The sequence below is a fragment of the Oncorhynchus masou genome, chromosome 6 (genome assembly GCF_036934945.1).
Source record: "Oncorhynchus masou masou isolate Uvic2021 chromosome 6, UVic_Omas_1.1, whole genome shotgun sequence".
Lineage (NCBI taxonomy): Eukaryota > Metazoa > Chordata > Actinopteri > Salmoniformes > Salmonidae > Oncorhynchus > Oncorhynchus masou.
The window spans coordinates 59,250,323-59,304,472 of NC_088217.1; the positions used below are offsets into that span (position 1 = coordinate 59,250,323).

At 41.4% G+C, this 54,150-nt stretch overlaps 1 protein-coding gene across 2 annotated transcripts; it reads left to right on the plus strand.

Annotated features, from left to right (window-relative positions):
* Window positions 1-19,117: 19,117 nt before the first annotated feature.
* Window positions 19,118-36,395, plus strand: psmf1 (proteasome inhibitor subunit 1). 2 transcript variants are annotated; one of them, XM_064969276.1, is made up of 7 exons: window positions 19,122-19,354; window positions 20,361-20,513; window positions 20,628-20,710; window positions 29,544-29,717; window positions 34,197-34,250; window positions 34,632-34,790; window positions 36,215-36,395. In XM_064969276.1, the coding sequence occupies exons 1-7, from the start codon at window positions 19,226-19,228 to the stop codon at window positions 36,264-36,266; spliced, it is 804 nt and encodes a 267-aa protein (XP_064825348.1). In that variant the 5' UTR covers window positions 19,122-19,225; the 3' UTR covers window positions 36,267-36,395. The 2 variants fall into 2 exon arrangements, with proteins under 2 accessions (XP_064825349.1, XP_064825348.1); XM_064969277.1 differs by lacking the exons at window positions 34,197-34,250; window positions 34,632-34,790; window positions 36,215-36,395 and adding an exon at window positions 31,105-34,190 and having other exon boundaries at window positions 19,118-19,354.
* The last annotated feature ends 17,755 nt before the right edge of the window (window positions 36,396-54,150 follow it).

Here is a 54,150-nt window from a genome sequence, read left to right on the forward strand (position 1 = left end):
GTCTAGTTCTTCTGTCTGAAAAGAAACTGGAGGAGTATCTGTTGAACCTGCTGCAATGATTGGATTAGAACAAGCCACTCTCCGTCTGCTCTCATTTCCCCAGACAGACACGCGCTGCCTTTTCACTCACTCACTCTGTCACTCGTCTCAGGGCACAAGTCTCACCCTTCTCCAAACATCATGTATGAATCAGAATCTATAGCTTGTCATTGAACAACAATCTAGTTATTTTTAGTAGACCTTGCAGAGGCCATACAGTATGGTTGTTTTGGCCTACTTTTTTTTGTTTTGTAGGTCTACTTTGTCTTTAAATTATTAAGGGATAACCATAACTATTCCACGAGAAGGCGTGAAACTAACATTGTTCCTTTTAGATTTAAAAGTGATATGGGGAAATAAACGTTTTCATACTCAGCTGCCATTCTTTTCAATAGTGTTCTAAAATAATTAGGTAGTTTCAAGTTCTCACTGAAAAAATGACTAAATAGTAGTATGTCTCAAAAGCGAGTCATGAGATTATAGTATGTGGCTGAGAAGGAAATGCCTGGGATAGCCTTTTGCTACCTGTTGTTTGTTATATTGTGATTTTCTTGTATATATTAGGATTGATTGTTTTATATACAGTGGGGCAAAAAAGTATTTAGTCAGCCACCAATTGTGCAAGTTCTCCCACTTAAAAAGATGAGAGAGGCCTGTAATTTTCATCATAGGTACACTGCAACTATTTTCAACTACACTACAACAACAAAAAATCCAGAAAATCACATTGTAGGATTTTTAATGAATTTATTTGCAAATGATGGTGGAAAATAAGTATTTGGTCAATACAAAAGTTTATCTCAATAATTTGTCATTGCCAACAAAGGGTATATAACAGAGGTCAAATGTTTTCTGTAAGTCTTCACAAGGTTTTCACACACTGTTGCTGGTATTTTGGCCCATTCCTCCATACAGATCTCCTCTAGAGCAGTGAGGTTTTGGGGCTGTTGCTTGGCAACACGGACCTTCAACTCCCTCCAAAGATTTTCTATGGGTGAGATCTGGAGACTGGCTAGGGCCACTCCAGGACCATGAAATGCTTCTTACGAAGCCACTCCTTCGTTGCCCGGGCGGTGTGTTTGGGAGCATTGTCATGCTGAAAGACCCAGCCACGTTTCATCTTCAATGCCCTTGATGATGGTAGGCTTTGTTACTTTGGTCCCAGCTATTTGCAGGTAATTCACTAGGTCCCCCCATGTGGTTCTGAGATTTTGCCCACCGTTCTTGTGATAATTTTGACCCCACGGGGTGAGATCTTGCGTGGAGCCTCAGATTGAGGGAGATTATCAGTGGTCTTGTCTTGTATGTCTTCCATTTCCTAATAATTGCTCCCACAGTTGATTTTTTCAAACCATGCTGCTTACCTATTGCAGATTCAGTCTTTCCAGCCTGGTGCAGGTCTACAATTTTGTTTCTGGTGTCCTTTAACAGCTCTTTGGTCTTGGCCATAGTGGAGTTTGGAGTGTGACTGTTTGAGGTTGTGGACAGGTGTCTTTTATATTGATAACAAGTTCAAACAGGTGCCATTAATACAGGTAATGAGTGGAGGACAGAGGAGCCTCTTAAAGAAGAAGTTACAGGTCTGTGAGAGCCAGAAATGTTGCTTGTTTGTAGGTGACCAAATACTTATTTTCCACCATAATTTGCAAATTAATTAATTAAAAATCCTACAATGTGATTTTCTGGATTCTTTTTATCATTTTGTCTGTCATAGTTGAAGTGTACCTGTGATGAAAATTACAGGCCTCTCTCATCTTTGTAAGTGGGAGAACTTGCACAATTGGTGGCAGACTAAATACTTTTTTGCCTCACTGTATTAAGGGTATGTGAGACAAGGGAGATGTACCTGTCCATAGTTGGTTATTAGGAAAGGAAATTGTACTAATTATCTCATGTTATGAAACAAACAACAATTTAGTCTGTCATTGTCTGTTGCCATTACAATTGCCGACTAACCTTGTTGCATTAACACTTCCCCCTGCCCTCTTTGACAGGACCATAATGGAAATAAGCTGTTAAGCTTTATTGTGTTGTCCTTGATGATTTTCTTAAATTGTATGTGGAGGTGTCACCGGCTGGAGCCCACTTATGTATGTAAACTCAGCAAAAAAAGAAACGTCCTCTCACTGTCAACTGTGTTTATTTTCAGCAAACTTAACATGAGTAAATATTTGCATGAATATTACAAGATTCAACAACTGGGACATAAACTGAACAAGTTTCACAGACATTTGACTAACAGAAATTGAATAATGTGTCCCTGAACTGGAGGCGGTCAAAATCAAAAGTAACTGTCAGTATCTGGTGTGGCCACCAGCTGCATTAAGCACTGCAGTGCATCTCCTCCTCATGGACAGCACCAGATTTGCCAGTTCTTGGTGTGAGATGTTACCCCACTCTTCCACCAAGGCACCTGCAATTTCCCGGACATTTCTGGGGGAAATGGCCCTAGCCTTCACCCTCCAATCCAACAGGTCCCAGACGTGCTCAATGGGATTGAGATCCTGGCTCTTCGCTGGCCATGGCAGAACACTGACATTCCTGTCTTGCAGGAAATCACGCACAGAACGAGCAGTATGTCTGGTGGCATTGTCATGCTGGAGGGTCATGTCAGGATGAGCCTGCAGGAAGGGTACCACATGAGGGAGGAGGATGTCTTCCCTGTAACGCACAGCGTTGAGATTGCCTGCAATGACAACAAGCTCAGTCCGATGGTGCTGTGACACACCGCCCCAGACCATGACGGACCCTCCACCTCCAAGTTGATCCCGCTTCAGAGTACAGGCCTCGGTGTAACGCTCATTCTTTTGACGATAAATGCAAATCCAACCATTACCACTGGTGAGACAAAACCGCAACTCATCAGTGAAGAGCACTTTTTGCCAGTCCTGTCTGGTCCAGCGACGGTGGGTTTGTGTCCATAGGCGACGTTGTTGCCGCTGATGTCTGGTGAGGAACCTGTCTTACAACAGGCCTCCAAGCCCTCAGTCCAGCGTCTCTCAGCCTATTGCGGACAGTCTGAGCACTGGGATTGTGCGTTCCTGGTGTAACTTGGGCAGTTGTTGTTGCCATCCTGTACCTGTCCCGCAGGTGTGATGTTCAGATGTACCGATCCTGTGCAGGTGTTGTTACACATGGTCTGCCACTGCGAGGATGATCAGCTGTTTGCCCTGTGTCCCTGTAGCGCTGCCTTAGGAGTCCCACAGTACGGACATTGCAATTTATTGCCCTGGCCACATCTGCAGTCCTCATGCCTCCTTGCAGCATGCCTAAGGCACGTTCACGCAGATGAGCAGGGACCCTGGGCATCTTTCTTTTGGTGTGTTTCAGAGTCAGTAGAAAGGCCTCTTTCGTGTCCTAAGTTTTCATAACTGTGACCTTAATTGCCTACCGTCTGTAAGCTGTTAGTGTCTTCACGACCGTTCCACAGGCGCATGTTCATTCATTGTTTATGGTTCATTGAACAAGCATGGGTAACAGTGTTTAATCCCTTTACAATGAAGATCTGTGAAGTTATTTGGATTTTTACGTATTATCTTTGAAAGACAGGGTCCTGAAAAAGGGATGTTTCCTTTTTACTGAGTTTATTTTACAAATTGTCAAATAAATTCAATCAATCAATCAGTCTGTCAGTTTAATTTTTCCATTGCTGAAAATTATGTCGTGATTCAAGACCATTCTTCTTGCTATTATTATTTATTCTCATCCAGGCATGTTTATTTAACAAATGTTGTGGCATAAGTGTCGAGAGAGAAAAAAATGTATCCTCTCTAAAGTGAAACAATATATGGGGCAAGCAAATTAGCCTACCTTAATCTAAATCTGTCTGGTATAAACACAGGCAGTAGTCGCCAGTCATTCATCAGGGTATTTATTAGCCTAATTTGTTGATAATTGAATAGGACTGAATAAGTTAATAGCCCTTAGGTGCATTTTCATCTGTCAGGGTCATTTAGCTTTGAACAATGTGTGTGAATGAGTGAAGGAACATAAGGATACAATCTGAGTGATAGCGCAGTAATGCACACTTAAAGTATAGGCTTTACCAGGCATTTAAAGCGCACTTTCAGGTTTTCCAATCACGAGTAAATCTGATTATGATTATTAAGTTTTATAAAACAAATATGATTAAGAATACAAGTACAACGAGATCGGCACACCCCTAGAATTGAGCCCCACGGTGGGCATGTCATAATACCCATAAAACCTAGCGGTCAAAACAGGAATGGTTCCAATTATTTTTCCACCTTTCGTTTTATCCATTGTGGATTTGTTTTTAAATACATCAAATATGGGTTGTGTTTTTATTGTTGGCTGTTGCGTGACCTTTTGATAACCATGCAAATCTCTCGGGAAAAAGGTGACTTATCAATATTCAGCTTGATTTACTGATAGATTCGTAAATGTTAATTAGCATCAAAGTAGACATCATGCAAGACGACAAATCCCTGCAAGCTGCTGCAGGTCATCTCTAACTGAAACCTTTGCTGTCCGCTAACTAGTCATTAGTTACCTTGATCCAAATCGAAAGATATATTGAACATTTTAATTTACTGTTACATATTTTATTTAACTAATATTGGTTGTTTTATTTATGCATTTGGTCTTGTCTTGTACACAATACTATTCTAGTAGCAGTCAGATATTTATAATGTTCCACAAATACTAGGATAGGTTTTGCAAAGAACCTATATATGCACTATACATACACATTGATTTAGTACTGTAGATATGTGGTAGTGGTGCCTGAGGGCACACAGTGTGTTGTGAAATCTGTGAATGTATTGTATTGTTTTAAAAATTACATAAACTGTCTTAATTTTGCTGGACCCTAGGAAGAGTAGCTGCTGTTTTGGCAGCAGCTAATGGGGATCCATAATTAATACAAATACAAATACAGCTAGCTAGCTACCTACAATGATATTAGCAACATTTTTTATTTTTATTTAACCAGATCTTCTTCTCCTTCAGCCAGTGGAGAGCTTTATTTAATACCTTATAATTTCTGCCAACTATTTGAACAAGATTCAATTCATTGTGTCAGAATGCACTGCTGTATTAAATAAATTCAGACCTAACTTGTTGACATGTTCTGTTGCAGATTCAAAGCCAGATTAACTCATTGCAGAATGTATCAAACATCATGAATGAATAAGCATATTTATATGACAAGAATGCACCTAGTCACTCATCCTTCACCTGAACTCAAACAATTACATTGTTGTAAAGAAATCAATAACATATAAACATCTGAATTTAAGTAAACATTTATTCATAAATGCCCCAAAACTGGGGCATCAAAGAGCACCATATGAACTATTATTACTATCCAAGAGAGATTCTGCTTTTCCTTTTAATGAATTAGACCCGCACAAATAACAATGTAAACCGCATATTGTGATTTTGGTGGAAAATGGAAAAACTGGATGCGTAAGGTAGGTTTTATATAAAATACTAGTTCAACTCCAGCACAATGAGAAACACACTTAACAGACTCAGAACAAGGAAGCTATGCCTAAACGCAGCTATATCGACACCCTTCTTTTCAATTTAACAGGTCTATGTTTCTGCTGTCAATTGTGAGCAGCACATTTACCAGGAGGACAGCATTGCAGTTTTTTTTTCTTCAAAACAACACTTTTAAATGTGTTACTGAGTGTAGATGTTATCAAAATCAGGAGAAGATCAAGTGGAGGAAGCAGCATAGGGAAAATGGGTTAAGGTAGAATGGGTTTATAGAGATAAGATGGAGAGTTCCAAAGTTGAGGGACTATGAGACATTAAAGGCATAGTTTGGAACAAGAAGTAGCTCGAGTGATGGTTGGCTATGGAATAAACATAAAATGGGGAGCTGGTGTGCTTCTGCACCCCTTTTCGGTGGTTGTCACAAATATCCGGCCCAAGTCCAATCATACTCGAGGTCTCAGCGTGTGTTCCGTCTCAGTTGCAGCATTCAAATCGTGGTTATCGTGTGTCAGTGAATCACAACATTAAAGGCGATGAGTGATTTCCACAAATTGAGCCATAGACAATTGGCATGAATGTATCCAAATGGGGGGGTTGATACCTCACACCCTGTTAAAAGTTAAAGGAGAGATCCAGGGTCTCCCTCTCCAAATTCACCAAGGATTGTGCTTTGTCTCAAGAGGGTTGTTCTGCCGCAACTCTAACAATATTTCTAACAGAGAACGTGGGGAATGGTCAGAGGCAAGCTATAGAAAACTCATTTTATATTATTTTGTGATGTCATTAAAAAAGTTGTAGAGGAACTACTGTAACTTGAAAAGTATATACACTACATGTATGAAGTCTCCATCCTTTATATTGTGCATTAAATATGATGAATGTATTTTTGTTAAGATATGGCTGTGATTTTAGGAGCCATCAGAGATGATTTGTTTTCTATAAACTTTGCACAGTGAGTAGCCACACACGAGTGAGGTCAGAGAGTGTCAGCCTGATGGAACCGCCCCTTTCGACCCGAGTGTATAAAAGGATGAGCAAATAAATTAACATTTAGACCAGAGAGGCATGCAGCTGCAGCTCACGTCCAAAGTGGTTCGAACTCTTAAGTGTCAACACGAGGTAGAGACAATAACGTCACCTCCCGGACAAACACTGGCACCGCTACTTAAAGATCAGGTTAATTTTTCAACTTTTTGTTAAAAATCGCGCAAAATTTCAACATCCTGCTACTCATGCCAGGAATATAGTATATGCATATGATTAGTATGTGTGGATAGAAAACACTCTGAACACTCTGAAAACTGGTTAAACCATGTCTGTGACTATAACAGAATGTGTGTAGCAGGCAAAACCCCAAGGAAAACTTCACAAAAAAAATAACAAATATCCCTCCGCCAGTTGTCTGTATTGTTTATGGCAAGGGAAAATAGATAGCTCCCAGTTTACAATTCCTACAGCTTCCACACAATGTCGCCAGTCTTGGCAATTGGGTTGAAGTTATTCCTAGGTGAAATAAAGAATAGGAACTTCCTGTCATCAGGGTACACCAAAGGAAGTTATGATAGAGAGAATATCGACCATCATTTCAAGACCTGCAGCTATTGAATACAGATCGCCCCGTGATCAATTTGATCGATTATTAACGTATACTAATACCTAAAGTTGGATTACAAAAGTAGTTTGAAGTGTTTTGTCAAAGTTTATAGGCAACTTTTTTAATGCGTTTTGAAAAGGATCAGACGGGCTTCATAAATGGACATTTTGGGTATACATGGACGGATTTAATCGAAAAAAAAGACCCAATTGTGATGTTTATGGGACATATAGGAGTGCCAACAAAGAAGCTCATCAAAGGTAATGAATGTTTTTTATATTTTATTTCTGCGTTTTGTGTAGCGCCGGCTACGCTAATTCTTTTGTTTACGTCCCCTTGCATGCTATCAGATAATAGCTTCTCATGCTTTTGCCGAAAAGCATTTGAAAAATCGAACTTGTTGGCTATATTCACAATGAGTGTAGCTTTAATTGAGTACCCTGCATGTGTGTTTTAATGAAAGTTTGAGTTTTATCGAGTACTATTAGCATTTGGCGTTGCGCATTTGCATTTCCTGTTGGCTAAGTTGATTAACTGTCCTCTGGAAAGTATCTAGAAAATCGAATTGGGACCATTCTACTACTCTTCAAACCAACGTATTTAACTACTCTCATCACCACCGAGAACCATCTACATGGCTGGCTAGCCTATCTTCAAATAAGCATCTTCCAGAGTGAGTGGAAGCAGACTGAGCTCTGTCGTTCTGTTCAGGACTACATGATGGATCCCTGGATGCCAGGTGTCAGCAGAGGAGAACAACAGTAGAAGAGACGGGGGGACAATCAGTTCGTGGACAATCAGAGCATTACAAGCGTGCCGTGGAAAAGGACACACGGCGAACTAAGACATTGACATGTAAATACATTCATGATTTTTTACTCCAAACGGGCGGCGTTTTGTGTGCAAAGTATGTGATTAGTGTGGAAGTAGTTTGTAAAATGTTTCAATGATAAGTGTCTTTCTCTCTCCCTCCCTCTCCATCTCCTTTGTAACAAACCGCCATTTGTTGTCAGTCCACTAGGGACCTTTTTGTAATGTATTAAGTGTGTATGTTTATCCTGTGTTATCATTTAGTTTGCTAGTAAATAAATAATTCAACCAAATTGTGAAGTGCTGAATAATAAGTAAGGCTGGGTTTTTGCAGTTGCAAGGAGGTTACGACTGTTCAGAATGATGATATGATAAGAGGTTATGATTAATACGTTGACTGTTTTATGGATGTGATAGGTAAAGACCTTCAGAGTTTAATTTGGGAGATGGTAACTCTTTAAACAACTGCTCTCCTGTTGCGCCAAATTCCTCATGAGCTAATTGTTACATTATTCATTTAAATCGGGTAACAATTAAACGTAGTTAATTGATTCGATAAATAAGTAATCAGATTAATGAAAGTAAAGTCACAACATAATACAACATAAGCATTGAGGCAGCATTTTGTTCTCAACTTGGTGGTTTATATTGTGTCTACTGTGTGTGAATGACGGAAGAATCTTACCCCAACTGTAGGTCCATTTGAATGTGTGTGGTCACGTGCTTCTACGCCTGCATTACTTTCTGTTTGGGGTTTTAGGCTGGGTTTATGTATAGCACTTTGTGACATCAGCTGATGTAAGAAGGGCTTTATAAATAGATTTGATTTGATTGACTTAGGACTGTACATCTACCAGTACTGGGACCATTGGAGACTTGGGATGCTTGCTCTCAAAGTGCTGCTTGAATGTCTTCGGGTCTGCATCTATAGAGGTCAAGTACAAAATGGGCGAAGTTAACAATTTATGGTTAGATTTTTATGACTCATACTGTAATAGACAATAGTGCGGCACAGTGGACGCTTCATAATAACCTTAACACCTTGCGGTCAAACACGGATATGGTTCCAATCTTTTTTCCACAATTATTTTTTTTTAAACAAAGTATGTGTCTGGTGTAGGCTATCCTTGGAGTCATGTTTTGTTAGCCATGTAATTCTCTCTCAGACAAGGTGAGTTTAATCAATATATACACCTCAATTTACAACAAAAATGAAACTCTAATTAGCAACAGAGAAGACTTCAGCAAAACTACAAATTCCTGCCGGAAGCTCCTGCACATCAACTCTGACTCTGTCAGCAACCGTTCACCAGCACGATCAGAGACCTGTGCCCAATCCATGATGAATCCATGTGCTGTATCGAAATTATTTGAATAAAGTGTTGAACTTATTCCGTCCCCTTTCTGTCTTAGCTAGCCACTGACTAATCTTTAGCTAGCTAGTTAGCAGAGCAGTATACAGTGGGGCAAAAAAGTATTTAGTCAGCCACCAATTGTGCAAGTTCTCCCACTTAAAGATGAGAGAGGCCTGTAATTGTCATCATATGACAGACAAAATGGGGGGAAAAAATCCAGAAAATCACATTGTAGGATTTCTAATGAATTTATTTGCAAATTATGGTGGAAAATAAGTATTTGGTCACCTATAAACAAGCAAGATTTCTGGCTCTCACAGACCTGTAACTTCTTCTTTAAGACACTCCTCTGTCCTCCACCCGTTACCTGTATTAATGGCACCTGTTTGAACTTGTTAGCAGTATAAAAGACACCTGTCCACAACCTCAAACAGTCACACTCCAAACTCCACTATGGCCAAGACCAAAGAGCTGTCAAAGGACACCAGAAACAAAATTGTAGACCTGCACCAGGCTGGTAAGACTGAATCTGCAATAGGTCAGCAGCTTGGTTTGAAGAAATGGAAGACATACAAGACCATTGATAATCTTCCTCGATCTGGGGATCCACGCAAGATCTCACCCCGTGGGGTCAAAATGCTCACAAGAACGATGAGCAAAAATCACAGCACCACACGGGGGGACCTAGTGAATGACCTGCAGAGAGCTGGGACCAAAGTAACAAAGCCTACCATCAGTAACACACTACGCCGCCAGGGACTCAAATCCTGCAGTGCCAGACGTGTCCCCCTGCTTAAGCCAGTACATGTCCAGGCCCATCTGAAGTTTGCTAGAGAGCATTTGGATGATCCAGAAGAAGATGTCATATGAATGAATGTCATATGGTCAGATGAAACCAAAATATAACTTTTTGGTAAAAACTCAACTTGTGGTGTTTGGAGGACAAAGAATGCTGAGTTGCATCCAAAGAACACCATACCTACTGTCAAGCTTTGGGGTGTAAACCTCATGCTTTGGGGCTGTTTTTCTGCAAAGGGACCAGGACGACTGATCCATGTAAAGGAAAGAATGAATGGGGCCATGTATCGTGAGATTTTGAGTGAAAACCTCCTTCCATCAGCAAGGGCATTGAAGATGAAACGTGGCTGGGTCTTTCAGCATGACAATGATCCCAAACACACCGCCCGGGCAATGAGGGAGTGGCTTCGTAAGAAGCATTTCAAGGTCCTGGAGTGATCTCAACCACATAGAAAATCTTTGGAGAGAGTTGAAAGTCTGTGTTGCCCAGCAACAGCCCCAAAACATCACTGCTCTAGAGGAGATCTGCATGGAGGAATGTGCCAAAATACCAGCAACAGTGTGTGAATACCTTGTGAAGACTTACAGAAAACGTTTGACCTCTGTCATTGCCAACAAAGGGTATATAACAAAGTATTGATAAACTTTTGTTATTGACCAAATACTTATTTTCCACTGTAATTTGCAAATAAATTCATAAATAAATTCTGGATATTTTTTTCTCATTTTGTCTCTCATAGTTGAAGTGTACCTGTGATGAAAATTACAGACCTCTCATCTTTTTAAGTGGGAGAACTTGCACAATTGGTGGCTGACTAAATACTTTTTTGCCCCACTGTATAAAAAAGATGTTGTATTACTTAACCTAGATAATTGTTTGTACAGTATGTTGACTTTGTCTATGTCAGCCCTTATGGCGTTTTTCTAAGGATGAGCATAAGAGCATTAAAAGGGGAGAAGACCACTATACTGTAAATCTGGCAACGTGGAGAGGTGCAGCTATAGTGAGATGCAACTTACTGGTTTGGTCAGGGCCAGCATGAGGGATAAAGTTTATCCTGTGTTGGTGAGTGTATCTATTAATTTAAGTTTGAGCATCTTAGTAATACAATGTGTTCTATACAGCTGTCAACATTCTACTAGGAAAGAATTCTAGACTTAGATAAGTGATAACTCAGTTCTAGAATGTTGTCATTAATGAGAAAATCTATTAATATTCTGAATGAACTTTGTTAGACATCCAGACTGTACCAGAGAAAAATATTCAAAGGCACAATATATATTTATTCAGGGTGGTACATGCATTCACAGTCTTTATTTATAGGATATTTCCTACTATATGATTGGTAGGTCTCTATAGGTGACCAGAGGATTCTCTCTACCACATGAGCTCCACAGATGCATTTGCATAAGTGTAGCCATGCAGCCTATTTTGACGGTTCACAGTATCGGCTGTACGGAAGCAGCAGGAGGCAACAGTTGGCCAGCGCACCAACTGCAACTGGCACACCATGAGGAGAGGGGGGTTAACGGTCAGCAATTCTGGAGCAGTGGTTAGGGCCAAGCGTGTTACTCCATTGCAGCTAAAAAGGGTCCTCAGATCAGTTGTTGGATAGGGTGTCGTTTGTAAAGTGGGGCACAGATATCGAAGAGGAAAGCATCAAGGAATCCAAAATGGCTACAGGTATTGATGTGCAGGAGTCAGGGCTTTGGGTCACAGCATCTGGGATCCTGGGTGCCTCAATAGATGGTCTGGTGGGCACCACAACAGTGGTGGAGGTCAAGTGTCCCTATGACGCAAGGGACCTTTACCACTGCACTCTATACTCCTCTTTAAACTGGTCATCTCTGTATACATGTTGCAAGACCCACTGGTTGCTGCTTATTTATAAAATCCTCTTAGGCCTCACTCCCCTCTATCTGAGATATCTACTGCAGCCCTCATCCTCCACATAGAACACCCGTTCTGCCAGTCACATTCTGTTAAAGCTCCACAAAGCGCACACACCCCTGGGTCTCTCCTCTTTTCAGTTCGCTGCAGCTAGCGACTGGAACGAGCTGCAACAAGCACTCAAACTGGACACTTATCTCAATCTCTTAATTCAAAGACTCAATCATGGACACTCTTATGGACAGTTGTGGCTGGTTTGTGTGATGTATTGTTGTGTCTACCTTCTTGACCTTTGTGCTGTTGACTGTGCCCGATAATGTTTGTACCATGTTTTGTGCTGCTGCCATGTTGTGTTGCTACTATGTTGTTGTTGTTGTTATGTTGCTACCATGCTGTATTGTCATGTGCTGCTGCGATGCTATGTTGTTGTCTTATGTCTCTCTTCATGTAGTGTTGTGTCTCTTGTTGTGATGTGTGTTTTGTCCTATATTTATATTGTATTCATTTACTTTAATCCCAGGCCCCTGTCCCCGCAGGAGGCCTTTTGGTAGGCCGTCATTGTAAATAAGAATTTGTTCTTAACTGACTAGTTAAATAAAAATACAAAAAAATAAATAAATTGAGGCAGTGAAGTCAAAGAATTTATATATCAAGGCAGGAGGGTCTTACCGCCTCTGTCAAGACCATCCTTACTGGCACTAGGTCCAAGGTTAGCTCCACATCACTGGAAGGGACACCTGCTTCTTCGTTGTGTGGACTGCCTGTCAGTACCTGATTTCAGGGAAGCCTAAGGTCTAAAAATATTCCACATAGTTCATACACACACACTAGGCTCCCAGAATAGGTTATATTACATACATGTTTTGGTCAAAGCAGCCAACTAATGTAATTTAGTTAACTTTGGAATGGGCACAGAGGGAATTGATATCTGTGATGTTCAAATTATTTCTTACCCCCTGTCTTACTTGCTGTATGTCCCAGTCATCCCTGTCTGTACCTGACATTGTTGAAAAACAAGTGAACAATGAATCATACACAAACATAAGGCTCCTAAAGTAGGCTATATTAAATTCAAGTTTTGTTCAAAGCAGCCAATCACAAAGTCTGGTCTGAGTGCATATCCTCAGTTTCATTCAGTAGTACAACACAATTCACATTGCATTTTATCATGGGCACAGTGGGAATGTATATCCTTTATGTTTAAATAGTATCTTACCCCAGAGTGAGAGACCATGAGAGTACATCACTTCCAGCAGATCTCCTTGCTGAGGGTGGCATTGATTAGAGTTCGACCGATTAATCGGAATGGCCGATTAATTAGGGCCGATTTTCAAGTTTTCATAACAATCGTAAATCGGTATTTTTGGCCGTTTTTTAAATGTAATCTATATTTGACTAGGCAAGTCAGTTAAGAATACATTCTTATTTTCAATGACGGCCTAGGAACGGTGGGTTACCTGCCTTGTTCAGGGGCAGAACGACAGATGTTTACCTTGTCAGCTCGGGGATTCAATCTTGCAACCTTACAGTTAACTAGTCCAACGCTCTAACCACCTGCCTCTCATTGCACTACACAAGGAGAAAGAGTAATCTGGTTGATAGCCCATTCACTGCTCAATAGGGAAGCATTGGAACGCAGCGCTTTCAAAACATGAGGCACTTCCAGATTGGATTTTTCTCAGGCTTTCGCCTGCAACATCAGTTCTGTTATACTTACAGACAATATTTTTACAGTTTTGGAAACTTCCGAGTGTTTTCTATCCTAAGCTGTCAATTATATGCATATTCTAGCATGTTGTCCTGACAAAATATCCTGTTTACTACGGGAACGTTATTTTTCCAAAAATGAAAATACTGCCCCCTAGTCACAATTAACCAGGTGTAATTGTGTCACTTTTCTTGCGTTCATTGCACGCAGAGTCAGGGTGTATGCAACAGTTTGGGCCACCTAATTTGCCACAATTTTACGTAATTATGACATAACATTGAAGGTTGTGCAATGTAACAGGAATATTTAGACTTATGGATGCCACCCATTAGATAAAATACGGAACAGTTCCATAATTCACTGAAAGAATAAACGTCTTGTTTTCGAGATGATAGTTAAGGGATTCGACCATATTAATGACCAAAGGCTTGGATTTCTGTGTGTTATTATGTTATAATTAAGTCTATGTTTTGATAGAGTAGTCTGACTGAGTGATGGTAGGCACCAGCAGACTCATAAGCATTCATTCAAACAGCACTTTCGTGCGTTTTGCCAGCAGTTCTTTGCTGTGCTTCAAGCATTGCGCTGTTTATGACTTCAAGCCCATCAACTCCCGAGATTAGGCTGATGTAACCGATGTGAAATGGCTAGCTAGTTAGTGGGGTGTGCGCTAATAGCGTTTCAAACGTCACTCGCTCTGAGACTTGGAGTAGTTATTCCCCTTGCTCTGTATGGGTAACGCTGCTTCGAGGGTTGCTGTTGTTGTGTTCCTGGTTCGAGCCCAGGTAGGGGCGAGGACAGGGACGGAAGCTATACTGATACACTGGCAATACTAAAGTGTCTATAAGAACATCCAATAGTCAAAGGTATATGAAATACAAACTACAACCTAAAACTTCTTACCTGGGAATATTGAAGACTCATGTTAAAAGGAACCACCAGCTTTCATAGTCCTGTTGTAGTCCTCGCGCTCAGATCACACTGGCACAGGATATCCATGCACAGAATGGTCTGAGAGATGCACTCCTGTTGGACTGGAAAACAAAGAGACATTTGGTCAATGGTAGATCTTTTTCAATGCTGTATCATCATCTTTAAATCTTTATTAAAGACTCATCTCTTCAGCGAAGTTGAACAGAAAGGCACTGGAGCGACGAACCACCCTTGCAGTTTCTGCCTGGCAGGTTCCCCTCTTTCCACTGGGAATCTCTGCATCTGACCTTATCACGAGGGCTGAGTCACTGGCTTTACTAGTGCTCTTCCATGCCGTCCCTAGGAAGAGTGCGTCACTTAAGTGGGTTGAGTCACTGACGTGATCTTCCTGTCCGGGTTGGCGCCCCCTCAGGTTTGTGCCATGTGGGAGAACTTTGTGGGCTATACTCAGTCTTGTCTCAGGGTAGTAAGTTGGTGGTTTGCAGATATCCCTCTAGTGGTGTGGGGATTGTACTTTGGCAAAGTGGGTGGGGTCATATCCTGCCTGGTTGGCCCTGTCCGGGAGTATTGTTGGACGGGGCCACATTGTCTCCTGACCCCTCCTTTCTCAGCCTCCAGTATCTATGCTGCAATAGTTTATGTGTCGGGGGGCTAGTGTCAGTCTGTTATATCTGGTGTAATTCTCCTGTCTTATCCGGTGTCCTGTGTGAGTTTAAGTATGCTCCCGCTAATTCTCTCTCCCTCCCGGAGGACCGGGGACCATGCCTCAGGATGACCTGGCCCGATGACTCCTTGCTGTCCACAGTCAGGCTTATCATGCTGCTGCTCCAGTTTCAACTGTGGCTATGGAACCCTGACCTGTTCACCGGATGTGCCACCTTGTCCCGGACCTGCTGTTTTCGACTCTCTCTCTCTATACCACAACTGCTGTTTCGAACTCTGAATGCTCAGCTATGAAAAGCCAACTGACATTTACTACTGGTGCTGACCTGTTGCACCCTCTGTTACACCTCTACAACCCCTGTGATTACTTTTATTTGACCCTGCTGATCATCTATGAACGTTTGAATATCTTGACTATGTACAGTTATAATCTCCACCCGGCACAGCCAGAAGAGGATTGGCCACCCCTCAGAGCCTGGTTCCTCTCTAGGTTTCTTCCTAGGTTTTGGCCTTTCTAGGTGTTTTTTCCTAGCCATCGTGATTCTACATCTGCATTGTTTACTGTTTTGGAGTTTTAGGCTGTGTTTCTGTATAGCACTTTGTGACATTGGTTGATGTAAAAAGGGGTTTTAAAATACATTTCATTGATGATTAATTGATCTTTATCTGGAACGAAAACGCATTATTTATCATAACACAAACCCACATTTGACAAGGCGAGACCCGATCCTCATGCCTCATTGTTTGTTCTTGTTTCCCCAATCAACAGTCTGGATCTTCCTCTTCTGCCATAGTGGATGAGCTACCTTTTTCTGGGAAATACAGGGCCATTTCACTTTCCCACCGGAAAATGGCAGCTGCTGACCTGTGTGTTGTCACTGAGTCTAGGGTACTATTTGCCTGAAGAGGTGAAATATTGTGATTAACTGTACGCTGTACTTCTGATTCTAATTCTCAAGAGAAAAGTTAAAACCCTCAGCCGTGAGGTCACCGAGGAGGACCAATAGTGATAAACAAGGATCGTCTGAAAGGGACTGACATGCAGGGATGGAACATAACGATTTTGGGCACTGGCCAGCAGACCACGATTTCTACTAGCCCAGATAAGTCAGGTCCTAAATCTGTGGCATGCGATGTTTGTATAGGCAAAATTTGACTGCTGTGTCAGGCTAGTTTGGCACATTTTCTACTAACCATTTTACTGCTGTGTCTGGCAAGTTTGGCACATTGTCTACTAGTCCAGTCTGAAAATGATTTCCATCCCTGCTGACATGTATAAATGACTTCAAGGTAATTTGATTAGTCAGAAACAACAGATGCAATCGTGGAACAAAACGGTTTGTGTTTTGTATGTGGAAACATTGAGCTTACAAGTACTTTGTGAGCGAGCTAATGTTAGTTGATGTTAGTTCACCGTTTGTGTAGTCACACTTTTCCACGTGGTGACATGCCAGAGCAGGGATATTTAGCTAATGTTTAGCTAGCTAATTACGTTAGCTCATTGTTAGTGTAGTCAGACTTTTGCCCAGACCCCACATGTTAGCTATTCCACCACGGCAGGAATATTTAACGATAGCTAGTTAGTGCTAATCGCTAACATTAGGCACATTCGTTAGCATGTCACCACTTGGGAAAGTCAGATTACACCACGATGAGATACGGTGCAACGTTAGCGAATGTAGTGTTAAGGGTTGCGTCAATCGAATCTGGTATCAGGATAAATATGACACTGAGTCACCATATTGTATACTATGTACTTTTTATTAGCTAAGCAATAAGTGGTAAATGCAATTTTTGTATATACGGGTTCGCTGTAACACCACGCAGGGTAGAACAGAGAACTGACTTGTTCCTGACACAGTTATTATAATATACTCTGACAGAAGTAGTTCCTGCTTCCGAGCCGGCCTGTCAGAGTAGAGACTGGGCGTGGTTTAAACTCACTCAGCCTATCGTTAATTGTTGGTGCACGAGCTGGTCCCAGCCCCCTAGGCGCTTCAGCGGTCAGTCGTTGTAGTTGTGTAGAATATCTATGCGCTCATGCACTCGATACAGCTTTCACAAACCTGGCTCCTGTTATCTAACAAAAGACCGTTTGTTCCCTACCCTACGTATGTGCCCCCAACAATTCATGATAGCTGCCTACACCCAAGGCCAGCCACAGCCATTCCGCTAGTCACACAATATGTTGCAAAATGTTGCTTTTAACATACACCTGTGACACCCTCATGATAGGCCAAGCATATTTTCAATCCTCACAGTAGCCATCCAAGGTGACTAACTAACTAGCCCACCAGGCAATATTTAGATAGCTATATTCCTGCCCTGGTTGGCTAACATTCGCTAGCATGTCGCCACATGAAAAATCATGACTAAACAAACCGTGAGCTAACGTTAACTAGCTGGCTATCTCACAAAGGACTTGTCAATAATATAAGGTCAAAACAGTTATTATGCTAGCCTACGCTGCTTTTCATTTTACTTTTAAGGAAGGTAATGTGCATTGTACACGTAACTACAATTGGTGGTTATCTAGCAAATTTTCAAAAGCATCTAGCTAACCACAGATCTTTTACCTAACCAACATAGCTTGTCAGCACCTAGCAAACAGGGCTTATTCTTACACAGCTCCAGCAATTCCTCTTGTATACAGAGGTCAGAAAACTATACAATTCATGTATGCTTATTGGAGTAGTGGCAGTGGTGTAAACTACTTCAGTAAAAATACTTTAAACTACTACTTAATTAAGTTTTTTTTAAGTATCTGTACTTTACTGTACTATTTATATTTTTGACAACTTTTACATGTATTTCACTACAGTTCTAAAGAAAATAATGTACTTTTTATTCCATACATTTTCCCTGACACCCAAAAGTACTTGCTACATTTCAAATGCTTAGCAGGACAGGAAAATGGTCCAATTCACACGCTTATCAAGAGAACATCCCTGGTCACCCCAACTGTCTCTGGTCTGGCGAACTCACTAAACAAGAATGCTTTGTTTGTAAATTATGTCTGAGTTTTGGAGAGTACTTCTGGCTATAAGTAAAAAATATATTAATAATTGCGCCATCTGGTTTGCCTAGTATAAGGAATTTGACCTCATACTTTTATACTTCAGTATATTTCAGCAAGTACATTTACTTTTAATACTTAACTATATTTAAAACCAAATAGTTTTTGATTTGCACTCAAGTATTATTTTACTGGGTGACTTTTACTCAAGTCATTTTCTATGAAAGTATCTTTACTTTTACTCAAGTATGACAATTGGGTACTTTTTCCACCAGAGTAGTGGTTACAATCTGGTACATAGCATACAGGTGAATATATTGACAAAAGTGACCTTGTCCGAGAAAGATTTGCTCAGTATCAAAACTCACTTGCAGGATAAGCCTACACAGAACACAGACCTTATATGAAGCAGTTCTAAAATCCTCTATGGTAAAATGTAATGGTGGAAAAACGATTGGAATCATTTCCGGGTGTCACCGCTAGGCTTTATGGGTATTATGACTCGTATTGTGGTCCTCAATTCCCGCAGGGATCACGTTCCCATAGCCCTATTATAAATGTATGAAGTCAGTCTACTGTACAATGCTATGGAAAGCCTCTTCTGAGTGGCATATATTTCACGAGACACTGTTTTTTAGGCATAATTTTCTGAAAATCTGAGATGAGTTCACTTCCCCCAGGGATCACTTTCACATTCTAAAAATGGGAATATCTCAATTGTATCGTCCTCGCGTCTTTTCTCTTCGTCTCCTCACAACACATTGGAGGAGAAGGTCAGGGGGCGGTACCTCTGGTTTTCTCATCCAATGGCTTTTGAGAAGGAGACAAGGGGAAAGGAGAGATAGCGTTGTTGAGCCATTGAGATCGTCCCAATGAGTAACATAAACAGCCGTGCCTCTCGCAAGTCTCGTTTTCGGTCAAACATTGCTTTCGATTCATAACTTTCCGAAAGATGGCTGGTTTAGAGCTTTTGTATAGCTGCGTAGCAGGCAATATTACCTGTCCACAAGACGTCGTCGTGTGTTTTGTTCACTGGGAAATTGTAAAGAGTGGGTACAAATGCCTTGGGTTAGGAGATGAGGTGAGTGTGATGCCTGCAGGCTACAAATGGATTTAATTTATAATTCCATGTTTCTCTGACTCTAAGTGCTTTAGAGTTTACGGACAATGTCCCAATTTGTTAACAACGCCAGATTAGCCGTCTGACATGTATCCTCGCTAACCAACTACAGCTGGCTAGTTAATTTACAAGCATATATATATATGTTTGTACTCTTGTCAATTGGCTAAATTAGCTAGCTATTGCTAACGTTAGTTAGCAAGGCATGTCAGACTGCTAATCTGTCGCTGGTAGCCAGTTGTGATGGTGTCAGCAAACTGGATTGACAAATCAATACATTTCTTTAATTTGTATGAATGCCCATATGTAAATAATACTAATTATTTTGCTTATGTGGATGTGTTTTGTGAATTAGCTTGGCAATCAGGTCTCTATTTAGATTTTGTAACACGCTAATCAGACAATATACGATAGGTATGACCAAACGATAATACTATTTACTGGTCCAATTACGTTGGTAACCAGTTTATAATTGCAATAAGGCACCTCGTGGGTGTGTGGTATATGGCCAATATACCACGGCTAAGGGCTGTATTGCATAAATTAACCACCTGCAACTGGACACTTTTTTTTAGAAGATGCACGTTTGACCGAAACGAGAACGAAGATTTATCGCCTAGTTACAGTTTATTGAAATGCCGTGCTACGCCTAACCTTACCTAACATGTAACCCCCAATTACAATGGATGCCACATTTGTTTGTTTAACTCAACTTTGCTCTTACAATCTGTAGCTAGGACCGTCATTCTTTGTATCTGATCCATCTATGAATATGTGTGGTTACATTCTTTCAGCCTCATTCTTAGTTTACATTTTAAAAAGTTGTGGGGTTAACATTGGGCTGAAACACTAATGATTGTGACTTTAAATAGTTATCTTGAGAGGGTCTGGCGTTATGCAACATGACACGTTACGATGCATACCTGTAATTATGAATGAATACATCTGCTATTTACATTTAATTCAGCCTCGGAGTGGTGACAAGAAGTCGGAGTTGCTTCCTACAGGGTGGAATGACAGCAAGGAATTGTACACCCTGCGGTACAAGTCAAATGATGACAAGTCTAATTTCTTGGTCAAAGCCATCACTGTGGATTCCACCTTGATCTTCAACTTAATGGTAACTATACAGCTATTCAAAATGTTATTTCAAGTCTTAAGTGGTTATTTCTAAGAAATGTAGTTAGACAACATCTACAATAGGCCTAAGTGTGACTCTTTTCTATTGTGTCAGGACTCGGCCACTGAACAGGTGTCAGACCTGACAATGAATGTCAGTGATTATGTGGATGCAGATCATTTGCAGACATTTGAAAGGTTGGTCAGTATGTCATATTTTTGGGGATGTATTGAAGTCTTGCTCAATTTGAACCATACTTAATGGAGCAAAAGTGACGAACAACAGATTTAAGTATTTGGCTAAGGAAATCCACTGGACCACACGTACAACACTCTTTTAATATTTTTTTTTCACACCAAAAAATTGTGACTTACTGAAATACTACTCCATATTATAGGCCATGCTGTAAATCGTTCTATTACACCTTTCTTGCTTTGTTGCCTAGAGTCTTCGATGAGGCCTGGCTAAGTCCAAATATCCCAACTTCAAGTAAATATTTCTCATCAATCCCTTTTACTGAACAAAAATAGAAACCCAACATGTGAAGAATAAAAGATCCCAGAAATGTTCAATATGCACAAAGCATATCTCTAATTTTGTGTTTCTATCCCTTTTAGTGAGCATTTCTCCTTTGCCAAGATAATCCGTCCACCTGACAGGGGTGGCATATTGAGAATTTTTTATTTTAACTAGGCAAGTCGGTTAAGAACAAATTCTTATTTTCAATGACGGCCTAGGAACAGTGGCTTACCTGCCTTGTTCAGGGGCAGAATGACATTTGTACCTTGTCAGCTCAGGGATTTGATCTTACAACCTTTTGGTTACTAGTCCAATGCTCTAACAGCTAGGCTACCTGTCGCCCCTGATTAAAACGCATGATCATTACACAGGTGCACCTTGTGCATGGACAATAAAAGGCCACTCTAAAATGTGCAGTTTTGCTGACTGGGAATGTCCACCAGAGCTCTTGCCAGAAAATGCAATGTTCATTTCTCTACCATAAGCTGCCTCCAACGTCCTTCTAGAGAATTTGGCAGTACATCCAGCCGGCCCCACAACCGCAGACCACATGTAACCACATCAGCCCAGGACCTCCTTATCCTGCTTCTTTACCGACATGGATTGTCTGAGACCAGCCACCCGCAAAGCTGATAAAACAGTGAGTTTGCACAACTGAAGAATTTCTGTACAAACTGTCAGAAACCGTCTCCGGTAAGCTAATCTGCTTGCTTGTCATCCATACCAGGGTCTTGGCCTGACTGCAGTTTGGCGTCATAACTGACTTCAAATGCTTGCCTTTGATGGCCACTGACATGCTAGAGAAGAGAGCTCTTCATGGATGAATCCCTGTTTCAACTGTACTGGGCAGATGATGTCGTGTGAGTGAGAGGTTTGCTGATGTCAACATTGTGAACTGAGTGCCCCATGGTCGGGTTTTGGTATGGGCATGCGTAAGCTACGGACAACAAACATGCTTTCTTTTTATCGATGGCAATTTGAATGCACAGGGATGCCGTGATGAGATCCTGAGGCCCATTTTTGTGCCGGTCATTTGCCACATCACCTCTTGTTTCAGCATGACCACGTGTCTCAAGGATCTGTACACAATTCCTGAGAGCCAAAAATTTCCCAGTTCTTCCATGGCCTGCATACTCTCCAGACATGACACCCATTGAGCATGTTTGGGATGCTGTGGATCGATGTCTATGACAGCATGTTCCAGGAACCACCAATGTCCAGAAACTCCTCACAACATTCTACTGGTGCCTAATCAGCTCCATGTGAAGGAGATATCGCGCTGCATGAGACAAATGGTGGTCACGCCAGATATGAACTGTTTTTCTAATCCATGCCCCTCCTTTAACCTCTAGCGTCGAGCAATCCCGTATCCGGGAGCGTAATCATAGCCTCAACCTCATTAGCATACCGCAACGTTAACTATTCATGAAAATCGCAAATGAAATGAAATAAATATATTGGCTCACAAGCTTAGCCTTTTGTTAACAACACTGTCATCTCAGATTTTCAAAATATGCTTTTCAACCATAGCTACACAAGCATTTGTGTAAGAGTATTGATAGCTAGCATAGCATTAAGCCTAGCATTCAGCAGGCAACATTTTCAAAGTATTCAAATAAAATAATTTACCTTTGAAGAACTTCGGATGTTTTCAATGAGACTCTGTTAGATAGCAAATGTTCAGTTTTTCCAAAGATTATTTGTGTAGGAGAAATCGCTCCGTTTTGTTCATCACGTTTGGCTAAGAAAACCCCCCGAAAATTCAGTCATTACAACGCCAAACTTTTTTCCAAATTAACTCCATAATATCGACAAACATGACAAATGTTGTTTAGAATCAATCCTCAAGGTGTTTTTCACATATCTATTCGATGATAAATAATTTGTGGCAGTTGCCTTTCTCCTCTGAACCAAATGAAAAGTGGATGCGGCTGGAGATTGCACAATTTCGACGGATGACACCAAGCTGACACCTGGTAAATGTAGTCTCTTATGGTCAATCTTCCAATGATATGCCTACAAATACGTCAATGCAGCAGACACCTTGGGGAAACGACAGAAAGTGTGGGATCATTCCTGTCAATTATATGCATAGTCGCATCTTTTCGTGACAAAATATCTTGTTTAAAACGTGAATGTTTTTTTATCTAAAAATTAAGAGCGCCCCCTATATCGAAGTAGGTAAGGTATCTGTGACCAATGGACGCGTATCTCTATTCAGTCATGTGATTTGGCACTGACAAGATGGTCGCTTCGGGTTCTTAGGAAACTATGCATTATTTTTTTACGTATTATTTCTTACTGTTACCCCAAGAAATCTTAAGTCTTGTTACATACAGCTAGGAAGAACTATTGGATATACAGTGGGGCAAAAAGTGTTTAGTCAGCCACCAATTGTGCAAGTTGTCCCACTTAAAAATATGAGAGGCCTGTAATTTTCATCATAGGTACACTGCAACTATGATAGACAATGAGGGAAAAAAAATCCAGAATATCACATTGTAGGATTTTTAATGAATTTATTTGCAAATTATGGTGGAAAATAAGTATTTGGTCAAAAAACAAACAAGCAAGATTTGTCTCTCACAGACCTGTAACGTCTTCTTTAAGAGGCTCCTCTGTCCTCCACTCGTTACCTGTATTAATTGCACCTGTTTGAACTTGTTATCAGTATAAAAGACACCTGTCCACAACCTCAAACAGTCACACTCCAAACTCTACTATGACCAAAGAGCTGTCAAAGGACACCAGAAACAAAATTGTAGACCTGCACCAGGCTGGGAAGACTGAATCTGCAATAGGTAAGCAGCTTGGTTTGACGAAATCAACTGTGGGAGCAATTATTAGGAAATGGAAGACATACAAGACCACTAATAATCTCCCTCGATCTGGGGCTCCACGCAAGATCTCACCCCGTGGGGTCAAAATGATCACAGGAACGATGAGCAAAAATCCCAGAATCACACGGGGGGACCTAGTGAATGACCTGCAGAGAGCTGGGACCAAATTAACAAAGCCTACCATCAGTAACACACTACGCCGCCAGGGACTCAAATCCTGCAGTGCCAGACGTGTCACCCCTCCCTGCTTAAGCCAGTACATGTCCAGGCCCGTCTGAAGTTTGCTAGAGAGCATTTGGATGATCCAGAAGAAGATTGGGAGACTGTCATATGGTCAGATGAAACCAAAATATAACTTTTTGGTAAACTCAACTCGTCGTGTTTGGAAGACAAAGAATGCTGAGTTGCATCCAAAGAACACCATACCTACTGTGAAGCATGGAGGTGGAAACATCATGCTTTGGGGCTGTTTTTCAAAGGGACCAGGTTGACTGATCCGTGTAAAGGAAAGAATGAATGGGGCCATGTATTGTGAGATTTTGAGTGAAAACCTCCTTCCATCAGCAAGGGCATTGAAGATGAAACGTGGCTGGGTCTTTCAGCATGACAATGATCCCAAACACACCGCCCGGGCAACGAAGGAGTGGCTTTGTAAGAAGCATTTCAAGGTCCTGGAGCGGCCCAGCCAGTCTCCAGATCTCAACCCCATAGAAAATCTTTGGAGGAAGTTGAAAGTCCGTGTTGCCCAGCAACAGCCCCAAAACATCACTGCTCCAGAGGAGATCTCCATGGAGGAATGGGCCAAAATACCAGCAACAGTGTGTGAGAACCTTGTGAAGACTTACTAAAAACGTTTGACCTCTGTTATATACCCTTTGTTGGCAATGACAAAGTATTGAGAAACTTTTGTTATTGACCAAATACTTATTTTCCACCATTTGCAAATAAATTCATCAAATCCTACAATGTGATTTTTCTGGATATTTTTTTTCACATTTTGTCTGTCATAGTGCATGGTGTACCTATGATGAAAATTACAGGTCTTGTCTTTTTAAGTGGGATAACTTGCACAATTGGTGGCTGACTAAACACTTTTTGCCCCACTGTAAGAGCAATGTCAACTTACCAACATTACAACCAGGAATACGACGTTCCCAAGCGTATCCTTGGTTTGGACCACCACCCAGGACAATGGCTCAGAGCCCAGTAGGCGACCCAAAACAACGCCGGCCTTCTGGCCAGGCTCCTTAGACGGGATCACTTCTCCCGAGTATACTACTCGCCTGTGTCCAGTCTCTTGACAACAAGGTAGACGCAATTCGAGCAAGAGTTGCCTTCCAGAGAGACTAACATTCTCTGTTTCATGGAAACATGGCTCACTCATGATATGTTATTAAAGTCGGTACCGCCACCTGGATTCTTCACGCATCAAAACCAACATCTCTGGTAAGAAGTGCGGGAGTGTATGCCTTATGATTAACGAGTCGGTGTGATTATAACAACATACAGGAACTCAAGTCCTTTTGTTCACCGAAACTAGAATTCCTTATAATCAAATGCCGACCGCATTATCTACCAAGAGAATGCTCTTCCATTATAATCACAGCCCTGTGTATTCCACCCCCCCACCAAGCAGACACCTCAACTGCCCTGAAAGAACCTCATTGGACTCGATGTAAACTGGAAACAACATATCCTGAGGCTGCATTTATTGTAGCTGGGGATTTTAACAAAGCTACTCTGAAAATAAGGCTCCCAAAATTTAATCAGCATATCAAATGCGCGACCCAGGCAGGCAGCATTCTAGATCATTGCTACTCTAACTTCTGCGACGCATGCAAAGCCCTCCTTTCGGCAAATCTGACCGACTCCATTGTGTTGCTCCCAGCCTATAGACAGAAACTAAAACGGGAAACGCCTGTGCTCAGGTCTGGTCAACGCTGGTCCGACTAATCAGATTCCACTCTTAAAGATATGTTAAGGTTAGCCTCAGACAACATTGAGATATCAGCATATATATGCTGATTCGATGAGCGAGCTTAATAGCAAGTGCATCGGTGATGTTGTACCCACGGTGACTATTAAAACCTTCCCTCAATCAGAAACCGTGGGTTGATGGCAGCATTCGCTCAACTGAAAGCGCGTGCCACTGCTTTTTATCATGGCGAGGCGACCGTAAACATGAGCGAATACAAAGTGTAGCTATGCCCTCCACAATGCAATCAAACAAGCCAAGTGTCCGTATAGAGACAAAGTAGAGTCGCAATTCAATGGCTCAGACACGAGAGTTATGTTGTAGGGTCTACAGAAAATCACTGATTACAAAAAGACAGCCAGCCCCGCTGCGGACACAGTCTTGCTCCCAGACAAACCTAACAACCTCTTTGCTTGCTTTGAGGACAATACAGTTCCACTGACACGGCCCGCTACCAAAACCTGCGCGCGTTCCTTCACCGCAGCCAACGTGAGTAACATTTAAACGTGTTAACTCTCACAAGGCTGCCGGACCAGACTGCATCCCTAGCAGAGTCCTCAGTGCATGCCCAAACTAGCTGGCTGGTGTGTTTACGGACATAATCCATCCTGAGCCCATTCTGCTGTTCCCACATGTTGCAAGAGGGCCATCATGGTTCCTGTTCCCAACTGAGGTAAACGACTCACTTCCATCATCATGAATCGCTTTGAGACTAGTCAAGGATCATATCACCTCAACCTCAACCCCACCTCCACCCACTCCAACTTGCTTACCGCCCCAATAGGTCCACAGATGTCACAATTGCAAGCACACTGCCCTAACCCACGTGGACAGGAGGAATACTTATGTGAGAATGCTGTTCATCGATTACAGCTCAGCATTTAACATCATAGTACCCTCCCAACTTGTCATTAAGCTCGAGACCATCGGTCTCGACCCCGTCCTGTGCATCTGGGTCGTGGACTTTCTGACAGGCCGCCATCAGGTGGTGAGGGTAGGAAACATCACTACCCGCTGATCCTCAACACTGGGGCCCCACTAGGGTGCGTTCTCAGCCCTCTTCTGTACTCCATGTTCACCCATGACTGCGTGGCCATGCACGCCTCCAACTCAATCATCAAGTTTACAGATGACACTACAGTGGTAGGCTTGATTACCAACAACAACGAGACGGCCTATAGGGAGGAGTTGAGGGTCCTCAGTGTGGTGGCAGGAAAATAACCCCACTCAACATCAACAAAACACAGAAGATGATTGTGGACTTCAAGAAACAGCAGAGGGAGTACCCCCCCCCCTATCCACATTGACGGGACAGTAGTGGAGAAGGTGGAAGGTTTTCAGTTCCTGGGCGTACACATCACAGACAAACTGAAATGGTCCACCCACACACAGTGTTGTGAAGAAGGTGCAACAGTGTCTCTTCAACCTCAGGAGGCTGAAGAAATTGGGCTTTTCACCAAAAACACTCAAACCTTTACAGATGCACAATCGAGAGTATTCTGTCAGGCTGTATCACCGCTTAGGATGGCAACCGCTCAGCCCACGACCGTAAGGCTCTCCAGAGGGTCGTGCGGTCTTCACAACGCATCACCGGGGGTCAAGGTACCTTCCCTTCAGGACACCTGCACCACTCGATGTCACGGGAAAACCAAAAAGATAATCAAGGGCAACAACCACCCGAGCCACTGCCTGTTCACCCCGCTATCATCCAGAAGGCGAGGTCAGTACAGGTGCATCAAAGCTGGGACAGAAGCTGTTTTTCAGTCTCTCGATCTCAAGGCCATCAGACTGTTAAACAGCCACCACTAACATTGAGTGGCAGCTGCCAACATACTGACTCAAATCTCTAGCCACTTTAATAATAAAAAATGGGATATAATGTATCACTAGTCACTTTAATCAATGCCACTTACCCTACATTACTCATCTCATATGTACAGTGGGGAGAACAAGTATTTGATACACTTTTTTTTTCTTCCTACTTACAAAGCATGGAAAGGTCTGTAATTTGTCATAGGTACACTTCAACTGTGAGAGAAGGAATCTAAAACACAAATCACATTGTGTGATTTTTAAGTAATTCATTTGCATTTTACTGCATGACATAAGTATTTGATCACCTACCTACCAGTAAGAATTCTGGCTATCACAGACTTGTTAGTTTTTCTTTAAGAAGCCCTCCTGTTCTCCACTCATTACCTGTATTAACTGCACCTGTTTGAACTCGTTACCTGTATAAAAGACACCTGTCCACACACTCAATCAAACAGACTCCAACCTCTCCACAATGGCCAAGACCAGAGAGCTGTGTAAGGACATCAGGGATAAAATTGTAGACCTGCACAAGGCTGGGATGGGCTACAGGACAATAGGCAAGCAGCTTGGTGAGAAGGCAACAGCTGTTGGCGCAATTATTAGAAAATGGAAGAAGTTCAAGATGACGGTCAATCACCCTCGGTCTGGGGCTCCATGCAAGATCTCACCTCGTGGGGCATCAATGATCATGAGGAAGGTGAGGGATCAGCCCAGAACTACACGTCAGGACCTGGTCAATGACCTGAAGAGAGCTGGGCCGTCATGGATTAAATTCCTGCAGCGCACGTAAGGTCCCCCTGCTCAAGCCAATGCATGTCCAGGGCCGTCTGAAGTTTGCCAACGACCATCTGGATGATCCAGAGGAAGAATGGGAGAAGGTCATGTGGTCTGATGAGACAAAAATAGAGCTTTTTGGTCTATACTCTACTCGCTGTGTTTGGAGGAAGAAGCATGAGTACAACCCCAAGAACACCATCCCAACCATGGAAGTGGAAACATCATTCTTTGGGGATGCTTTTCTGCAAAGGGGACAGGACGACTGCACCGTATTGAGGGGAGGATGGATGGGGCCATGTATCGCGAGATCTTGGCCAACAACCTCCTTCCCTCAGTAAGAGCATTTGAAGATGGGTCGTGGCTGGGTCTTCCATCATGACAATGACCCGAAACACACAGCCAGGGCAACTAAGGAGTGGCTCCATAAGAAACATCTCAAGGTCCTGGAGTGGCGTAGCCAGTCTCCAGACCTGAACCCAATAGAACATCTTTAGAAGGAGGTGACTTTCTGGATTTTTGTTTTAGATTCCATCTCTCACAGTTGAAGTGTACCTATGATAAAAATTATAGACCTCTACATGCTTTGTAAGTAGGAAACCTGCAAAATCGGCAGTGTTATCAAATACTTGTTCTCCCCACTGTATATACTGTGCTTTATACCATCTACTGCATCTTACCTATGCCTCACGGCCATCGCTCATCCATATATTTATGTACATATTTTTATTCATTCCTTTACACTTTGTGGTAAAATTGTTACATTACTGCACGGTCGGAACAAGAAGCAGAAGCATTTCGCTGCACTCGCATTAACATCTGCTAACCATGTGTATGTGACCAATAAAATTTGATTTGAAATCCATAGATTAGGACCTAATCAATTGCCTGTTATCTTTATGAACTCAATAAACCCTTTTATTGTTGCTCGTGTTTCTATATTTTTGTTCAGTGTAGCTACAATGACAAGTATGAATCAAAGCTCCTTGTGACAAAATACATTTTCATGCATTACAATTTTTATTCCAGATTTGTACAGAATGAACCTTACTTATAGGAATTATATCTAAAACGTGTTGGTATTGACATGATCCTCCCCTCTGTCAGTGTATTCAAGAATGCAGAAGATTTGTCTCAGAAGGTGAAGAGCCAGCTCCTTCCCTCAGTGCCCGTGCCAAGAAAGGAAGAAAAGAGGAGTAGCAGAGAGAGAGACTCCCAGCCGGACAGTGACCCTCTCCGCATTCCCACAAGGCATCCACAGAGTAGTAGGCAGCCTAACTGGTTTGTACAACATACCTTACTATATTGTTCTTCAACTAGTGAATGTTGGGCCAGTTGATGTTCACCTTTAGTAAAGAAGAACATGACTTGAATATCCCTACTGTACTATATCAGCTGTAGTCACTGATTTATACTGACTGTTTAGCCTAGTAACATTACAAAATGGTATTTATGTTTATGTTACTCGTTTCAGGAAAGTAGGTGATGCACATCACTAATTTACAGGAGTGGCATTTGAATGTAAACACTTTGTGTCCAATTTAAAAAATTCTCCAGTAGAAGGCCTTGCTTTTATTTCTTAACTCGCAACCATAAGCTAATTTGTTATTGGCTTTCCATTAACTTGTAAATAATGACTACGTTTTATTTTCATGTAATAATGAATACAGATTAGCTTAAGTGAAGACGTCAGCTATATGATGTGGTCATTATTTGAACTGGCTAGCCAGCTTACTTAACGTTATCTAGCTAGCTAACAAGCTTGAAATGAACCAAAACATTGTTTAGAAGTTTCTTTTAGTTGCCTGGTTTGTATATTGACATACATTTTTAAAAGGATTGGTTTATTGGTGGTAAAATACACCAATTATGCTATTTTGGACCACCAGGACAAGTTTGATGTCGAAGATAAAATGTCACTGACAACTGTCAACAGATATATCAATAGACACGGTATAAACCAGCACTTTAGTCTTAATCTGTTTATTTAGTACACTACCGTACTCACTCTGTTTAGCACATGGCCTCATTTGAATCCTTAAAGACATGGGTGGGGCTAAAGCTTAAGAGCGTGTGAACGATGCTGACTGGTTGTAGACAGAGCTCTCCAGTAGGTGTACCAAAACATTCAAGAGCCATTTTCTCAGAAGTGGGGTTTATAAACTTTCAGAGCAGAATTACTGTCCCATTATTTCTCAACTCTAGTGTATGATATACAATTTATGATTTCTCAATCTTTTTTCCAATGTAAACAATTTCAATTTTTGCTACATAAGACCGACTAGAGCCGTTCGGTCACATATGATAGGGTAGGTTAAAGCTTCACACAGTAGTCTGTCAACTGTTTTGATTTACTATGATTACTATAACTTGATGGACAGAATTTAATTTAAATGTACACTAAATGTACACTGAGTATACATAACATGACTAGGTTTCACCTATGTTCTGTTATTGATTTCACATGTTAAATCCACTTCAATCAGTGGGGAGGAGAAGGTTCAAGAAAGATTTTTAATCCTTGAGACATGGATTGTGTATGTGTGCGCTATTCAGGGTGAATCGGCAAGAGAAAAGATTTAAGTGCCTTTGAACCGGGTATGGTAGCCGTGCTCACCAGTTTGTGTGTCAAGATCTGCAATACTGCTGTGTTTTTCATACTCAACAGTTTCCTGTGTGTATCAAGAATGGTCCACCACCCAAAGGACATCCAGCCAACTTGCCACAACTGTGGGAAGCATTGGCGTCAACATGGGCCAGCAATCCATGCTCTGAAGAATTGAGGCTGTTCTGATGGCCAAATGTTTTGCAACTCAATGTTAGGAAGGTGTTCTTATGTTTGGTATACTCAGTTTATTTAAACAGGGAATCCCATTGTGACCAATGCATCTTTTACAAGGGAGCCCTGTACATAATCATACATATTTACAATTCCAATGTAATAAACATTTACAAGTGAATTTAATTAATTTGCAAAACACGATCATGGAAAACTAAACGCATTACTAAGTTAAAAAAAAAAAAGTCTTCAAACCGCTGTCTGAACTGCACCAAAACATCCTACTTCAAAGTTCTGAGATCAGTCCACAAGTAAGGTGCAAAAAAAAAAAAGTAAATCTGTTTTTATCTCAGTGGAGATGGCGGGATCTCCAGAGTTAGTCATCCCTGTGATTGGATCTGGTGACTCTTTCTGTAATTTATCAATGAAGTAAGGTATGGGTTGTTACGGTCACTGTATTACCTGGTCATTAGTCTACAAAATTTGATAACTGCCTGGTACTCTGTCCCTCTAATCACTGACAATAATGCAAATCTAATCTCGAACTTCATGAGTGGTCATGTTGAGCAACATTTCTATAGGCTATGCAACTTTCCTAATATTAAGCACATTGCTTCTCTTTACAGCAGGAGTATAGCCTACCTGGCTGGCATGAAAATGAACCATGGGAAAATTGTCCTCCATTCGCTACATAAGTGCATAGATGACATTTATTTTTTTCCCCGCTGCCCGTTTTGAAATGGGTGCATGATAATGGTCTTTTCTAAATCGAAACAAATTTCACATGTATAGTTGACGTTTACATACACTTAGGTTGGAGTCATTGAAACTTGTTTTTCAACCACTCCACACATTTTATTGTTAACAAACTATAGTTTTGGCAAGTTGGTTAGGATATCTACTTTGTGCATGACACATCATTTTCCCAACAATTATTTCACTAATCTCCCATTCGCTGCTGCTAGAAAAACATCCCCACAGCATGATGCTGCTACCCATCCTTCACCGTAGGGATGGTGCCAGGTTGCCTCCAGACAAGACCAAAGAGTTCAACCATGGCTTCATCAGACCAGAGTATCTTGTTTCTCATGGTGCCTTTTGGCAAACTCCAAGTGTGCTGTTGTGCCTTTTTTACTGAGGAGTGTCTTTTTCCTGGCCACTACCATACAGACCTGATTGGAGTGCTGCAGAGATGGTTGTCCTTCTGGAAGGTTCTCCCATCTCCAAGGAGGAACTCTGTCAGAGTGACTATTGGGTTCTTGGTCACCTCCCTGACCAAGTCCCTTCTCTTGCGATTGAGCAGTTTGGCCGGGCGGCCAAATCTGGAACCATCAAGGCACACTTCCTAAACTTCTTCCATTTAAGAATTATGAAGGCCACTGTGTCTTGGGGACCTTCAATTCTGCAGAAATGTTTTGGTACCCTTCCCCAGATCTGTGCCTCGAAACAATCATGTCTCTGAGCTCTACGGACAATTCCTTCAACCTCATGGCTTGTTTTTTGCTCTGACATGCACTGTCAACTGTGGGGCTTTTAATTTTTATTATTTTTAATGTATAGATGTGTGCTTTTCCAAATCATGTCTTAAGTTGGATTTACCACCGGTGGAGTCCAAGATGAAGAAACATCTCAAGGATGATCAATGGAAACAGGGTGCACCTGATCTCATTAGCATTTTTTGTTGTCAATTAGCAAATATTTCTAAATCTGTTAGCTTTGTCGTTGTGTGCTTTTTTTTAACTTAAAAAATAAAAAGTGGTCCAGAATAAGGCTAAGACTGGAAAAGGTTAAGGGGTCTGAATACATTCTGAATTAACTGTAAGGTCCCAGAGTTGACAGTGTGTCAGAGCAGAAACTATTCCATGAAGTCCAAGGAACTATCCATAGCTATGAGAGAATTGTGATGAGACATAAATCTGTGGTGTTTCCAAGAGTACAGTGGTCTCCATTGGCTTCAGAACAAGAATGTCAAAGGTCTTTAGTGGCCCAGACTTGAATCCCATTTTAAATTCTGGGGAAATACTTGATTGCCATTCACTGCCACTCCCCATCTGCCTTAACAGAGCTTGAGAATCTCCCAGGAAGAATGGGAGAAAATCCAGATGTGTAAAGCTGATCCAAACCTACTCAGCTGTATTTGCCAACAAAGGTGCTTCTACAAAGTATTGACTAAGGGGTGTGAATACTTATGTAAATGAGATGTTCGTACTTCATTTGCTGAAATTGCATGTGTGAGGAATCGATTTAAACCATTTGGAAATCCAGGCTGTAGCACTTATATTTGGAATAATTCAAGGGGTATGAGTACTTTCTGAAGTTAATGTAAATTTATCTGGTGTTCTTCCCAAAAAATGTAAGGTGAATGCTGTACCACTTTATAAACTTATTTTATTTATTTAACTTAAGGCAACAAAATAAAGTTTCTTCTCTAAATGGCAGTTATAGGTGTTCAAAAACGCAGGCCAATGGGCGGCATTTCTCGAGTTCAGCTCATGTCGCCTGTAGAGTCTTCTAGGGTTGCAACATTCGCCTTCATTGAAAAGGATAGTCACTCTCCTGCTGTGGGCCTTGCCACAATACACCATGAATACAAGTTTCAGTTCCAGGGTTGAAAGCTATACCGTAATTTCCAGACTATAAGCCGCTACTTTATTCCCACGCTTTGAACCTCGCGGTTTATACAATGACGCGGCTACTTTATGGATTTTTCCCGCTTTCACAAGATTCATGCCGCCAAAAAACTGAGCACCGTCACATAATGACGTAAATCGAGCGCACTCAAACTTCCCATCATTCTGATTACGGTAGTCATTTTGTCACCCTCATCATGGGTGAAAAAAAAACTTCCTCATGTTGTCACCCAGATTCACATTTGTTTATTTTGCAAGCTATAACTCACTATTTTAACAAAGTAGGTTTTAAAAGGCCATAACGTGAAGTCTGCTTTGTGATACACTCTAGTGGTGTCATGTGTTTTTCAGGCCAGACCCCATGGCTCCTTTCGCTGCAGGTGGAGCCGATCTGGATCCCTTTGGGTGAGTTTCCCTCTTGCACTCGGCAATGCTAGAACAAGAGACAATGAAGCAGGCTTGGACCATTCCTCACTATGGCTGGGCTTTTTTACCAAAAATGTTTGCACTGTACATTTGACTGCAAAGCAATTGTTTTCTTTGAATTTAAAGCACTAGGCGCTAAAGACATTAATCCAACCACTCTGACTATGTAGATGGTATTCATTTAAAGGTCTATTCAAAATTGGTTGACATTTTTAATTTACATGACTTGAATTATGCGGACAATGAAGATCAGGCTCAAATATTAGGAAAGTGGATTATTATTGAGTCACTATCACAGCAAATAGCATTTTCTATCTAATGCAATAGACCAATGACGGGCTCTGTTTCTGTGATTCCCAGTGGTCGTGGAGGAGGCATGATCGTGGACCCTTTGAGGGCTGGTTACCCCCGCTCAGGGTTTGACCCCTCTGGTGGGCTCCCTGGCATCCTGCCGCCGGGAGCTGTGCCACCCGGGGCCCGCTTTGACCCCTTTGGGCCTGTCGGAAGACACAGACCTGGGTAGGAGTTATTTTCTTGAATTTTATTTTGGGTATTACTAATGTCCACCATTTTAGAATGCATTCATAAGTAGTAGTATTCTTACATTTGTAAATGTTAGTAAACTATAAATGTCGATATTTACAGACTTTGAACTATTGATCATATTCATTATGTACAGTATTAATGTATGAACTGTACACCTTATTAATCATTAATGCATAATTGTAAAGTTGTGTAAGTAATATCTACTTATTGCTTACTAGCTTACATTTGTAGGAGTGATGGTCAATAGACTACACTGAAGAAAAATATAATGCCACATGTAAAGTTTGAGCACATGAGCTGACATAAAAGTTCCCAGAAATGTTCCATACGCATAAAGCTTTTTTTTGGTTGCACCATTTTGTTTTCATCCATGATACTGAGCATTTCTCCTTTGCCAAGATAATCCATCCACCTGATAGGTGTGCAATATCAAGAAGCTGATTTAAACAGCATGATCATTACACAGGTGCACCTTGTGTTGGGAGTAATAAAGGCCACTAAAATGTGCAGTTTTGTCACACAACACAATGGCACAGATGTCTCAAATTTTGAGGAAGCATGCAATTGGCATGCCAACTGCAGGAATGTCCACCAGCGCTGTTACCAGAGAATTTAATGATAGTTTCTCAACCATAAACAAAGGCATCTTAAACGTTGTTTTAAAGAATTTGGCTGCATGTCCAACCGGCCTCATGAACACGTAACCACGCCAGCCCAGGCCCTCCACATCCTGCTTCTTTACCTGCGGGATCGCCTGATACCAGCCACCTGATGAAACTGAGGAGTATTTTTGTCTGTAAGAAAGCCATTTGTGTGGGGGAGGGGGAGAAGTGTTTCCGATTTGGCTTGGCCTGGTTCCCCAGTGGGTGAGCCTATGCCCACCCATGGCTGCGCCCCTGCTGAGTTATGTGAAATGCATAGATTAGGACCTAATGCATTTATTTCAATTTACTGTAACTCAGTGAAATTGTGTTTTATTTTTGTTCATAATATTTAAAAATGCCTTCAATATTATTTATTTATTTATTACTACTTATAGCATCTCACCTCACTTTTATATTATGGGATTTATTTGACATGAATAAGTGCACAATAAATAACATTCCGGTGTTCAAATCAATGCAAGTGTGCCTGAGTTAGGAAAAGAGATGACTTTTCATCTGTATGTTGGGTAAGAAAGTGAAGGCTATCGTAAACACACACAGGTATTTGAGACTGACATATTGCATCTATGTAACTGAAGTCAAGGTTCAATTCTTCTAGGCTATCATCTAAGAGTGAAAAAATGGCTGTTGTGGTGGGCCGTCACAGAAATTGCCCACCAGGTATGTCTTGAGTGGGGCACTTGTCGACGAGTATTTTTGGATGTATGACTGTATTATGCTCTGGTTTTCCAGGCCAGACCCAGATCACATGCCGCCGCCAGGCTACGATGACATGTTCATGTAGAAGAAAAGGCGCTCCTCACACTTCCTGGACCACTTCCTGTCTCTCTGTGAGGAATACACACTTAGACAGGCTCTGGAACTTTGGCAAAAATATATTTAAAAAAAACTCCCACTTTGACACTTCCTGGCAGCTCAATGTGTAGTTTGTTCATGCGCATGCATGATCTGTGTGCAGATTTTTTTTTGCTTGAATTAGCAACGAAATCCCTAGTTTGAAAGTAACTGTTTTTCTGGAAGCTGTGTTGTCATTTTCCTTCATGTGGGCCAGCCCCTTAGCAATTCGGTTTCAACCAATGAGCTTCAGCCCTCGTCATGCAAGTGACCGCTAGCAAGATGCAAACAGCAGAGTGAGAGAGGGCAATAACGTGGTGCACATAGGTGACACTACCTTCCGAACTACTAGGTTAAAAAGTATACAAAAGTACTGGAGAATCCCTTTTAATAAAACTCTTTGACTAACTTGTTCAGTGTGAGGAATAAAGCTACTTTGTACAAAAAAATGTTGTTTTTTGGGGGGGGGGCTTATTTGGTGGGGATCTAATTTAAACAACATTTTGGAGTTCATAGTCAAATGTCCAAGCAGCTAATATTTGTTTTGATTTTCAAATGCTGCTTGCAAAGACGGGCTTTTGCTGCTTGTGTCCCCAAAAGTAAAATGTGAGAACCTGTCCAAATTGTTTTACAATCTTAAGTCGTTAGGAAACACCTACAGCATTAGAACTTAATGATTGATCCAGGTTATGTCTGCGACCCAACTTAACATAATAGTTTGCTTTTACTGACATCTTATTAAAATGTTTTTCAGACTTCACTGGTTTATGTCCAGCAAAATGTTGTAGTAAAATATTTATTACATTCTGGGTTTTTATCACTATTTTAATTGTGTTTAAAAAACAACTCTGGAATGCAAAACACTGTAGAATGAGTAAGCTACATTAGAAGTTGTCAAATACTCAATTTGAATAACGGCCTTCAGTGAGCTCAGGAAATCCTGCCCTCTATTTTTAGTCACAGTATATCAATTTCTTTGCTCCATCTATTACAACTCACCTTCACAAGAGCATAAAATTAAGTATGTAGCAAATGCGTTCACTATTGAGAAAAGAGATGCCAAAGGGTCATTTTCTTCCCTTTTTCTAGAACTTTCATACCACGAAATCTGAGTGGATATAAGTTTATCCCAGCATAATGGGATATGTCTGGACAATCGATGATTCCCATAAATGTACATTTTCCAAAAATTGTAGATACAGATTTCTGCAAGATGAAATTAACATGAACACTAAAAAGTAGGTATCCTCAGATTGCCTTGCTGTCCATCATGAATACATCATAAATACACAGTTTTCACAGAGAAATTGTATTCACATAGCTAGCTGATGCTCTGCCTGTGTTCTCTAAGGTCTATGTCTGCGCCCCCTTGAATCGAATTAGCATAATAAAAATCCACAATCTGTTTCAATTCGTTTTTTGCTTTGGATTTGTCTCAATCGACCTTATCCTCCTTTGTCGCACGTCTGCGGTGAAAGGTAACAGAGCTAGAGCGGTTTTTGTCAAGACCATGAGACATCCTGAAAATCGGTCTTCTCACAAAATCGTCTCTAGCGTCCGAACGGTTTGGCCTGTAAACTATTGCTTGTGGGGGTAGAGCAAAAACAGAGTATCTTGGGACTCGTCTGAAGTCAATACAGCCATAGTGTAGGGCTACACACTAATATGACCCCTTGGTGCAAAGGTGAGACTCTCACGAACACGTACATGTCGGTTGTTTTGCTTTAGGCCTCGCAAGACTCATCTGAAGGTCCCCCGGTACCAGTTTAAAAAATTAATGGAAGTATGTATGGAGACTGTTTAGAGTTTAAAATGAAGAGAAATGATATATATTTTATATACAGTGCATTCGGAAAGTACTCCTACCCCTTGACTTTTTCCACATTTTGTTATTAAATTAGTCTTCTCAAATGGATTACATTTTTTTCCTCAATCTACACACAACGCCCCTTAATGACCAATTAAAAACAGTCTTTTAGAGATTTTTTGCCAAAGGATAAAACACAAATTAATTTATTAAAGTATTCAGACCCTTTTACTCAGTACTTTGTTAAAGCACCGTTGGCAGTGATTACTGCCTCGAGTCGTCTTGGGTATGACGCTACAAGAATGGCACACTAGTATTTAGGGAGTTTCTTCTTCTCTGCAGATCATCTCATGCCCCGTCAGGTTGAATGGGGAGTGTCGCTGCTCAGCTATTTTCAGGTCTCTCCAGAGATGTGATATCGGGTTCAAGTCCGAGCCATGCCTGGGCCACTCAAGGACATTGAGACTTGTCCTGAAGCCACTCCTGCATTGTCTTGGCTGTGTGCTTAGGGTCATTGTCTTGTTGAAAGGTGACCCTTCGCCCCAGTCTGAGGTCCTGAGCACTCTGGAGCAGGTTTTCATCAAGGAATTTTCTACTCTGCTCCATTCATATTTCCCTCGATCCCGACTAGTCTCCCAGTCCCTGCCGCTGAAAAACATCCCCACAGCATGATGCAGCCATCACCATGCTTCACCGTAGGAATGGTGCCAGGTTTCTTCCATACGTGATGCTCGGCATTCAGACAAAGAGTTCAATCCTGGTTTCATCAGGACTGAGAATCTCGTTTCTCATGGTCTGAGAGTCTTTTATATGCCTTTTGGCAAATTCCAAGCGGGCTATCATGTGCCTTTTATGGAGGAGTGGCTTCTGTCTGGCCACTCTACCATACAGGCCTAATTGGTGGAGCGCTGCAGAGACGGTTGTCCTTCTGGAAGGGTCTCCCATCTCCAGAGGAACCCTGACCAGGGCCCCTGATTGCTCAGTTTGGCCGGGCTCCTAGCTCTAGGAGGAGTCTTAGTGCTTCCTAACTTCTTCCATTTGTGTTTTTGTGTCGTTGAACTCAGATTGCAATTGGACAGACAGGCTAACTTGTGTAGATGATAGCTCATAGGAACAAGGATGTTCTACATACCATGACTCAAAATGACTGCATAGAAAATAAACATTGTTATTCACAAGAGATATATATATATATATGAGCAATTTTGCAGAACTGAGGCAGCCCCCCCACATACTCCAAGTGACACAAACAAACCAGGGGCATAGTCTGTGGCATCAACGGTGACTTTCAATGTAGTGCAGATTGTGTTGATAGTCGTCTCTCCCCCAATGTAGTGGTGAAACTAGGATAGACAGATGTTTGGGTCTGTGGTGTGAAATGGAGGACTGAGAAGCCATCAAGTACTCGTGTCTGCTTGCCAATGCCTTCAAAATGTTCTTAAAGTTCTGCGTGTTGTGTACAATACTTTTGAAGAAATATTTGCCCTCAAACCGCATAGTCTAGAGGTGCACCAAGGGTCGACATAGTGATGTTTATGGCGAATTCTATACTCAGGGAAGATCTCTTAAGAATTTGTCTATGGTCACTAATTTTACACTGCAAATACTCAATGGTCTCATATGTAAACACTGGACACAAGCCAATTCTACCACTTTTTTCAAGTCCATCAAAACTGCCCATGAACCATCACCCTGATGACCATTCCGCCTATTGTACCTGTAGAGGTGAAAGTCTTGGGAATGAGCTGTGGTCTATCAACTTTGTCTGTGTGCTGATATGGAAACAATGCTATCTTCCTGTTTAAATAATTGAAAGTGAAGTACTTAAGGTGCATCATCTCTTTTAGGGCAAAGAGACAGCTCAAGAGGCTTTAGTTGTCAGGCTAAATTCTCCTTATTGGACTGAATCTGTTTGTTGGTGGCCATACAGAATCTACAAACATACTCTGCTCTAAAAGACTACCCCCCCCACCCCACCCCCCAATCAATAAAAACACCAACCTATTCAAGAGAACGAATGTCATGTAATAATGGTACAAGTACAGCCGCGTAACCATACTTTGAGGTCTGTCACTTTACACATTGCAGCAAGCTGTTAAGTGTGTGAGGCTGATTTTATATTTACTGGATAGATTGGCAAGGATCCAGTATACTGCTGATAGTTTGAATTTGTCTGCATATGCCAAGTTGGTTAGGAATTTCAAAATCATCAATATACAGCTGGAGTGACAGTTTAAGTTCTCCTGTTGAGTGTCATTTTCATGGAAATATGAACCATCTTTGTGGGACTTGTAGTGACTTGGCTCAATATTTGCTGCTGAGATTCTTGCTTAGAATATCAGTGTTTTTAAACAGTTATTGAAGAATCTAAAGTATTGGAACATACACCATTGTGTGTGCAGGTTGCTCGAAGTCTAAATGGCGTTACCATGGGATAGTTTCTCTCAACAAATGTTTTTCTCCTCTTGGAAGATAACAACTGTGCACCTTCAGCACTACCACTGGCAAGAATATTACTGTCTGTCTATGACCGCACTCACAACTTCATTAAGGGTAGTATCACTAATAGTGTGGTCATGCATCTGCAATACATCGTTAATAGCCTCCTTGATTAATGGTTGGGACTTGGAGAAAATCTGATTTAAGTGTTCTACGATTTCTTGTAGCTGTATCTGACACATGAAGGATAGACTGCATTTTTCTAAAATAAAGTTCCATTTTGTTTCAGCTGATTCCTCAATTCACCAGTGTTATCATTGTCTGAAGCATCATCTATTTCTGTGCTCTGGCCGGGACATTCTTAATTTAAGTCATCTGTGCTAGTGGCAGGGGAGTTATCAGTTTGCTGACAGACAATGTCATCACAGAAACCTGACATAACACTCATTTGGTGTGTCCTACTCTTGTGTGAATTAAATGAGTATGCATTTGTGCTGTAATCGCAACTCTTAAATGGGCATGCCACCATCTCATGCTTCTTTACATTTCCCCTAAGGTGACTGAAGAGTACAGATTACAAGAAAGGTTGCTTGACTGTATACAGAGGGCAGTTAAAAGATGCATGCTCCTGACCAACAGTATTTCTGACCTGCCTTATTGCGATAGAGGAGTTTGAAGTGCATTGAGCGACAAATGTGCAAACACAATCTTCATAAAGACATGGCAGTGGACTCGAGGAATAACTGCTTTAGATGATAGTGTTTTAGTAAATATGTTCTGAAGTGAAATGGGGTTGCACACAACTTACATTATCGTCAGCAACCTGGAAGCAGAAGAAATGGTGTTCACTAATTGGTTACATAAACAGAATAATCTAAAATGTTGTTCCTGAAGTCATAAGTAAAACTCTGGCAGCCTATCATTTTTAAAGCTAAGAGCATTTTGTAAGTTGGTCTTAGAAAAATACCATTGTACTACCTGAATGGCGCCTGAGAAGATGGCTGCCGTTTTACGGGCTCTTAACCAATTGTGCTATTGTGTGTGGGTTTTTTTTTGTGATATTTGTAACATATTTTGTACATCATGTTTCTGTCACCGTCTCTTTTGACCGAAAAGAGCTTCTGGATATCAGGACCGCGATTACTCACTTCGTACTGGACAAAGAATTTTTCTTCAACGAGTCGGATGCGAAGGATTTACTTCAGACACCCGACAAGGCCAACATCCCCGTCATTCGCATGAGAAAGAGACAGAGATATCAGGGACAGAGGTTGGGCCTTGTAAGGATCCGACAGCGAGTGGATAATCTGCCTCTACCATCAGTCCTATTAACCAACGTACAATCATTGGATAACAAAGTAGATTAGCTACGATCATGAATATTCTACCAACGGGACATAAAAAAAGTAATCTTATGTTCACCGAGTAGTGGCAGAACGACGACATGGATAAAATACAGCGGGAGGGTTTACGCAGCATCGGTAAGATGGAACAGCTGCATCCGGTAAGACAAGGGGTGGAGGTCTGTGTATATTTGTAAACAACAGCTGGTGCACGAAATCTAGGGATCGGACCCTTTTAATATTTTCGCCTAAAATGACATACCCAAATCTAACCTAATCATTAAGTTCTCCTGAGTCAAACCAGTTGCAGTGATAAAAGTTTTGTTCTTGTGCACTCTCCTCAAACAATTGCATGGTATTTTTCACTGTAAAAACTACTGTTAATTGGAAACTGCAGTTAAATTAACAAGATTTTAAGCTTTCTGCCCATATAAGACATGTCTATGTTCTGGAACGTTGGCTGTTGTATACAACCTCATTCTAGTCACATTAGCGCATGTTAACAACAACCGTCCCGGTTTAGGGACACCAATCCCGAGGGGTTTAAAGGAAGTCTTAAGGTTTTGCTTGCCTGAGGTAGAGTATCTCATGATAAACTGTTGACCACACTATTTACCAAGAGAGTTCATCTATATTTATCATAGCTGTCTATTTACCAGCACAACCCGATGCTGGCACTAAGTCCGCACTCAATGAGCTGTATAAGGCCATAAGCAAACAGGAAAAAGCTCATCCAGAGGCAGCGCTCCTAGTGGCCGGGGACTTTAATGCAGGGAAACTTAAATCCATCTTACCTCATTTCTGCCAGCATGTTAACTGTGCAACCAGAGGAAAAATATCTCTAGACCACCTTTACTCCACAGACAGAGACACGTACAAAGCTCGCCCTCCATTTGGCAAATCTGGCAAATCCTCCTGATTCCTGTTTACAAGCAGAAACTAAAGCAGGAAGCACCAGTGACTCGGTCAATAAAGAAGTGGTCAGATGACGCAGATGCTAAGCTACAGGACTGTTTTGCTAGCACAGACTGGAATATGTTCCAGAATTCATCCTATGGTATTGAGGAGTACACCACATCGGTCACTGGCTTCATCAATAAATGCATCGATGACGTCATCCCCACAGTGACCTACCAACATACCCTAACCAGAAGCCATGGATTACAGGGTACATCCGCACTGAGCTAAAGGGTAGAGCTGCCGCTTTCAAGGAGCAGAACTGTAACCCGAACGCTTATAAGATATCCCTCTATTATCTTAGACAAACCATCAAACAGGTAAAGCGTCAATACAGGACTAAAATTTGAATCGTACTACACTGGCTCCGACGATTGTCGGATGTGGCAGGGCTTGCAAACTTTTACAAACTACAAAGGGAAGCACAGCTGCGAGCTGCCAAGTGACACGAGCCTACCAAATGAGCTAAATTACTTCTATGCTCGCTTCGAGGCAAGCAACACTAAAGCATCAGCTGTTCCGGACGACTGTGTGATCACGCTCTCCATAGCCAATGTAAGTAAGACCTTTTAAACAGGTCAACATTCACAAGGCCGCAGGGCCAGACAGATTACCAGGATGTGTACTCTGAGCATGTGCTGCCCAGCTGACATTTTCAACCAGTCCCTGACTGAGTCTGTAATAAAAACATGTTTAAAGCAGACCACCATAGTATTCTTGGGCACAGGGACTAAGGCAACCTGCGTAAATGACTACCGACCCATAGCACTCACATCTGTAGCCATGAAATGCTTTGAAAGGCTGGTCATGGCTTACGTCAACACCATTATCCCAGAAACCCTAGACCCACAAAACTTTGCATACCCCACCAACAGATCCACAGATGATGCCATCTCTATTGCACTCCACAATGCCCTTTCCTACCTGGACAAAAAGAGTTCCTGCTATTCATTGACTACAGCTCAGCGTTCAATACCATAGTGCCCTCAAAGCTCATCTCTAAGCTAAGGACCCTGGGACTAAACACCTCCCTCTGCAACTGGATGCTGGACTACCTGACGGGCCACCCCCAGGTGGTAATGGTAGGTAACAACACATCCGCCACGCTGATCCTCAACACGTGGTCCCCTCCTATACTCACTATTCACCCATGATTGCATGGCCAGGCACAACTCCAACACCATCATTAAGTTTGCCGACAACACACCAGTGGTAGGCCTGATCACAATAACGATGAGAGCCTATAGGGAGTAGGTCAGAGACCTGGCCATGTGGTGCCAGGATAAAAACCTCTCCCTGAATGTGATCAAGACAAAGGAGATGATTGTGGACTCCAGGAAAAGGAGTGCCGAATACGCACCCATTCTCATTGACGGGGCTGTAGTGGAGCAGGTTGAGAGCTTCAAGTTCCTTGGTGTCCACATCACCAACAAACTATTATGGTCCAACACACCAAGACCATTGTGAAGAGGACATGACAAAGCCTATTCCCCCTCTGGAGACTGAAAAGATTTGGCATGGGTCCTCAGATCCGCAAAAGGTTCTACAGCTGCACCATTGAGAGCATCTTGATTGGTTGCATCACTGCCTGGTATGGCAACTGCTCGGCCTCCGACCACATGGCACTACAGAGGGTAGTGTGTACGGCCCAGTACATCACTGGAGCCAAGCTTCCTGCCATCCAGGTACTCTACCAGGCGGTGTCAGAGAAAGGCAATACAAATTGTCAGACTCCAGCCACCCTAGTCATAGACTCTTCTCTCTCCTACCGCACGGCAAGCGGTACCAAGTCTAGGTCCAAAAGGCTTCTTAACAGCTTCTATTTTCTTTTAATTGTATAAACTGCCCTAATTTTTCTGGACCCCAGGGAGAGTAGCTGCTGCTTTGGCAGATGCTAATTGGGATCCATAATAAATACAAATACCCCCAAGCCATAAGTCTGCTGATCAGCTAATCAAATGGCTACCCAGACTATTTGCATTGTCTGTCTGCCCCCCCCCCCCCTCCCCCGTTTTACACTACTGCTACTCTCTGGTTATTATCTATGCATAGTCACTTTAACTGTATGATCTGTGATTTGTAAAAACAGTATACAGTACATTTAAACTGAAGGAGACGACACCTGCGAGGGTAAGAAAAAAACACACCCTGTTAAGAACTCTTTATTTTTTTTATATATATATTGACTTTCAATGTCACACCTATTATCATTGGGTTTACTTGATAGCTAGCTACACAAATAGCTAGCTAGAACAAAGTGTTAATAAAATAAATTCATTAAAAAGATTAAAAGCAATACAAATAAGTTCTCCAGTGGGCATCTACTGAGGGAGCTAAGAGCTGTGTTGTCAGTCATTTCCCAGCAACTTCATATTACCTCAATTACCTCGACTAACCTGTGCCCCCGCACATTGACTCTGTACCGGTATCCCCTGTATATAGCCTTCTACTGTTATTTTACTGCTGCTCTTTAATTATTTGTTATTTTGTTAATTCTTACTTTAGAAAAATAAGTGTTTGATATTTTTGTACTTAACTACATTGTTGGTTATAAGGGCTTGTAAGTAAACATGTGCGCATGTGACGAATACAATTTGATTTGAATATTTAATCATGTTTTGATTCCAAGAAGTCACAAAATGCTGTTCTGCTGTCCATCTCAGGTAATTTCAACCTAAGCTTACCTTTAACTACTGGCCTTCTGTCTAGTGCACCAACATCCTTCAGTCAGTCCTGTAGAGAGAAAGTATAAATAAATAATTAGTATTACAATTTGTAGTGGTAACATTCTTAAGGTTGGAAACAAGTCTTCACGTCAAAGTATTTAGGCCTAATGTTCATTCAGAGAATAACAGAAAATGATATTCATAACTTTAGATTTGTTTCACACCCAAGCCAAATATCAACATAAGAAAATAAGCATATGTCATTTGAATAGTACATAACTTATTCAGGATTCGTTTCGTCTTCCCAGCCTGTGCATGTCTACAATTTTGTTTCTGGTGTCCTTTGACAGCTCTTTGGTCTTGGCCATAGTGGAGTTTGGAGTGTGACTGTTTGAGGTTGTGGACAGGTGTCTTTTATACTGATAACAAGTTCAAACAGGTGCCATTAATACAGGTAACGAGTGGAGGACAGAGGAGCCTCTTAAAGAAGAAGTTACAGGTCTGTGACTGCCAGAAATCTTGCTTGTTTGTAGGTGATCAAATACGTATTTTCCACAATAATTTGCAAATAAATTCATTAAAAATCCTACAATGTGATTTTCTGGATTTGTTTAGATGGACAGTATCCAACCAAATTGTCAATTCACTGTGGGAGCCCTCTCCCTTAATGATGGAGTGGGACGGAGCAGATGTAACGGAAATCAATGCGAGTAATCACATGGCTGACTCACATTCCCCAAACTCTCCCGTCCTGCTCCTCCTCTTCACAGATGCCAACAGCAAGAAGAAGAGCCTCTCATATCCAGTAACTCGATGTAATGTGTGGTGTTAAGACTGGGACCAAATGATAAAAAGCTTTGTGGTTCCATCTAGCCCAGTGCTGTTGAAACCCCAGCCGGGGTGAATGTGTCATCAGGGGTTTAGATGGCTTCCTAGGTCATTGACTGGCTGTGTAAGGACAGAGAGAGAGTGGGAGGGAAAGGAGTGGGGAGAAGGGAGGGATGGATCTCAAATTGCCTGTGGGCATATGTTATGCTCTGGGAATAGCTATTCATCCTGTGGATTTAAACACCAGGGCACTTATTAAATCCTCCTGCAACCAGCTGACACACGGTGGGATACACTGAGCCTCAAAAAAGCTGAAATGTCTTGAGTCGATAAGTATTTAACGCCTTTGTTATAGCAACCCTAAATACACTGAACAAAAAATGAACGCAACACGTAAAGTGTTGGTTCCATGTTTCATGAGCAGAAATAAAAGATCCCAGAAATGTTCCATATGCAGAAAAAGCTTATTTCTCTCAAAATAATTGCTAACATGTATTTGCATCCCTGTTAGTGAGCATTTCTTTGACAATATAATCCATCCACCTGACAGGTGTGGCATAACAATAAACTGATTAAACAGCATGATCATTACACGGTTGCATCTTGGGCTGGGGACAATAAAATGCTTCTATAAAATGTGCGGTTTTGTCACACAACACAATGCCACAGAGGTCTCAAGTTTTGAGGGAACGTGCAATTGGCATGCTGAATACAGAAATGTCCACAATAGCTATTACCAGAGAATTGAATGTTATTTTTTTTTAATCATAAGCCACCTCCAACATTGTTTTAGAGAATTTGGTAGTACATCCAAACGGCCTCACAACCACAGCCCACGGCTATGGCATTGTGTGGGTGCGCGGTTTACTGATGTCAACATTGTGAACAGAGTGCACCATGGTGGCGGTGGCGTTATGGTATGGGCAGGTATAAGCTACAGACAACAAACACAATTGCATTTTATCGATGGCAATTTGCACAGAGGTACCGTGATGATATTCTGAGGCTCATTCTTGTGCCATTCATCTGTCGCCATCACATCATGTTTCGCATTATAATGAATGTTTTGTTATATGAATTAATCTTCTCCAGTTATCATCACTTTTTGTGACTTTTGAAGCATTTATGTCATCAAAAAAAGCACATAAACACATAAAAGCTTCATCATTCACAAAGGTCATGTTAACTTTCTGAATTATCTCATAGAACAAAACATATAAGATATCCATAGCTTGTGTTAATCTCAGACTTTATTTCTGCATTTCTCCCAAAACTCTATTCTTTCCCCATTCACTTTCCCCATAGGAAAGGCTGAATGAACCAGCGTTAATTCATTTACATTTTTAAGACTACAAGCTGTTGAGCTCTATAGCTTATAAGGTGGTGAGGAGAGGCCTCAGAGTGGTGCAGCTTTACAAGTGGCACGTTACTACAGAATTGGGTTAATTCCTGGGCTGTGCCACAACCAACCATGGCCAGGAGTCTCATAGGACGGTGCACAATTGCCCCAGCGTCGTCCGGGTTAGGGGAGGGTTTGGCCGAGGGGGCTTTACTTGGCTCATCATGCCCTAGCAACTCATTGGTGCGGCTGGCTTCCGGGTTAAGCTGGCGGGGGACTCTGCCTTCGCCTATCCCGATCCCGTTTGGGAGTTGCAGTGATGAGACAGGATCGAAATTGAGGAGAAAAAGGGGGGTGAAATACAAAGAAAAAAAAGAGTGGTGAGGAGGAGTCTACCGTGTCTGGAAGCGACTTCACCATTCATGTTCTGTGTTCTGGGTTCATTCAAACATTGTATTAAGCTTTACTATTGACAGTTACAGCTGATTTCGGGATTGCATATAGATTCACTGTCCTTAAATGTGAGTCGTCTGATTTATTCAATCAAACTTTTTGCCGCCGGCTCCTGATATCAGGGCAGAGAAACTGCAATATGTCTCCTGAAATAGACTATTGTGCATGGGCGCACTAGGCCCGAGCTAATTTTCCCAGTTTTCCCTGGCTTAACTTGCTGAACTATGCTAGTTTTCATTCTCATTGCCAAACTTCATAAATACTGCACCCTCAACTTCAAAACTCTTTTGCTAGTTATACAATAATGTAACTAAGAAATTAGTTGGGAAAAAACTTGACAATTATTTTTGCTAAATAGTCATGACTGTTTCGAGATATACAGTTGAAGTCGCATGTATACATACACTTAGGTTGGAGTCATTAAAACTCGTTTTTCAACCACTCCACAAATGTCTTGTTAACAAACTATAGTTTTGGCAAGTCGGTTAGGACATCTACAAGTAATTTTTCCAACAGTTGTTGACAGACAGATTATTTAACTTATAGTTCACTGTATCACAATTCCAGTGGGTCAGAAGTTTACATACACTAAGTTGACTGTGCCTTTAAACAGCCTGGAAAATTCCAGAAAATGATGTCATGGCTTTAGAGGCTTCTGTTAGGCTAATTGACATCATTTGAGTCAATTGGAGGTGTACCTGTGGATGTATTTCAAGGCCTACCTTCAAACCCAGTGCCTCTTTGCTTGACATCATGGGAAAATCAAAAGAAATCAACCAAGACCTCAGAAAAAAATGGTTCATCTTTGGGAGCAATTTCCAAACACCTGAAGGTACCATGTTAATCTGTACAATCAATAGTACGCAAGAATAAACACCATGGGACCACACAGCCATCATACCGCTCAGGAAGGAGACGCGCTCTGTCTCCTAGAGATGAACGTACTTTGGTGTGAAATGTGCAAATCAATCAAGGCCGTTCAGCAAGGAAGAAGCCACTGCTCCGAAACCGCCATTAAATAAACCAGACTACGGTTTGCAACTGCACATGGGTACAAAGATTATACTTTTTGAGAAATGTCCTCTGGTCTGATGAAACAAAAATAGAACTGTTTGGCCATAATGACCATCGTTATGTTTGGAGGGAAAAGGGGAGGCTTGCAAGCCGAAGAACACCATCCCAACCGTGAAGGATGGGGATGGCTGCATCATGTGGTGCTTTGCTGCAGGAGGGACTGGTGCACTTCACAAAATAGATGGCATCATGAGGTGGGAAAATTATGTGGGTATATTGAAGCAAGATCTCAAGACATCAGTCAGGAAGTTAAAGCTTGGTCGTAAATGGGTCTTCCAAATGGACAACAACCCAAAGCAGACCTCCAAAGTTGTGGCAAAATGGCTTAAGGACAACAAAGTCAAGGTACGGGAATGGCAATCACAAAGCCCTGACCTCAATTCTATAGACAATGTGTTGGCAGAACTGAAAAAGCGTGTGCCAGCAAGAAGGCCTACAAACCTGACTGTTACACCAGCTCTGTCAGGAGGAATGGGCCTAAATTCACCCAATTTATTGTGGGATGCTTGTGGAAGGCTACCTGAAATGTTAGACCCAAGTTAAACAATTTAAGTTAAACAATGTCAATGCTACCAAATACTGATTGAGTGTATGTAAACTTCTGACCCACTGGGAATGTGATGAAATAAATAAAAGCTGAAATAAAGAATTTTCTCTACTATTATTCTCACATTTCACATCCTTAAAATAAAGTGGTGATCCTGATTGACCTAACACAGGGAATTTTTACTAGGATTAAATGTCAGGAATGTGAAAAACTGAGTTTAAATGTATTTGGCTAAGATGTATATAAACTTCCAACTTTAACTGTATGTCATAAGACAATGTTTTTCTTTTACCTTTTATTTAACTAGGCAAGTCAGTTAATTACAAATTCTTTATTACAATGACAGCCTACCAGGGAACAGTGGGTTTACTGCTTTGTTCAGGAGCAGAACGTCAGATTTTACCTTGTCAGCTCAGGGATTCAATTTGGTTACCTTTCGGTTACTGGCTCAACGCTCTAACCATTAGGCTACCTGCCACCCCAGGTACCTAACATGGATTCAAGTTCCATGTTATTGACGTAGGGTAGCTGGATGTTTCTGACTTGTCTTGGAACTGTGACAATGGGCAGCCTCTCCCCTCGACCATGGCTTGATGGGATAATGTTGTGATTTTGCCAACACAGCCAGATATGTACACGGTCTTGTACCCTTAACCTTTTAAAAAAAATGGACAATCATATTTGTTATTTAAATCCAACTTTATTAATATAATGAGTAATCCAGGAATGTCACGAGTGAATTGACACGAGAAAATAGTAACTCCACAGAGTGCAATGACAAAAATGAAGGGGTGAATTAATTCCGGACACAAAGGGTCCGCTGAGGTCCTCCTCCTCTTCACCACTCTATAACTAGCTAATATAAATTGTAGTTGGCAAATATGATCAACTCTTAGCCACGGCGGGACGCCGTGAGGACGGTGAGGGATTTCCATTTTGTTTGTTTCTCGCTCTTAGAAGGCAACTGTCGAGAGACTGGCTAACGTTATGTCTCCCCTTGCACCACCACCGCTCACTCTGAGGCGGGAACGCTGTGAGAGAACCTGAAAATTTTAATCTGTGGTGTGAGTGAATTACCGCCATAGAGTTAGGAATTAGAATACTAGAATGGACATGAACTTTCTTATGATGGTCTAAATGTCAGTCTTTTGGTCAGGGAGTTGGTCAGCCATGGTTTGCCAGTGCTGTCATAAGATACTATGTAAAATAATGAATTTGAAGAATTTATCTGTACTGTATGTTAGTTAGCCAGACAATATTAGAGGAATGATTCCATACATTTTTTTAAATAACTGCCTATATGCCAACATTACATTCAAATAATGCAGTCAATCCACAGCTATACACTGGCTGAAATCAGTTGCTGATAGGACGAAGACAAGTTGTAGGCCTAAATGCAACAAGTACTGATCATAATTGCACTCACAGCTTTCCAAGAAACCAAACATTTTGACATTTTATGGTCTGTTTACATATATATATATATTAATATATACTGTATATATACAGGCTATTTATACAGAAATTGGCATAAAACACAAACTGTGTGATGGAAAATGTTATGTTTGTGCTTTTCTAATGACCAATTTCTGGGTTTATGTAAGTGACTGATTTTGTGACTGATTTTGAGAATGAAAGGGATAACTCAGTTTCAGGGTCTCAGCTTGGAGAGAAGAAACCTTGTGAGGTATTGGTCGGTCACATGCATGAACCAAAACGATAATGATGAATTAATTATGAATAACGAATAAGCTAAATCATCCAAATATAAGTTGTCTGTGTAAGCAGTTTATAAGAGAACTAACGGGACTGTTGCCGAAACATGGCCCAGGTGGTAGTGTTGCTTCTGAAATGTACTCAGAACATAGTTGCCATATTCTTAGAATATCAGAAACTTTCTCACATTTGCTTTTTAAGCAATGATGTTGCCAGTTATTCCAAAACAATACACAACACAAAGTTCCATCTCCAAGTTTGAATGTGGAAAAATAGACAAATTGCAATAGAATAGCTTGGGAACAGTGTTGGGGGTAATATTACAGTTTTATTACTTTTATGAGTAACAGAGTAATATAACGAGTTACTGTCTTCAAATATTGTAATATTATTTGTTACTTTTTCAAGTAAGCTATATATTACTTTCAGAAGCATATCTCTACCGACGTGTTATATATATATATATTATTTAAAGCCTTGTCTAATGCTTACAGAATTCATGCTGTCTTAAAGCTGTGTTGTTATCCCACTTAACCTTTTCCTTGTGAATATGGTCCCATTATTTTGAGTTAATCGAGGAGAAAGAGAACAACATTTTAGTCAAATGCAAACTCTCCAAAGGCAGCATTGATCTCTTTGTCCAGAAACACCACATCAAACCTGAAGAAGCATCTGGAGGTCGTGCACAAAGCCATAAAGCCGGTAGCCAAAGTTCCAGAAATGCGTAGAAATCTATACACATTATGATAATAAACAAATATGCATATACAACTACATTTTGACAAAAACAATCGAATTGTCTGATATATTATATGTAAAACAGCAATAATAACATTAACATGTAGTAGATTTCTAAGAATATGAGAGTAGGGTGTCTCCCCTAACAGGTCTTGAACCCAGGTCACCAGCACTAATGACAAACACCCAAACCACTGTCCCAATAAGTGATATCTCTAGGCAATGTGAATATTGGGCCAGTATAGTTAGGCCCTGACCAGAAGAAACCCTAACCCCTCCTCCCTAGGCACTTGTGTACAGTGCCTTGCGAAAGTATTCGCCCCCCTTGAACTTTGCGACCTTTTGTCACATTTCAGGCTTCAAACATAAAGATATAAAACTGTATTTTTTTGTGAAGAATCAACAACAAGTGGGACACAATCATGAAGTGGAACGACATTTATTGGATATTTCAAACTTTTTTAACAAATCAAAAACTGAAAAATTGGGCGTGCAAAATTATTCAGCCCCTTTTTTTTCAGTGCAGCAAACTCTCTCCAGAAGTTCAGTGAGGATCTCTGAATGATCCAATGTTGACCTAAATGACTAATGATGATAAATACAATCCACCTGTGTGTAATCAAGTCTCCGTATAAATGCACCTGCACTGTGATAGTCTCAGAGGTCCGTTAAAAGCGCAGAGAGCATCATGAAGAACAAGGAACACACCAAGCAGGTCCGAGATACTGTTGTGAAGAAGTTTAAAGCCGGATTTGGATACAAAAAGATTTCCCAAGCTTTAAACATCCCAAGGAGCACTGTGCAAGCGATAATATTGAAATGGAAGGAGTATCAGACCACTGCAAATGTACCAAGACCTGGCCCTCCCTCTAAACTTTCAGCTCATACAAGGAGAAGACTGATCAGAGATGCAGCCAAGAGGCCCATGATCACTCTGGATGAACTGCAGAGATCTACAGCTGAGGTGGGAGACTCTGTCCATAGGACAACAGTCAGTCGTATATTGCACAAATCTGGCCTTTATGGAAGAGTGGCAAGAAGAAAGCCATTTCTTAAAGATATCCATAAAAAGTGTTGTTTAAAGTTTGCCACAAGCCACCTGGGAGACACACCAAACATGTGGAAGAAGGTGCTCTGGTCAGATGAAACCAAAATTGAACTTTTTGGCAACAATGCAAAACGTTATGTTTGGCGTAAAAGCAACACAGCTCATCACCCTGAACACACCATACCCACTGTCAAACATGGTGGTGGCAGCATCACGTTTTGGGCCTGCTTTTCTTCAGCAGGGACAGGGAAGATGGTTAAAATTGATGGGAAGATGGATGGAGCCAAATACAGGACCATTCTGGAAGAAAACCTGATGGAGTCTGCAAAAGACCTGAGACTGGGACAGAGATTTGTCTTCCAACAAGACAATGATCCAAAACATAAAGCAAAATCTACAATGGAATGGTTCAAAAATAAACATATCCAGGTGTTAGAATGGCCAAGTCAAAGTCCAGACCTGAATCCAATCGAGAATCTGTGGAAAGAACTGAAAACTGCTGTTCACAAATGCTCTCCATCCAACCTCACTGAGCTGGAGCTGTTTGCAAGGATGAATGGGAAAGAATTTCAGTCTCTCGATGTGCAAAACTGATAGAGACATACCCCAAGCGACTTACAGCTGTAATCGCAGCAAAAGGTGGCGCTACAAAGTATTAACTTAAGGGGGCTGAATAATTTTGCACGCCCAATTCTTCAGTTTTTGATTTGTTAAAAATGTTTGAAATATCCAATAAATGTCGTTCCACTTCATGATTGTGTCCCACTTGTTGTTGATTCTTCACAAAAAAATACAGTTTTATATCTTTATGTTTGAAGCCTGAAATGTGGCAAAAGGTCGCAAAGTTCAAGGGGGCCGAATACTTTCGCAAGGCACTGT

What these genes read in the sequence shown, in the direction of transcription:
- psmf1 (XM_064969276.1), top strand. Translation starts at nt 19,226, where the DNA reads ATGGCTGGTTTAGAGCTTTTGTATAGCTGCGTAGCAGGCAATATTACC. An exon ending in CCTTGATCTTCAACTTAATG is followed by an intron (nt 20,514 to 20,627) that starts GTAACTATACAG and finishes CTATTGTGTCAG; the next exon opens with GACTCGGCCACTGAACAGGT. An exon ending in GTCGGAAGACACAGACCTGG is followed by an intron (nt 34,791 to 36,214) that starts GTAGGAGTTATT and finishes CTGGTTTTCCAG; the next exon opens with GCCAGACCCAGATCACATGC.